Below are 72,089 nucleotides of genomic sequence, written 5' to 3' on the forward strand. Positions count from 1 at the left end.
TGTTCAAAAGCATAATAATAAGTAAAAAATAACCTGTAAAGGGTGAGCTAAATAAAACTAAATAATAATTGTCATTACTTATTTATTATTGGATCAAAAAAAGTTTTCAAAATGCCGACCTACGTGGTCAATACAAACCATATATCTTCCTATAATGTTTTGTTTCAGTTGCATGAACGCCACTCTGTCGGTTTTTATTGTTTCTTCTGTCTGTCTTTTGTTCGTAATTCTGCCAAGTACCTATCATAGTTCTTTGGGGTAAACTAACTATCAGATTTGTCAAGAATTCACTGGTCTGCACTAGGAATATAACAATATTCTGAAAAAAGAAAATTCAATATTATATTTTAGAATGTGTACAATTATTGTCCCTGCATCGCTAAAATAATAAGCAGGCATAAACAAGACAAGACATCACTGCCAAAAGTCAATATATGCATCCATATACACAATCGAGAAAATCCAAAATTATATTTTAGAATGTGTATAATTATTGTCCCTTCATCGCTAAAACAATAAGAGGGCATACACAAGACAAGACATCACTGTCGAAAGTCAATGGATAATATGCATCAATATACACAATCGAGAAAATCCAAAATATGCATCAATATACACAATCAAGAAAATCCAATATTATATTTTAGAATGTGTACAATTATTGTCCCTGCATCGCTAAAACAATAAGCAGGCATACACAAGACAAGACATTACTGTCGAAAGTCAATAGATAATATGCATCAATATACACAATCAAGAAAAACCAATATTATATTTTAGAATGTGTACAATTATTGTCCCTTCATCGGTAAAACAATATGCAGGCATACAAAAGACAAGACATCACTGTCGAAGTCAATACTGTCAATACATAATATAATATACACAATCCTTAGTTTGTGTTGTTTGTGTGAACTCTAATTTCGTGATCTACCCCCATTACTAGACTGATAAAAAGGTTATTATCAATTGATGAAAACCATCTATCTATCTAAGATAAAAATACATTTAAATGATTAGCTTTATAGAACGCGGCTTGCTCTAGAATTCTAGAAAACTAAGATAATTAATTTTAATAATATCGTTATTAATTTTCTCTTTTAACGAGGGCAAACTTTTTCATTGAAAGCATTGAGCTATTATTGGCCTGTGACATTTTCTTCTGTTTGTTGAACCTCATTGCGCTGACATTAAATTTGTCATGCAAACTATTATTCTAGAGAATTTTAACACAACTACCATTTAATTATCACTCACGACGAGTTGCGACTTACTTATGTGGTAGTTAATAGGCCAAAGTTATCTATATTGTAAGTTGATTAAACCTACCTACGAGTATGTATGTATTCAAATAATGTAACATTCTCTCACATAAAAATTAAATAAAATTAATACGATTCGGCCTGAATCATTATAAAAAAAAATACAATATCTTAATTTTTTAACGTAACCTGTATTACACATGTATTATTATTAATTAAAAAATGATTACATTAGAGTTTAGGAAAGTATTAAAAAAACACAAGAGATCGTTAGATTATTTAAAATAACTTTGCGGTAAATCAAATACATTGTTGAATATGAACAAATTATACTATTGAAGCGGTCAGGGTACAGATTTTATATGCATAATTAAATCTCTCACGTTTAATGGCGTAAATTCACGACGCAATAAAAATTGATTTGGTTCCATAAACGAGTTTCAAAACACAATTAGAGATTCCTTCATCAACGGGTGTTAAAGACGTTATTAAATTCTGGAACTATCTAAAGATTACAATCAAATGACGTGGCGTTCTTGAATAACACATTTTTAATTTGGGGGGCGGGTTTGAGTACCGCTGCCCTAGAAACCATTCATCGGATAACACACACATCTACCATAGGTCACCCCAAGTGGTTCGCTACGTTTGGTGATTAGTAGGGGTGCCGGAGTTCATCGGGTGGGGTGTGTTCAGGATGCACCTGCCCATCAGCTGCGTGGTGTCCCCTCTAAGTGGTCTGGACCCATCGCCTTGCGCCGCAGTGAGAGGGATATATTCATATGTCCGTCACTCTTGGACACGATGATCCTTGTATTCCTTACCAACCGTCGTCGTACCTTTTACCTTCCTTGAACTTCATCTCCTTCCTTTCCTTAAAAAAGACCCTCAAAACACGAAAAAAGAGCCTATGTCGTCTTTTTCCTTTAAAAATTGTGTTTTTGTAAATAAATACATCAAGTTGACATCTTTCTAGAATAAGGTCGTGTACGTGAGTTGAATTTTAAATCACAATTTAATTTGAATAAGTTATTAACACTAGGCTAGAAATTTCGTAACAACCGCGGTAGACTACATAATTACCTACCAATCTAACTAATAAAGCAATCTAAGTTTTGGGAAATCACCGATTAGCTTGAAAATCTTGGCCAAAAACCCCAAAAAAATCTAAAACTTATGAAACACAAATAAAATTTTCAATCGATTCTTTTCATTAAAAATAAAATTATTCGCTAAATTCCATATAATGAACATTTTAGCCGACTGAATTAGGAAAATTCCCAAGAGTTCCAACTGCCCGAAACCGGAGATACTGTTTGTGGTATGTTTGTTAGTACGTTGTCCTGTTGAAGGAACAGGTAGGGGAAAGAGAAGAGTAAGAAGAAACTTAATCAGTAGTTACCTAGCTATTCAGACTTCATGTTACTAAATCCTGTTCAAGCACCGATCAGATCCATAATGGTGGCCTTTCACCAGGGCAATACTGAGATAAACTACTTCTCTGGATCGTGGTGTGATAACATATTTGTGTTGTCTGAAACAGCTTTAGTTTTTTTATGTGAATACAGCACAAGAGTCCCAACCGCTCCTAACTTCTCCTTACCGTCTGAATTGGTTGAAGCTATTACATCCCGATCGGGGTATGTGGTGAGGTTGAGGGTAGTAAGTAGGGAAGAAGATAAGGAATAGGATTGTAGGAGAGTCCCTGGTTATTCAGATCTAGTAAAAAAAAATAAGGTTAAAGCCATCTTAAGCAATGTTTCAAACCTAAAAATAGTCTTTCATCATTGTATGAGCATTTGCGGCACGTTAACTTAGTAGATACTTTCAGTATTGTCCTGATGAAACACCACAATTCAAAATAGAAACGTTGCTTGAAATGACTTTACCCAAGTTTGATGACCAGATCTGAATAGCCAGTGAATTCTCCATTTTCTTCTTTACCATCTTTTTCCCCTTCGCACTACATTCAGCCTTACAACATATCCCGATTGGGGATGTTAAAGTCCCACTAGCTGCACCGTCTATACCAAACCTCAACAGGTTAAAAAAAATCTTTCTTTACACAGGTGTAAAAAAATTGGTGATCTGACTTTTGATCCCCCGACAGTGTTGAATTCCTGACAGTTTATCGACAGTTAATCCCTCGAACACTTGACTCCTTAAACGCATCGTACGCTAAGAGGAAATACAGCTGGTAACAAAAACTCGATAAATGTATGTACTTATAATGTCTGCAAGTGTCTTGAGTGGAGATACGGTGTTCACTTGAAGTGAGATAACACTAAACTGCTCTATATAAATACTACGTTTTTATTGTTATTATTATTAAAAATATTTTTCAAAGTATGCAGAGAGGACATACCGCCGAACAACAAAAGACGACTTACTAAAGTACAACAGAAATAATAATTTTGGGGATCAAGTGTCCGAGGGATCAACTGGCAGAGCAATATCTGTTCGGGGGATCAACTAACTGTAGGGGATCAACTAATGTCGGGGGATCAAGAGTTATTGAAACGATTTTTTTATACAAAAGAAAAGCTGACTATCTTTATAATTTTGTCCGTCGTCCTAATATAATTATACCCAATTTCTTCAGTTGCCAAGTTCCCTGATTTGGTTCAGAGAATGATCGAAATCCTAATATCCAATTTAAATGTTCCACCCAATTTGTACTTCATTTGTCCAATTGAAAATTAATGTCATTTTTTCTGTATAAGATTCTGTTCGTAAAATAATGTATTTTTTTATGAGAAACCACCCTTTAATGACAAACATTTCTCATTATAGGGTTATTGTTATTACAAACAGTTCTCCAACTCGTCGTGGAAGGAGATTTTAGAGAATAAGTTCTTTATATTAAATCAGAGATTTATTCAATACTTCGTATTACAAGATTGGCTTCGATGGTCGACCTAACTAGGAGCTGGCTAAATGAGATCTGCAAACACCATGTTTGTCTGGAAGCAGCTTACTGGCCCTAGAGACTACTGACTACTAGCTGCCATCTTACGGACTTCCAAGCAAGCTCTTTGCACTGCCCTCTATGAGTGCATCTGTGAAGCTCTTAGCTAACTCACTTCCCAATAGTTTTTTTTTTTTTTTTATAGTCGGAGGCGGTTTACTTACGTTCCCCGCGAGCACTTAGGCCATAGGCCCATTGTACTATCTCCCATTTTACCTCATTCCCTTGCCAGTAACCCGGTCCCTTTTATGAAGTTCACCAGGGCTGTCATTGGATATGTGGCGATGTCTTCTGGTTCCACACTGTGTCTTCCCAGGTATCTGAGCCTTATTCCCAGCAGAGCGGGGCATTGGCACCATAGGTGAATTGGAGTCTCTTCCTCCTCTTCACATTGTCCCGTTAATAGTCCTACCAGTTCCCTCAGTGAGTTTCTGTCCATATCGAGTAGTTGCCTGGTTCGGTTAGGGTCCGGTCCGTTTATGAGTACTTTAGATTGCCTCATTCCGGGTGCCTTCTTCCATTCCTTCCAGTGTTGGGATTTGACCCACCTCTTGATATGTAGTTTGGTGTGGCAAGCTGCTACTCCTACGGCCGGCTCAGATCCCACAAGTGGTGCTTTCGCCCCTTTCCTTGCTAGTTCGTCAGCCCGCTCGTTGCCCTCAATACCTTTATGTCCTGGTACCCAGAGCAGGGTTACTTTATTGATGGTCGCCAGTTCTATTAGGATAGTCCTGCATTCCATCACCAGTCTGGAGTCGCATCGGTTACTTTCCAGTGCCATTAAGGCCGCCTGGCTATCAGAACATATGTTTATGTTCTTATTTCTGTACCCGATACTCATATTCTCCTGTGCGCAGACTAAGATGGCTTTCATCTCAGCTTGAAACACAGTGCAGTGCATTCCTAGAGGTATACTGAGTTCCCTCTTAGATCCCTGTAGACAGACCCCGGCCCCTGTTCCTTCCTCCATCTTGGACCCGTCTGTGAACCAGATTAGTTCCTGTTTGGAGTTTGGACCTGGGACCGTGTCCCATTCCTCCCTTGTGGGGTACGTCACTTTAAACAGCTGTCCGAAGAAGTATTCGGCTTGTTTGCCCAATAGTTACGAATATACAGAATTTTTTTGCAAAACATCTTGGTACTATCATCATTACAAGCGTATGATGTTACCGCAATAATGAATGACTTATACTCTCAGTCCTGGTACAAGACCACCATTACAGAATCAAAACGTTGCTTGAAGTGACTTTAGCCGTGTTTGGTGAACAAACCTGAATATTCCCCCTCCCCACTATATTCAGCCCACAACATACCCCAATTGAGGATGCCATAGTATCTCTGGCTTCAGATGTTTGAGAAGCAGTCGGGCAGTATTCACATTACAAAATAAACACTTGTTTATTTTACCAGAAGTACATTAATATGATACAGCAAATCCAGATGAAATTCCCTAGCTATAAGCGGACGCATGGAACCTATCCTAGGTTCATGCACCATATCGACTTACTTGAGGAAACTAATTCTGTGAGTCTGGAAACTAGGCGGAAAGCAAATTTAGCTATTATGTCTTTCAAAATTTGGAACAATTTTATCGATAGCCCATTCCTCTTGGGATGCTATGATTTATATGTACCAGACCACTACAGCCGAAGTCGATACCATGACTTATTCAGAGTACCAAAAGGCAAAACCAACGTCCTGGCAAAGCATAGCATGACGAGGGGAGTGGTGCTGTTGAACGAACTAGAATTTGGATGTAAGTGACCTAAAACAATGATTGAAGAGTCATTTAGCTAAATGCTGATATGATGTAAAATTGTACTGTAACTAGAATGAATGTTCTGTTGAACAATAAAAAAAATAAAAAAGTGCAGTCATTTTAATGGACGTTAAGTTGGATTTAATTCACAAATAGAAGACAAAATAATAATGTGTATTAAGTTGACATACTGTTATTACATTGAAAGGTTATGCTAGCACTAATGTAATACATGAAAGTAAACAGTATATTATCAAATGTATTACAAACACCACACAGTCAACAAGTTTTTGTTTGTCAGTGGAGTGCGGTCTATTGTAACGATTAAATGTTTCTACAATTTTCTCATTTACACTTTAATGCCCATTGTCAATGATGAAAACACATTGACAATTGACATTGATCGTCTCCCGACCCCATTATTAGTAAAAAAGCCGAAATATTGCTTCGTGCATCACTTTTCAGAGGTTTCCCATTTTTACTGCTTTGAAGAAACTAACTAAAATTTTAGCAGACTATAAACTAAACCCATGGCGTTTTCTGGCTTCGTTCAGAGGTAAATACAGGTGCGGCAAAACAGACAGTGCAGTTTTGAAGGGCTATCAAAAAGAAATGGCTCATCTTAAAAAAATGAGGTTTATTTTATTTTATTCCGTACATCATGCCGTTTTATGCATCAAGTCTTGAAGATGACACCAGATGCCCCCGATAGCGATACATTGACGATTTGACGGGTATATCGGCGATTTCCTCCCGAATTCGATCCAAGGTGTGAGGGCGATGTTTAAAAACATTTTTCTTTAGGTAGCCCTACAGGAAGAAGTCGCAAATGCTAAAATCAGGTGACCGCGATACTTAAGTGCGGCTGGAAGGCCCACTGGATAGCGATGAAAGAACGGTCATTTTTAAGAAATGTGCAGTCGGCGAAGCCTTGGTGTTGTTTGGACCAAAGCATGGTAACAACTGACCCTCCAGACACAATCACACCACTCCCATGTTTCTACCCCCACCACACGGGATGTAACGGCCCTTCAAAACTGCACTGTCTGTTTTGCTGCACTAAAACTAAATTTCTTTCAGGCAGATAAATAACTAAGTCCAATACATTCCCCAGCTTCTGGGTCAAGCAAATAAATTCTCCATTTTGATACTTATTATGGTATGCGTATGTTTTAATATACCTATATTATATACGTTACACCTGTGGCAGGTAAAAACAAGCTCTTAAAAAAAACAGCGCCATCGACAGACTGAGCAGCAGTAACGCGTGGCAGGGTACAGACAGCTAGTAATTAATAAAAATAGTCGAATGGATAAAGTATTTATCGTATTGTTGTGAGTAAAGTGGGTGACACATTACGCTATACGTATCATGGCTTAATCTATTTAGCATATCGCTCGAATACTTTACCAATGGGAATTATGTCTTATGGGTCTGTCACAGCCTTAATTAAGCCTTAGGCTTAATTTTTTTTAATATACAGGGTTTTCCAATAAAAGGTGTTATTTTGATATTCAATCGTAAAAGATCAATGATTTCGTTGCTTGTGTGGCACGTAGCGCCGTCTTGTTGATAGTAAACGTTGTCCAGATCAATACCATCTAATTTCGACCATAAAAAATCATCATCTCTCGATAGCACAATACATTCACCGTAACTGTTGCTCCAGCCTCATTTTCGAAAAAGTAAGGTCCAATGACTCCGCCGGACCATAAACCGCACCAAACAGTCACACGTTGAGGATAAAGAGGTTTTTCAACAATAACTCTTGGGTTTTCCGAGCCCCAGATGCGACAATTCTGATTGTTGACGAAGCCACCGAGGTGGAAATGGGCCTGATTACTCAAGATGATTTGCATTTGATTCACTCAAGTGAATTTTAATAATTTCAATGCGTTGTTGAAGCGTGTATCGTTCCATTTTTATCAATGGCGTAGTTTTTACTTGTCAAATGTTAAAAATGACAGCTTCAAAAGTAACATCTACCGAAATAGCGGGCTATTCAAAATAACTCCTGTTATTGGAAAACCCTGTAGTTTAAAAGATTATAAATCATTTTGCAAACTTCTCATGACTAACAATTCATAATACGGATGCACGTCCCTGGTCGTAATAATTACGTCCATAAAAGCAAGGAAATTTAATGTTCTAAAATTAATATTATTACATCTAAACATCTTCCTTCATTTCAATTAAAATTCTGTCCCATCCACATTATGATATTTTACAAAATACAATGTACGCCATGTTTTAGGATTAATTCTTTGCTTGGAAATGTCATTTTCAAAATTGGAAATACTTGTTGTGAAGAATATTTCAGATAGGTGATAAATAAGGTAGCTACCTATAATAATAATAATTAATTAATAATGCTGTATTTCAAATATTTAGTTCTTTTGTTCACATTATTGACAGATTTCGTATTTTTTCAAGTTCCAAACATCCCAAACCAAACATAACCAAAATATAATAAGTAAAATGAAATATTATACACGTTCTTCAAGAATCATCCAAAAATACATACATTCACATATAAAAGTGTGTTTTCATGTTTCAATATATGTCTGTGAAAAAATAATAATAATAACTTTCTACCACAATACATAAATACCTGTCACCCTTAATCACAAACACGTTAACACCTCAGAACAGGTTCTCCTAGTGAGGTGTTCACGTAACATACAATATCACCCACAAACAGTTTTACCTATATCAACCTACGTTCTTTATTTTTTATACATTTTTTCTGTACTTTTTTATCTGTACTACAATATAAACCACTGTAATCATTTGTAAAACGTGTATTCAAGAATAGACATAAATAAATAAATTGTTCATTCGAAGGTAAATTTCTGATAGTCTTTAAAATGGACAAAATTTGTTTTTAAAAGGGAAATATTTAAAAAAGTGGGTGTGTCAAGCCTACGCAAGACAGAAGTGAAACTTCTAGTATTCTTCTCTCTTATTATTAGGGCTTTTTTATACTAATTTTCATATATTTATTGGCAGGTAGAGTAGAAATTAATATTGTTTAGCGTTTGCCAACGACCATACCATGTTGAACACACCGGTTCTCGTCCGATCACCGAAGTTAAGCAACATTGGGCGCGGTCAGTACTTGGATGGGTGACCGCTTGGGAACACCGCGTGCCGTTGGCCCATTTTTTATGGTAATTTCATGTTTTTTTTTATTTTTTTATCGTTACTATCATTAATAATATCATAAAATTCTTTAACTTTTCAAGTATGCTACAGGCCTAAAATATTACTTAGTGGATTGATATTATGGTCAACCATTGAAAAAAAAAATTCCTGCAAAGTTATGGATGTAATTACGATCTTTTTCAAGCGCGTATGTAATGATTATTTTTATCAACGTCGCACACACCTTGCTAATGTTTTCAGTATTATTAGGGCTTTTTTATACTAATTTTCATATATTTATTGGCAGGTAGAGTAGAAATTAATATTGTTTAGCGTTTGCCAACGACCATACCATGTTGAACACACCGGTTCTCGTCCGATCACCGAAGTTAAGCAACATTGGGCGCGGTCAGTACTTGGATGGGTGACCGCTTGGGAACACCGCGTGCCGTTGGCCCATTTTTTATGGTAATTTCATGTTTTTTTTTATTTTTTTATCGTTACTATCATTAATAATATCATAAAATTCTTTAACTTTTCAAGTATGCTACAGGCCTAAAATATTACTTAGTGGATTGATATTATGGTCAACCATTGAAAAAAAAAATTCCTGCAAAGTTATGGATGTAATTACGATCTTTTTCAAGCGCGTATGTAATGATTATTTTTATCAACGTCGCACACACCTTGCTAATGTTTTCAGTATTATTAGGGCTTTTTTATACTAATTTTCATATATTTATTGGCAGGTAGAATAGAAATTAATATTGTTTAGCGTTTGCCAACGACCATACCATGTTGAACACACCGGTTCTCGTCCGATCACCGAAGTTAAGCAACATTGGGCGCGGTCAGTACTTGGATGGGTGACCGCTTGGGAACACCGCGTGCCGTTGGCCCATTTTTTATGGTAATTTTATGTTTTTTTTTATTTTTTTATCGTTAACATCATAAAAAATTTTATATCATTCTTTAACTTTTCAAGTATGCTACAGGCCTAAAATATTACTTAGTGGATTGATATTATGGTCAACCATTGAAAAAAAAAAAGGCGTTAAAAACAAAAAAATTATGTGCGATGGCCGAGAATCGAACTCGGATCAACTGCTTGGAAAGCAACTACGCTGACCATTACACCACCAACGCCAGTTGTCGAGATGAGCTAAGAAGCATTTATATTTTACTTCAAAACTTTGACTAGATCAAATGAACTTTAATCGGTCCCGCATTTTCGTTTCGGTCATGAGTTGGTTTTACTCCGGTACTCGAAATTGCATGACGCGGGTAAAGAAGTTTCACTTCAAAAAATACTTTAAGTTTCGCAAATCCTGCAATTATAATAATATCCACTTATTATATTTCACGGGTTTGCGATAGTAATGAAAATAATTTCGGAGAGTATTTATAGATAATTGATTAACTGCATATATGTAACGTAATTTGAGTCAACAAAGTGATTGTTGATTCCTAAAAATGAATAGCATGACAATTCAAAATAAGTAGCGATTTTTAAAAATAGTTCTCTAGTTCTGACGTCCATGCCAGACTTGACGCAAGGGGATATAGCTAAATGACCGTCCTTAAGCGCTATAATTGCCTTTGCCGAATATGGTGGACAATGGCTCGTATCCGGCTTGAAGGACCAATTAACAGCGTGGTAATGGTACCTTACCCATCCGACATATCACCTGAACCTATTTATAGAAGAAGTGAAATATCATCATGGTCCATGGCGATACTGACTGTGTTAATGTGTCGTATTGTCTTTGAATGAGGTTGAGAACCTTTTCGAAGCCACGGAACACTTTTGATTTTGTTACGTAAATCCAAATTTACGCTAAATTCGAAATTGCGGTTGTGACCGGTTGTTTAAACCTCCGACACACTTCACATTTTCATAAAATCGGCTTTGCCACTACAAAAAGTAACGGTTTCCGTTGGACGATAAGGTTTAAATTACAGCCACCTGTCGCCTGTTTTGATTTGATTATGCACGAATAGAGCATTGCCAAAAAGCTTGTTTAATTTTATTTTGTTAAGTTCAGGCACAAATGTTAAAATGTTTTCAGATCATTTTCTAAAGAATTTATTTTTAAACATCATACAATAGAATTATATTCGAAAAGGTATTCGAAAGAAGAACATTTTGTACTATTAAGCATTTATTATAGGCTTTACGTTTTATTCTTTTCTGGGCTTATTTATTTATTTTTATTTAAGTACATAAAACAGGCATGGTGCCCAAAAATTTATATACATGGATGTTTAAATACATAATAATAACAAAATGATAATAACAAAAATAGTAACAAAAGGAAAATGTAAGTAATATTAATATTAATCTATTATAATAGTATGTAAGCTAAATATGCAAGTAAATAACAAATAAGAAGGGGTAAAAGTTAAATACAAATATGTTCATAAACGATTTGTTATTGTCACACCTGTACTGGTGAGACACTGATTAGGTAGGTACAATGTTGCTTCTCTTTAAATAAAGGGCTTCATCACAATATCAGCTTAATATGATTAAAGGTAATAATTTTTTTTGAAGTGTTTAAATTGGTCATTAAAAATGTCTATTTCATTATTAGAGCCATGTATAATGTTATAATTTCTTAATGTTCGCGGTACAGGGGAAAAATATCTGTATTTGTGTGGTAGGCTTTAATATAGAAAATGTCTTTCATCCTCCATGTTGATTTTCTTAATGGTATATTGATGTTAATTTGGGATAAAATGTTTGGTGTATCAACTGATGCATGTATAATTTTGTGTAGGAGCAGTACGTCAGAAAGTTTACGTCTGACCGTCAGTGAGTGTAGTTTATAGTGCAAAATTCGGTCATTATATGTTCCAAAAAGACCAGATAAACCTTCACGATAAGCAATTACACGGGTTAGTTTCCTTTGTATGGATTCAATCGTATAATAATGAATCTCATAATTGGGAGACCAAATTGTTGATGCGTATTCGAGAATACTTCACACAATTGATTTATATAATGTTAAAGTAATATTAAAAGGCTTTGGTGAAAATGCTCGATTATTTCAAAGGCCAAGTTTTCTATTCTAGTATAGTGTAGTATAGGGTTTGTGACTAGGGTTTTTACAGTAACATTTTTACTAAACGTTTTTTCACGATGTGACGAAGTAACATTTTTCTATAACGCCCTTTTCACGGTGTCAAATTTTTGTTAGAAATAATCTGTGTTACATAAGTTGGACTTTAGTCAATATTTTGGTTTTGAATGTGACCCAACTACGGAATAACTGGGTGAAAAATGGAACTAGAAAGAAATCTGACTTATTCAATAGCTATAGTGATAATCGATATTATGGATACTGAGGGTTCACTCGGTAGGTAATCACTGCACAAGTTTCCGAAACAGACTGACCCGAACACTCGTTGCAAGGTCAGATAGGTATGCACTCCAGCATTTTCAGAAAGGGACAGGTACACGGAAAAAATAGTATAAGTAATTTATTAAAATCCTGTTAAAAATGGGACAGCACTTTTTTACTAAAAACTAAACATGAAACCTATCAATTCATTCATCAAGGTCCTGCAGTCCCGTTGTTAACAGGATTACGAATGATTTTTAATAAATAAGTAATATTTTATCAGTAAGTTTTCACCGCGTAATTGGTTGGATGGGGGAATGATGGAACATATCTTGTTAAAAAGACAATATACAATGCGTAAACAACAAACTAGTGTTTCGTAAACCACGCGTTAAGTACCCCTGATTCTTGGGAACGAGTTGAATAAGTGTCAAGACATTTGTGGTTGTGTTCCAAGATGCCATCATGTCGCGACGTTCGACAGTAAATGCAGACACTTCGTAGCAATAAATCATAACACGTGATATGTGGAAATCTTAAGAATGATCATCGTTGCCACGTGTTTCCTCCGAACGTGTTATTTTTTTATTAATCAGCGAATAACACGATATTTCGAAAAATAAAAATGCGGGGAATGGATTTATTCATTTTCATAGCCCCCGCAAGTACTCAATCAATGTTTCCCTTCATTCTGTCGATAGCAAGTCGTGTTCATCAATTTTTAATTATGAGAAAAATAATGATTCCTAGCAAACTTTTACTGTACATTTAATATGAAAAAAGATACCTACCAGTTCTGAAAACCGTAGACCTCGCGTCCAAAAAAATAATGTTTCCAATTTTCTCTCATTCAATAAATCAAAACCAAAATTTCCTTAGAAATCATAAAATTTGCAGTACCTACTTAAATGAAAACCATGTATAATTTTTTTTAAATTTCACATAAGTAATTACAGAATTTGTGCGAATGTGAATAAGAAAATCCAAATAAACATGATGATTTTACATTTAAAAATAATTAATATCATTACTGAAATGGAAAAGGACGGTACTAACAAATTTACAATCAGAAAAAAAAATGGTTGAGTTAAAACAGGACTTATATGACTATATCTCAGAAAATATTTGTGGTTGTATTCCTAAAGGTAAATAACTACAGTCAGAATTAATTACATTCAAATCCCAAAATTTAACATCATACTCAAAATACCAATTTTCTATCTGTGAATAATATCTTCCATCCAATCTAAAAATTGTAAAAAATATACCTCAATTTCAGCTTAAATTAAAGTATTACCTCAAAATACCTTAACAATTCTATATATATATTTTTAAAATTATTATTATTATTTTTTAATTCTTACATTTAATTTAGATTTATTAAAAAAAAAAAAATTTTCTAACGATACATAATATAATTTTCTTATTTGAGTGACCAACCAAACTCAAGAACCTTGTTTCCTCATGTCGAAGAATAATAATAATGATGATGATTGGATTATTTGTATAGCGTCGTTTTCGTGAGAAAATCACCTCAAGGGCGCTTACCAAATTAATTTATGTTTAAAATCTACTCCTATCACTTAGACTTATAAATTATTACTTGTGGCTTATAACTAAGATTCATATCTGGTGACTTATAACTAAGATTAATGTCCAGTGATTTACAACTTAGAAATTTAACTAATGACTTAAAACTATACTGTTTTTATGGCCACATGTTTTCTTTAAAAATATGACATTTACTTGATGTTTATTTGTAAAAAAATTACTAATATATCCATGTTTTCCTGAATTCAGGGTGTGTTGTAAGGCTGAAGGAAGTGGGAGGGGAAAGGGGAAATGTGAGAATCACCTGGCTATTCAGATATGACTACCAAACATGGTTAAAGTCATTTCAAGCATCGTCCGATTTTGTTGAAGTTAGTAGTATTTCACCCATGCGATACTGAAATTATCTATAACTGTAGAACAATTTTAATTTCACTCTTTTACAATTTTAGTTTAATTTTTAATTTTTAAATATGAAAAAATACACATTTAACTCTTCGTGTGCTGGCACTAAATTATTACCGTGCACTAGCTGATTGTGTTTTCGTAATAACTTACTTGTTTTTGAATCATCTTACCAGATAATATGTTTATATAATAAATATATAAAAATAGTACATAATCTACCAGAAGTAGTTCCCCCAGATTTTCCCACTATATATTTATAATTTTTTTTTCTAAACATTTTCTTAAGTACACGTTGGCACACAAGGAGTTAATTTAAAATTTAAGCTAACCAATTAATTTAGACATCATTACTTTAGGGTTATTAAGTTCTCGTAAGAGATGATTTATTAATTAAAGGAACACTATTTTTTTCTTTATTAAGTGCATTGTTTAGTACAGTCCCAGACAGAGTTGTGTGGAGGTACATCTCATCTGCATACTCCTGAGGATAAATATCTGGATGGTTAGTTAGTTTGATCAAAATTTGGTCAGTGTAGAGGGCGAATAAGAGAACTAAAAGGGTGGGGTAGCTATATTTAGAAGCCTGGAAGGCAAAAAATATATATTTCGAGAGGACGCCAATCAATATAATTCGCATTCATATCAAGGGGTGAGGGAATGACGAATCGAGAAGAGTAGTGTACCTTTGTACCTTCATATATAAAAATCCTCTGTTATCCGCCGTGGAAATATATCCCTAGTAAGCCTTCACTGAGCCTTAAGAACCTTTACAAGCTGGAATACTTGTTGGATATTATTTATGGACGCTATAGAGGTGACGTGTTCAAGCAAAAAGTTCATATTGCGAACAAAGTGTCAATTCTAAACCCTTACACAGATGGTAATAATTTGGGTTTGTAAGGATTTTGGTTTGTGTATTGTGATTGTCAGATCGTAAAATCTAGGGAAGCTTCGTGTGATACGCCAAAAAATCTGTCATAATAAGGTTCGTTTTTTAAAAAAGTCTACGAACAGACGCATACTACTAGAGTATGATCCAATATTCAAATCGTCAGAAGAATGATACTTACTAGCCAGTACACCAGCGCAGACTTATGAAAAATCACGGAATAGTCATGGAGGCATTATTTGGCACTAATATCTCGTTCGAACCGTGTTTCAGCATTATCACATGATTAGCACAGCACGGGGACCGGATTCGCTAGTTTCGGTCATTCGGCTTTTGGGAACGTTGTAGGTCAAATTGGACAATTGGAAGGAGAAATTTTAATCAATTGTCTCATACATAAAAAAGTATAATGTATATAGAAATATATTTATGTACATATATTTATATTTTTTTATGTTATGGTTAAGGTTTTCATGGGTGTAAGATGTAGAATAATTTTCTAGGTTTATCCGCGTAACGTAGTCCTTAAAAGGACTTTTTAATTCCTGACGTTTCGGACAGATCTCACTGTCCATCTTCAGAGGCCTTCTTATGTCTTGAATTGCCAACTCCGCCCAACCCCCTATACTGTCAAATCACTTTCAACACGCATACTTCGTCCTAGACAAAGGAATTGACTAGCACCCACTTGTATCTTGACTTCTTGACCTAACAGGCACGCGAAAGCGTTGAGTTTGAGACAAAACTCAAGACATAAGGCGTCTGAAGATGGACAGTGAGATCTGTTTGAAACGTCAGGAATTAAAAAGTCCCTTTAGAGACTACGTTACGCGGGTAAACGGAGAAAATTATTCTACATATATATATGTATATATTGCATCTCTTGTGGCCAATACGCACAAAAGGGAAACTTTCTAAGAGAAATCGATAAATTCTGAAGAAATCGGAAAAAATCTTTCTCCCTTGCGGCCAACTTATAAGAAGAAAAGTATTTGGAAGGAGATACTACCAACTTTTATCTTTCCCTAAGGTGTTCGATATTATTGAGTTAATGTTTAATTTCGTGAAGTGTTCTTTTCTACTTAAATCAAAGAAATGTTATTAATTCTTATTAATTTAATGATTTCTTACCTGCCTACACACAAATGCAGAGGCTCACGAAAAGGGTAAACCATATCGTAACTTGGAAATTTGGAAAGAGCAATTATTCAAATACCAAAATTTGAATTAAATTATTTAAGCAAATATTCACATAAATATTATTATTCTAGTCTACAGGATTTCAATAGTGGTAAAAAAGTTACGTGTACGCATAATCCCAAGAAGTAATTTCTAAACCAAGTGTTGCTTGTTGCGCTCAAGGGGTGATTATATTTTAATGTTATTACCAAATGTTAATTCATAAACAACCACAACAATAAAACTACAAAAACAACAGCCTTAACAACCACAACAACAACAACTACAACAATCAAAACAACAGCAACCACAACAACTACAACAACAACAACAACAAAAATAACAGATTTAATATCAGACTCCCCTACGAAAGACGATCCATAAAATGATAATAGAGTTGGTAAGGAGCTTGTACGCTCATTTTTAGTTGACTACAACATTCAGCGAAAAATCTTAATAAAATGGCGATTTTCATATAAAACGAAAACTACGCAAAGCCTACACGGAGAGAAATGAGTATTACTAGTTTAAGAATCTCTTCAAATTCAAATTGCTTGCATTTAACGCATTAATTAACAGGTTTCGTGATGAAATTTTCAGTAAATTTGTAATATATTATAACGGAATCATAATATATATAAATGTAATGCTTAAAAAATTAAAAAAAAATGTTTATCACGAAACCAGTTAATTAATTCGTTAAAGGCCTGCAATCCAATCTATTCTTAGTAAAATAGCAATACTTTAATCTTAGATGCACGCTACTGTCAGATATACCCATACATACATACGGGCAAATGGTATGTTTAATATTTTATATCCTGTATTTTTCACATCTTTATTGCTTAATCTATTTTTGTGATGTTGCACAACCTATAAATAAGTTTAGATTATATAGCAGGCCAAAAAGGTACGGACCTAAAATGAAGCGAATTATTTTCAAATAATGCTTGTAACTGAATATGGACTTATTCGCGTAAAGGCTAGCGACCCTGTAGTTGAAATTCCTCACAAATTATGGAAAGATACGAAGAGTTATTAATATTGTTCTCGAAAGAGTTATTGCTTTCGTACAATTCATTTATTATCTGATATTCTATTTTAATTTATTGAAAAACATGGTCTTTTACTTAATAATATATTCTGTATAATTTATCTCACATAATTTATGACTCAGTTAGATCAGATAACATATGAATACATAATTTATAATGTTAATTAGAATCTCGAAAATATACAAGAGTTCATTATCTTTCTCTTGTAATTTGAAGTTAAATGTATAATTATGTAAGAACATTATTTAACCCTCCAATGGATAATGTACTTTTACCCCTTTGGATGGGCAATGTGGTCTGGCCAGGCCAGGCCAGGGGTGAGCTATCAAATTGGTTTTAGATAAAGGCAGGTGTGCAAATAGTGTAGGTATATGAACGTGTATACAGGCAGACAAATACCCTGTTTGCGCGTACTTTACTAATGATAGAAATTCCTTTTTCTTCATTAGTAAATCATCATCAATCAGAATTCTGGCCTAGTCGAGTGTCTTAGTAATAAATAATAGCACAAGATTCACTCAAAATGATGAATTAGTGGTTCCGAAATGTACCAATAAGTATGGAGAAAGAACTCTCAACTACATTGTGCCCAAGATATCTAATAATCTACCAATGTCAATCAAAAATAATACCTTATGTACCACTAAAGTCCAATATAATCTAAGAAAATGGCTATTGGACACAGATGATATGTACTGATACCCTACTGAGGCCCTTGTATAGCTAATTGGAATTCACAATGGAACTTAAAAGTATATAGTAAATTATACCTACCTATGTATGCTAAATATGGATATTCTTTCCATGTGACTGTTTCAATTGTACTTGTCTGATATATAACGCTTATACTGAAACTATATTTTTATTTTTTCCATTCTGTCATCTTAACTTAGCCGTGTTATATTAACTTCACCGTGTCATTGTATGTAGTGTTGTCTGCATGTACCTGCTGACAAACTGCAAAAGCAGTTTAGCAGGTTTAAATTGTAAAATATAAAAAATAAATATACTGTTCAGCCTGTATAGCGATACTTGTCAACTAAATCTAACACCACTCGTGCATCTTGATTCACTTCACGATCAGCATCTGGAAGTGTTTCTGTATAAATTTGACATCTGAGCGCGTAGTTGGTATCCGAATCGCAGACCCACCAGACATTGATGCCATACGCAATAGCCTGTCCAGGCCATGTGGTACAGTCTTTGAAGTTTTTGTCTTATTCTTTCATTATTATTCTACCAACTAAACGCAAATTCATAGGAAATAGCACCATTCGACGCAGATTTCCGAGTTGTATAGTATATTGATACCGCTTTCCAAAAAGGCAACGGAAAAAAATAAAATCACTTTTGATAATCTAAATGGCCTGGCAAGGCCACATTGCCCGTTGGAGGGTTAACCACCTCGGTAGGACCAATAATAAATTATCAAGGTTTATAACAATATGCTCGTGTGAGTTCAACATTCAATGAGTTCTAACAATCGATCTGATGTGATTTTTTGAGACAGCATAATATGGAATAAGTTATTTAAATTTGTGAGAAATGAATATGAATTAAAAAAATTATACAATATAAAAGATTATATAAAACGAATAATTTACAAAACAATACATTTATAGCCATGGAAAGAGGTTGTAGATATAAATCAAATAATCTAACTGCTAAAAACCGCCTTAAGCAAGTGATACTATTGCTTCCCCAATTAGGGTATGTGAAGAAAAGGAGATAGAGAGGAGGAAGGTGGAGACGTAACTGGCTATTCAGATCTAGTCACCAAACATGACTAAAGTCATTTCAAGCAACGTTGATCTCCCTGGTGAACGGTGAAGGTTCATCACATGCAGATGGTGACATATTGTAGCCCTGATAAAACAACGGTCAAATAAAAACAGAATTATTATTAATATTATTCAGAGCAGTTTATACCCAAACCAAAAGCACCTAAATTGATGGAAACTTTCCTTGTCAACATAATACTTGTATCTCGCTTTCACCACTATTTTCCGGACACCATGTACAGTATATTCCAGAGTGGAAGATACTCTCAGATCGCCCTGGTGAAAGATTACCATTCAGAATTTAAATGTTGCTTGAAATTGCCTTCAGACATATTTGCTGATCCGATCTGAATAGCCAGGCAGGTACTCCCCCACCTCCTTCTCCCCACATCCCCCCCCCCGCTACCTTCAGCCTCACAATATTTTTAAGCTGTCGTACCCTTAAACTAAATATACCATTCCCAAGAGAAAGTCCAGTTATATTCAATTTTCCAATTAAGTCCTAAATCCTGTATCTAAATTTCGATAATAAACAATAAGATGCTGTTAATTAAGTGTTAATCTCAAGTGATCTACCAGGTAAGTACGGTACTGTATATTATCTCCATAAATAGTTAAGTAATAACATATATCACTGTAGAAATGTATTATAAGTTTGTACAGCGCCCTTGAGGTGATTTCACACAAAAACGGCGCTATACAAGTCATCCAATTATTATTGAAGTGAAACTTCTTTACCCGCGTCATGCAATTTCGAGTACCGGAGTAAAACCAACTCATGACCGAAACGAAAATGCGGGACCGATTAAAGTTCATTTGATCTAGTCAAAGTTTTGAAGTAAAATATAAATGCTTCTTAGCTCATCTCGACAACTGGCGTTGGTGGTGTAATGGTCAGCGTAGTTGCTTTCCAAGCAGTTGATCCGAGTTCGATTCTCGGCCATCGCACATAATTTTTTTGTTTTTAACGCCTTTTTTTTTTTCAATGGTTGACCATAATATCAATCCACTAAGTAATATTTTAGGCCTGTAGCATACTTGAAAAGTTAAAGAATGATATAAAATTTTTTATGATGTTAACGATAAAAAAATAAAAAAAAAACATAAAATTACCATAAAAAATGGGCCAACGGCACGCGGTGTTCCCAAGCGGTCACCCATCCAAGTACTGACCGCGCCCAATGTTGCTTAACTTCGGTGATCGGACGAGAACCGGTGTGTTCAACATGGTATGGTCGTTGGCAAACGCTAAACAATATTAATTTCTATTCTACCTGCCAATAAATATATGAAAATTAGTATAAAAAAGCCCTAATAATACTGAAAACATTAGCAAGGTGTGTGCGACGTTGATAAAAATAATCATTACATACGCGCTTGAAAAAGATCGTAATTACATCCATAACTTTGCAGGAATTTTTTTTTTCAATGGTTGACCATAATATCAATCCACTAAGTAATATTTTAGGCCTGTAGCATACTTGAAAAGTTAAAGAATTTTATGATATTATTAATGATAGTAACGATAAAAAAATAAAAAAAAACATGAAATTACCATAAAAAATGGGCCAACGGCACGCGGTGTTCCCAAGCGGTCACCCATCCAAGTACTGACCGCGCCCAATGTTGCTTAACTTCGGTGATCGGACGAGAACCGGTGTGTTCAACATGGTATGGTCGTTGGCAAACGCTAAACAATATTAATTTCTACTCTACCTGCCAATAAATATATGAAAATTAGTATAAAAAAGCCCTAATAATACTGAAAACATTAGCAAGGTGTGTGCGACGTTGATAAAAATAATCATTACATACGCGCTTGAAAAAGATCGTAATTACATCCATAACTTTGCAGGAATTTTTTTTTTCAATGGTTGACCATAATATCAATCCACTAAGTAATATTTTAGGCCTGTAGCATACTTGAAAAGTTAAAGAATTTTATGATATTATTAATGATAGTAACGATAAAAAAATAAAAAAAAACATGAAATTACCATAAAAAATGGGCCAACGGCACGCGGTGTTCCCAAGCGGTCACCCATCCAAGTACTGACCGCGCCCAATGTTGCTTAACTTCGGTGATCGGACGAGAACCGGTGTGTTCAACATGGTATGGTCGTTGGCAAACGCTAAACAATATTAATTTCTACTCTACCTGCCAATAAATATATGAAAATTAGTATAAAAAAGCCCTAATAATAAGAGAGAAGAATACTAGAAGTTTCACTTCTGTCTTGCGTAGGCTTGACACACCCACTTTTTTTTATTATTAATTGGGGATACCATGATCTCTGTGTTAGTACCTACGGTTAAAATAGCCCAAAATACACAAAATAAATTATAAATTTCGTGCATTTAGGAAACTATTTTTATTTTTCTGTTTCTTGTTCTGTTTCATGTTTTGTTTAGATTTATTGGTACTATCTTCTGATATATTACATTGATGGGTATAACTTTCAAACATTTATTGAAGAAAAGTTGTCGAAATAAAAAAATTAATATTCATTGAAACAGAAGGTAATATTAATAAATCGAAACGAAACATGAAACAGAACAAGAAAAAGAAAATAAAAAAAGACAACGGTTACAACTAGGAATTGAACCAATGATCTCTTGTCTTACCGGGACAAGCGTCTTAAACCACTCGACCATTGGGACCTATTTAATAAGCGTCACATTTTTTGATATCATATTTCATAATTAAATTGATGGGTATAACTTTCAAAATAAGTTAAAAAGAAGAAATTGTTCCTGAATTTAATATTCATTTAGAAATTGTTCCTTAATTGAATATTCATTTAGAAATTGTTCCTAAATGGAATATTCATTTAGAAATTGTTCCTGAATTGAACATTAGTTTAGAAATTTTTCCTGAATTGAATATTCATTTAGACTTTTAAAAAAAGTAAGGGTATCCCATATAAATAAAAATGGAATATGTTTATCTGGGACACTATGTAGGTTACAAACCAATTATTTAGAACTTTGTAACCATTTATAAAGAAAGCGGCCAAATATGTGGGAAAAAGGTTGATTCTGAATTTGAAATATGAGATGGACAAAAATGACGGATAATAATTATGTTCCAATGGTCTAGTAGTTACGTAGAGAGATACGTTGTTCCGGTAAGACAGAGATTTTGGGTTCTATTCCCAGTTGAGACCGTCATTTTTTTTTCTTTGTCTTTTTCTGTTTCATAATTTCATTAGATTTATTAGTATTACGTTCTTCTTCAATGATATATTACATTGATGTGTATGTCTTTCTGAAGTTGTACCAATAAAAAAAATAATTGAATTAATTTCAAATCACGTTTCAATTTTGATATGCCATTATTTATTTTACAGCCGCCGTTTGTACCTCCATTCTACTTGGGCAAGTCGGTAAAATAAGTTATAGTGGATGCAAACTGTAAATTACGAACTTCGCCAAGTTTATACATAAACATCAATAGTTCAGTCAACCCAACGTAACCCCGGTGTACATTTTGGGATGAAAAATATACGGAACACTGAAGTTATAATTTAATAATTGGATTTATTACGAACAACTTTTCTTTAATTTTTTAAAAGTAATACCTATGTAATGTATTATTGAAAAAAGAAATGAAACAGAACAAGACAAAGAAAAAAAAAAAAAAAAACATAACGGTCACGACTAGGAATCGGACCCAGGATCTCATTTCTTACCGGGACAACGTCTTAACCACTCGACCATTGGAACCTAGTTATTAAACGTCATATTTGTCGAACTCATATTTTAAATTCAGAATTAACAATATATTTTTTCTTCTCCAATAATAACAACTATTATAGAAATTAAGTTAGGTTAGGTTAGGTTAAATTGGTAAAGTGGGTTAGGATGAATTGATTGGATGATTAATAATTAATAATGAGAAATCTTTTTTTTTGGAAGCAGTAAAAATTCTTACAAGGTGAATTTATTTCAGCTGTTACCATCTGGAAATGAGATATCAAAGCAATTTTTTCAACTTCTAAATTTATTTCCATCATGAGCTTTAGGGCTTTCAAATAACCATTTATCTGTATGTGTCATGCAAATTTTAATTTGCCAATAATGAAATGTTATGGTTATTCATTAGGCAAAAGATTGTTATAATTTAATTCACCTTGGGTCTAGATTCCGAATTTTGCGATATCGAAACCCTTTCAAGATTTTGGGTCTAGATTCCAAATATTGCGGTATCAAAACCCTTTCAAGATTTTGGGTAAAGATTCGAAATATTGCGATATCGAAACCCTTTCAAGATTTTGGGTCTAGATTCCAAATATCGCGATATCGAAACCCTTTCAAGATTTTGGGTCAAGGTTCCAAATATTGCGATATCAAAACCCTTTCAAGATTTTGTGCCTAGATTCCAAATATTGTGATATCGAAACCCTTTCAAAATTTTGGGTCTAGATTCTAAATATTGCGGTATCAAAACCCTTTCAAGATTTTGGGTAAAGATTCGAAATATTGCGATATCGAAACCCTTTCAAGATTTTGGGTCTAGATTCCAAATATCGCGATATCGAAACCCTTTCAAGATTTTGGGTCTAGATTCCAAATATTGCGGTATCAAAACCCTTTCAAGATTTTGGGTAAAGATTCGAAATATTGCGATATCGAAACCCTTTCAAGATTTTGGGTCTAGATTCCAAATATCGCGATATCGAAACCCTTTCAAGATTTTGGGTCAAGGTTCCAAATATTGCGATATCGAAACCCTTTCAAGATTTTGTGCCTAGATTCCAAATATTGTGATATCGAAACCCTTTCAAAATTTTGGGTCTAGATTCTAAATATTGCGGTATCAAAACCCTTTCAAGATTTTGGGTAAAGATTCGAAATATTGCGATATCGAAACCCTTTCAAGATTTTGGGTCTAGATTCCAAATATCGCGATATCGAAACCCTTTCAAGATTTTGGGTCTAGATTCCAAAAATTGCGGTATCAAAACCCTTTCAAGATTTTGGGTAAAGATTCGAAATATTGCGATATCGAAACCCTTTCAAGATTTTGGGTCTAGATTCCTAATATCGCGATATCGAAACCCTTTCAAGATTTTGGGTCAAGGTTCCAAATATTGCGATATCGAAACCCTTTCAAGATTTTGTGCCTAGATTCCAAATATTGTGATATCGAAACCCTTTCAAAATTTTGGGTCTAGATTCTAAATATTGCGATATCGAAACCCCTTTCAAGATTTTGGGTCTAGTTTCCAAATATAGCGATATCGAAATTCTTTCAAAATTTAGCAAAATAATTTTAGTTGTATAAAATGTTGAAAAAAATTTTGGGTAAAATAAGCGATAAACATCCGCATATTTCATATTATGTGAGCCGATAAAGGAGGTTATTTTGGTTATTGCCTTCGTCCAAAACCTGGGTCCGCCAATAAACTGTTACTGAGTTACGAAGGTTCAAAAGTTATGCAAATATTGATACAATTTAATATTTTATGTACGGAACCAACCATGTAAATCACCGTAAAGGTTATATTGTTACTAAAGCAGGGCCGGACTAATTTATTGGGAAAATTTTATCAAACGAAATTGTTCATTTGCATCTACAAGCTCGCTCAGTTAAGAGGAACAGCTTTTTCATACAAAACTTAGTATTGGATTTGCGGCCAAAATATTCAACCAAACTAAATATTTGTTTTTTAATCAGTAGTCTAGTACCGGTGTAAGCAATTGAATATACATTATATATATTTTTAAATTATTAAATAGAGGCAATTAAATAATTCGAATTTTTATGATTTTTTGATGTTTGGTTGACAATTATTAAAAACACGTTTTTGCCCCACCTACTGTCGTTAGATGAAAAAAAAAATAAAAAAAAAGTGGGTGTGTCAAGCCTACGCAAGACAGAAGTGAAACTTCTAGTATTCTTCTCTCTTATTATTAGGGCTTTTTTATACTAATTTTCATATATTTATTGGCAGGTAGAGTAGAAATTAATATTGTTTAGCGTTTGCCAACGACCATACCATGTTGAACACACCGGTTCTCGTCCGATCACCGAAGTTAAGCAACATTGGGCGCGGTCAGTACTTGGATGGGTGACCGCTTGGGAACACCGCGTGCCGTTGGCCCATTTTTTATGGTAATTTCATGTTTTTTTTTATTTTTTTATCGTTACTATCATTAATAATATCATAAAATTCTTTAACTTTTCAAGTATGCTACAGGCCTAAAATATTACTTAGTGGATTGATATTATGGTCAACCATTGAAAAAAAAAATTCCTGCAAAGTTATGGATGTAATTACGATCTTTTTCAAGCGCGTATGTAATGATTATTTTTATCAACGTCGCACACACCTTGCTAATGTTTTCAGTATTATTAGGGCTTTTTTATACTAATTTTCATATATTTATTGGCAGGTAGAGTAGAAATTAATATTGTTTAGCGTTTGCCAACGACCATACCATGTTGAACACACCGGTTCTCGTCCGATCACCGAAGTTAAGCAACATTGGGCGCGGTCAGTACTTGGATGGGTGACCGCTTGGGAACACCGCGTGCCGTTGGCCCATTTTTTATGGTAATTTCATGTTTTTTTTTATTTTTTTATCGTTACTATCATTAATAATATCATAAAATTCTTTAACTTTTCAAGTATGCTACAGGCCTAAAATATTACTTAGTGGATTGATATTATGGTCAACCATTGAAAAAAAAAATTCCTGCAAAGTTATGGATGTAATTACGATCTTTTTCAAGCGCGTATGTAATGATTATTTTTATCAACGTCGCACACACCTTGCTAATGTTTTCAGTATTATTAGGGCTTTTTTATACTAATTTTCATATATTTATTGGCAGGTAGAATAGAAATTAATATTGTTTAGCGTTTGCCAACGACCATACCATGTTGAACACACCGGTTCTCGTCCGATCACCGAAGTTAAGCAACATTGGGCGCGGTCAGTACTTGGATGGGTGACCGCTTGGGAACACCGCGTGCCGTTGGCCCATTTTTTATGGTAATTTTATGTTTTTTTTTATTTTTTTATCGTTAACATCATAAAAAATTTTATATCATTCTTTAACTTTTCAAGTATGCTACAGGCCTAAAATATTACTTAGTGGATTGATATTATGGTCAACCATTGAAAAAAAAAAAGGCGTTAAAAACAAAAAAATTATGTGCGATGGCCGAGAATCGAACTCGGATCAACTGCTTGGAAAGCAACTACGCTGACCATTACACCACCAACGCCAGTTGTCGAGATGAGCTAAGAAGCATTTATATTTTACTTCAAAACTTTGACTAGATCAAATGAACTTTAATCGGTCCCGCATTTTCGTTTCGGTCATGAGTTGGTTTTACTCCGGTACTCGAAATTGCATGACGCGGGTAAAGAAGTTTCACTTCAAAAAATATTAAAACCATTTCTACGGACTTAAATATAAATTACAAACGACAGATTTACGTTACACAAATTTGTCAATTAAAATCTTGAGCTAAAAACATCTTTTCGGTATATTATTATTTATTTATTTCGTGTTTCATTGTATTATCAAGAGTTGGGAAAGATTTTTTTTTAATAATTAAAATTGAATAGGCTATCCATCCTTATATATAAATAATAGCCTATAATCCCCGGGTTTAACCAAAACCTCCTAGATGAAAAGGCTGGGACACTCATTCAAAACAGCCTCCTAAATTATATGGGATTTAAAAAAAAAACGTTTTAATTTTTTTGTAATCAGATTACACATCTGCCCTGATGATGGACATTACAATGCTGTCAGAAACGTTGGCTAAAGAAGGAGGTAGCGCAACACTGCATAATACCCTAAAAACAAATCATTATAACTTATTACATTAGAATAATATTATTTCCTCATTAAAAATGTACCCAGTTGTCAGGTACTCTATAATTTACAACCTCAAAACAATTATAAGCCACAATATTTGCTCTAGAGTAGAGCCTCAGGAAGGCTAAAGTTCTGGGATCAATTCCTAAATGCGAACTTTTTTCTGTTTTAAATTTACGTTTGGAAGTCACTAATATTGCCTTGAATAATTAAATATTACAATTTTAGGTTTTACTCATTAAGTTATTCAAAAAAATAAAAATATTTTGAATATTGAAGACAATATTAGTGATTTTTAAACGAAAATCTGAAACAGAAAAATCAGAAAAGGAAACGGTCACATCTGGGACTCGAACCCAGGACCCTTGTCTTTCCGGGACAATGCTCTACCAACTGCGCTAATGGGACCCTATCCTCCTCGGTCACTTTTAACTGTATCATACTTCGAATAAGAACTACCAACATTGTCTTCATTTTTTCACCGCACATTTTTATTGGCAACTATCTTTATAGTACGAGAGCCCACGACCAAAACCATGTCTCATAGCAATACGGCAAAAACCCTATAAAATCGTTAGATTGTATGATTCTGAACCCGACTAGGTATGTAGTAACGGTCGAAAGTGTAGCAACTGCGTGGGAGGCCATTTCTGCTGTGTCAAAAAAAAAAGACAGTCGGTATTATAGCAATACGTCTGATAGTGAAAATGTACATAGATTTTATAATTGTACTACGAAAAAGTTTGTTTTCAGACATTTTGCGCGTAGCATATAGCCTGAGCGCATTTTTGAAAATGTCAACAAATTTAGCCGACCTGTATCATAGCAATACTGATAATTTTTTTTTTCAACTTTTCGTATTGCTGCCATGATTACCAAAAACCTGTTTTCAGACACTTTAAGTGTAGCATATACTCCCAAAAACGAAAATAACGTTTCGGAGTCGCCTGGCCGACGCATCTGTTAAATGTTTTTTTTAAATTTACAGCCTTCATAGATATTCAAGAATCTCCCTTGTCTATTATATGTACTTTGACAGATGACAGATGTCATTACTTATTTCTTTTGTAAAAGTTACTCAAGTGTGCTTTAAATAAAACCAAAACTATCAAATCAATCAGTATTTAATTTCAACAGCCTCAGCGCTTGTTACGCTCCTGCCCCTTTCTTACTATTATACAGCTCACTCGCCAGCTGCTCCAAACTGTCTGATAGAGAAGGTGCTACACTTAATTTGTCTGATATAAATTTTTTGCACATGTGGACAACTTATTTTATCATGTCCAACAATTTTCAGACATATTGCTATGATACCGATCGGTAAAATTTGTTAACATTTTCAAAACGGTCACAAAATTTAATGCGTTCACATTTTCGTCTGAATATTGTTTTTTTCGCATCAAATAACCAAAATTTACTAATAAAAAAGATTTTCAGACGTATTGCTATGAGACATTTTTTTTGTCTCATTTTTAATTTTTTTAAGTGATTTTACGGGTTTGCGCTACACCACTAACGTCTGAAAAATATGTTTCCGGTATCTCAGAACTATCATTCAACTACAGTCTGCAAATCAGACATATTGCTATGATGCAGTTCGGTAAAATTCTTTGACAATTTTGAAAATTCGGTCAGATCAAACGCTACGCGGAAAATGTCTGATATTGGTATTTTCGAGTTCAAGATAATCGTATCTATCGATTTGATGCGGTTTTGGCCGTATTGCTATGAGACAAAAATTTTGGTCGTGGGCTCTCGTACTATTATGTATGATCGCAAGATTCAACTCGAACTAAATGCAATCCTAGACAGCGTCAGTAGTTGCCAATAAAAATGTGCGGTGAAAAAATGAAGACAATGTTGGTAGTTCTTATTCGAAGTATGATACAGTTAAAAGTGACCGAGGAGGATAGGGTCCCATTAGCGCAGTTGGTAGAGCATTGTCCCGGAAAGACAAGGGTCCTGGGTTCGAGTCCCAGATGTGACCGTTTCCTTTTCTGATTTTTCTGTTTCAGATTTTCGTTTTAAAATCACTAATATTGTCTTCAATATTTAAATATTACAATTTGAGGTTTTACTCATTAACCGGTCAGCAACGTAAGCAGATATACACGATAAAATAACGATAGCAGTCAAGTACAATAAGCGTGTTTACACGTCAACGCGTGTCTCTCCATAGAAATCGTTCTTACTCCGTTATTATTTTAGTTACATCCCTCAAACAAAAACTAAAAGGTCGATTATAGATCAAGCTACACATCACTACCAAGTTGTCTATGGAAATACAAAACAGGAATCTGCTGACAGTCGCATAATTGACACAACATTTTTACCCGCGCAAAATGTCTGCCGGTAGCGCCGCGCGCTTCACATATTAAATTTTTATAAAATATTTTTATATGAAATGATAAAAAATGAGGTGATAAAAGTGTTTATTACACATATATACAATAGAATAAATATTTTTGTTTACATAATCTGTGATTTTAGTACCATTTTCACCTAAAAACATGACGTGAGTCATTTTTAACCTATTTTTAATGTTTGCGTTCTAAATTTTAATATTTAAAAATGCTAATATTTATTTGTAATATAATAATTTGAAAGCTTATTTTGTAACTTTTCTAAAACAGTTTTTACTATTCGGCTACGTTCAGAAATGTTTCATTTATAGAGCTTTAATTGTGAAGCGGTAATAACAAAAAGTTTTCGTAAAATGTCATTTCGTTAAAGTGCTTACATGGCGATTTTCGGAGGGGTTAAAAGTTATTCCGAAAAATAATAAAAATATTTTGATATAATTAAGTCAAAACGTGAAGAAAATAAGAAATAACTACATAAATGCATTATTTTCCATTTCCCGGAAACTGAAATGCGTACTTCTCATATCTAACTGATGAAAAAAATATATTTAACATGTAAGAAAGACAAAAAATCCCGGGTCACGAATAACTTGACAACATTTCAATACCATTATTATAAACAGAAACTGTTGCTTGTGTAATTAAGGATAGCTAGCAGAGAATTGAACCAGCTCCGCCCGGTAAACTAGCTGACGTGTACCTGGCGTAGCTGGGGGTTATCGTTAGGAGATAGACATATAGCATTGCGGATTTTTCTTTAAGCCTTTTTAAGATATGCAATTCCATTTTACATTGTTTTGATGTATCTCAAGGTTTAGCCAGCGTTAGTAATGTAAGCGCCCGAAAAAATATTTTTTTAAGACTTGAGTACAAAGTTAAGTTAATTATACAGTGTGTATCGGCACGTACCCGACAAACTTTAACCAGCTATTCCTTAGCACATTTGGAGTAAAAAATGTTATGGGCACTTTGCTGTTCGGTAGCATCTTTTTTTTCAATAAAAAACAAAAAAATTAAAAATTTCCACACTACATCACTGTCATTGGCATTGCTTTTCGTGTTCAACAGCTGTTATAAGCAAGTATGTCGAAAAGCGTCTTCTCTCTTTTGCACACACTAAATAATAATAGTTAAAAATGAGACGAATGGTGCCGTGCCATTTCGTTGTGATTGTAAAAGCGCGCCAATATAGGTACACACGTACATTATTCGACGGAATTCGAATAAAATATTGCCAGATGGGTTTTCAAACTTTGACAAAGGATAAAACAGTGGTGACATGTGGTGAAAATATGAACATAATTTTTTTATTAAAAAAAAAAGTTACCGGACAGCAAAGTGCACATAAGATTTTTTACTCCAAATATGCTAAGGAATAGCTGGTTAAAGTTTGTCGGGTACATGCCGATACACACTGTATAACATTACAAATGATAACATTATTCTACTACTCCATGAGTTGAGCTCCAGGAGCTCGTGTTTATGGGAGGAGTATTTACCTTTAGAGTGAAATAATGTTCTAATGATTTTTTAATTAATATTCAAAGACTTATGAAATAAATACAAACATAATATTAACATAGGTACACAAATTAGAAAAATGGTACAATTAAAATAATATATCTTTTTACAGATTAAGTAAGCGTGAGAAAATTAAGGGTACAATATATCATTATACAATTTTATGGACTTAATTATCTTTTTGAGTTGTTCATAATTGAAAGTTTCGGTTACACTAATTTTATTTTTTGACGACAATATATTGTACCATCTCATACCTAAATACGAATAGTGGTGCTGAGCCGTGGTCGTTCTAAGCATAGGAATGGCTATTAAGCCATTAGTTTTGAATCTATTGCTTGTGCTATCTGAGGTGTGAATTTAATATATAAAATTGTTATAAGGCGATTCTCTTATACAATTCTGTGATAGATGGTACAATAAATTCCCGAAATATCTCTAAAGTAGGGAAATCGTATGGTTTTCTGATGATGAATTTTATAATTATTCTTTGAGTTGTAATTATGGGCTGTAAGGAAGCCTTAAAAGCCCCTCCCCATCCAATATTCCCATACTGCAATATGGACTGAATTAATGCATAATAGACAATTTTGATAGTTTTCTTATTTAAAATGTTTCGTATATTATAGAAAACATAGAGTAATACATTCTATAAATATAATATGCATGTGTTATAAATATATACAAACCTTCCGGAAGAAATTTTCAAAATAATAATTAAATACCCTATTAAAATCTGTTGATTAGTTTAGAAGAACTAAGCGCACAAACAGACAGATGTGGATAGCGACTTTATTTTATACTATTTAGAGATGTTTGTCCCTCATCCACCCGTAGAGCCTTTGTCTGCCATTTCTCAAACAGTTTTCTTGAAGGGTGTGTTATGCTCATACGCTTGACAAGGGATGCTACATGTTAGGGGAGGCTTTAAACTAAAGCCTTGTCTTCTACCCCTCAACAAAGGAAGGATTATATCGTTGTTTAATTGACAAAATTATTCAGTTTATAATTTTTCTTAAATCATCTTTAAAACTTTATTTCTTTTGCTTTACTTATAGCTAGGAACTACCCGACTTTAAATGCTCGTTTCGAAAGATACACGCGTAATTAGAAGTTCTGTAGATCGTGGTGGAAATGTTACCAGTTGAAAAAGGTTGTGTGGACGTAGAAATTACAAATAGAAAATGCTTTGATAATTTTTACTGATTCAGATAATCACAATTCTGCTTAGGACTAAGAATATTACGTGCATTTTTTTATTATGTTCGATCAAACTGCATAATGAAGTAGTGAATTAAAAGAGATCTTAATTACAATAAAATTAACATTGAAAAAGAAGATATTAGTAATAAATCTAAACGAAACATGAAACAGAAGAAGATATTTGTATTAAATCTAAGCGAAACATGAAACAGAAGAAGATATTAGTAATAAATCTAAACGAAACATGAAACAGAAGAAGATATTAGTAATAAATCTAAACGAAACATGAAACAGTATAAGATATTAGTAATAACTCTAAACGAAACATGAAACAGAAGAAATTATTAGTAATAAATCTAAACGAAACATGAAACAGTATAAGATATTATTAATAAATCTAAACGAAACATGAAACAGAAGAAGATATTAGTAATAAATCTAAACGAAACATGAAACAGTATAAGATATTATTAATAAATCTAAGCGAAACATGAAACAGAAGAAGATATTAGTAATAAATCTAAACGAAACATGAAACAGAAGAAGATATTAGTAATAAATCTAAACGAAACATGAAACAGCATAAGATATTAGTAATAAATCTAAACGAAATATGAAACAGTATAAGATATTAGTAATAACTCTAAACGAAACATGAAACAGAAGAAATTATTAGTAATAAATCTAAACGAAACATGAAACAGTATAAGATATTATTAATAAATCTAAACGAAACATGAAACAGTATAAGATATTATTAATAAATCTAAACGAAACATGAAACAGAAGAAGATATTAGTAATAAATCTAAACGAAACATGAAACAGCATAAGATATTAGTAATAAATCTAAACGAAATATGAAACAGTATAAGATATTAGTAATAACTCTAAACGAAACATGAAACAGAAGAAATTATTAGTAATAAATCTAAACGAAACATGAAACAGTATAAGATATTATTAATAAATCTAAACGAAACATGAAACAGTATAAGATATTATTAATAAATCTAAACGAAACATGAAACAGAAGAAGATATTAGTAATAAATCTAAACGAAACATGAAACAGCATAAGATATTAGTAATAAATCTAAACGAAATATGAAACAGTATAAGATATTAGTAATAACTCTAAACGAAACATGAAACAGAAGAAATTATTAGTAATAAATCTAAACGAAACATGAAACAGTATAAGATATTATTAATAAATCTAAACGAAACATGAAACAGAAGAAGATATTAGTAATAAATCTAAACGAAACATGAAACAGAAGAAGATATTAGTAATAAATCTAAACGAAACATGAAACGGAAGAAGACGCAGTAAAATAAAATAGTAACGGTTTCAATTTGGAATCGAACCCAGTATCTTTGTCTTACCATACATTATTATTATTACCTTATTATCTATTTTTTTGGTCATTTTCCTGGTAGAAGGGTTGTTTCTCTTATAACCACAAAAAGTGACCGTAGTTCGTATCCTTGAACGTGATTGTAAATAACCTAAATATTTGTTTTCCATAAAATATAATATCTAATCTCATACTTCACGTTATACTAGTATATTGTATCCCTGTGCAATCTGTCTTTCAAGTTCTGAATATTTGGTAAAATATAATTAATGATCTCATTCTGTAGAACTAGAATGTCACATTCAACGAAATCATATTTATTTTTGTGACTGACTGGAGAAAAACAAAAGAATTTTGATAGAACGATTCCATTGAAAATACCTTTTCGAAAAATACGAAAAAAATATTTAGAAACGAAAAATAATAATACAATGATAAAATAATGAGTGATCTTCTCTGATCCGTGACTTTGTCTTTGATGCTTGCCATAATTTCTACTTATCCATCGTAGCATCATTGTTTAAAAAATTTTTTTTTTAAAAGATGTTATAACAGCAAAGGATAGTTTTCAATGATGAAATTTAGTGCATTTAAATACCAATGTTTTGTGTTTTTGTTACGGTTATTTCAACCTACCAATAAACCTACTCCACACCAGCAGCGATTTTCAATTAGTTTTTCCTGAGTACCCCTTCGAGAATGAGCCCAAACTCGCATGTATTTTTCAAAAACAAATTAGTATAAAAAAATAGTTTTTTTTAACATTTATTAACTCTAAATTCTTAATCCCAATGAATGGCGTAACAATTCTAATAATAATGAGAATCACGTATTGTTATTTAAATTTAATGGGACAAATGTGAACGTCTCTCTTTGCGCAGCTCTGAAAAATCAGGTTGCTTTTTAGAGAGCTTCAGTCTTCGAGTTGAAGACAATGACGATGTTTAGTTTTTAATTTTTGTCATGGCTGGAAATTTACCAATATCGACTCAGTTGATCGATGGGCTAAGGTAACAAAAATGGTGGCCACCTTGAAAACTTTTGTAATCGTCGTACGTAACCATAGAGCTACAATTAGAGGCGCTATTGGGTACTACTATCTCGCCGAAACTTGTTCCAATACAAGCGACAAGCGGTGCGCTTAGACATGTTTCGGTAATTTTAGTTAGAGAGTTGGAGAGTTGGAGATCAGTTGGAGATAAAAAAGTGAAACCTATTTTTTTGCTCCATGTCTCATCTAAATAAAATACATCAATGTATGTAACACATCCCTTTAAAGATCGCCTGTCATCGATATTTCCGGATCTTGGTCACGAGCAAAAAGATATTACCGTACTTTTTTATTGTTTGAGAACAAAAATTTTAAAGATTTACGAATTTCTAAAGGGCAAATATCACCAAAATACACGGAGTTATTGTGCGACGGGGTGAGTCAGAAGAAAAATATGAAATTGTAACATTTCCCGAAAACCCTGTTGAAATAAGATAAGATTTGATCTCAGAATGTCCGCCTGTGAAAAGGGGATAAATTCCCTGGTATCACACTGTTCAGCGGGTACACACGGTCGAATTGATAACTTAACGATATTGGATTGATAAACTTCACTTTAGAAAATTTTATATCGATATCTATACCACAATTGCGCTGTCGATGGTCAAACCGACATTGACACCAAAAAAATCAGAAATCGTTTTACGATGGCGAATCTGTCCATGGTTCAATATTGACGTTAAATGGCTAGGTAAAGATACAAATAAACTGACAATGTTGAATTAAAATACTGACTTAAATATGCATTGAAGTCCGCATATACATTTTGACGATAAAGAGGGAGTTAATTGGTTAATGAGGTCTGTTGCCACAATTTGTTAAATTTAAACAACTTTTGTATCTCCAAACCGAACGGATCCATTTGATCGCATAATACCACTTCTTTTTAGCCTCATTGTTAAGCCAATAATAATCAGATAAAGAAATTGAAAATAGTTCAAAATAGAGGCATTCAAGCAGTATTGAATTGTAGTAGGTATTCTAAGATAATTATTATGCAGAAAAAACTAGGAATGTTAAGTGAGAGACATTGAATAATTTACAATGCCCTAATATATATATTTAAGCAAAAATTTGATGCTTCTGAAATACATATTTAAGAATGGAAATTTTAATTTTGAAATATATGGCTACCCCACGAGACCCTGTGAAGATTTTAGACTTCCAAAAACAAATTTGTTGAAACCAAAAATAATCTCTATTTTAAAGAATTTAAGATTTTTAATGGACTACCGACATATGTTAAAGAAGCTAAAAGTTATGCCTGAATACTATAAAGAATAAGTTTTAGATATATCGTAAAGTGTTCTTAATGTAATAGAAATAAGTTTTTAAGGTTTATACTAGATATAAAAATGAAACTAAATAAAAAGATACAAAAAATAATAATTCAAAGGGGGCGATTCTTTCAATACGGTTAAGAAACAATGTTCTAGACTGCTCTAGTCCGATCTAGAAAATATTGAAGTTGCTTAGACAGTTAGCGTCCGGCACCGCCACAGGTTATAAACTACAGGGTTTTCCAATAAGAGGTGTTATTTTGATATTCAATCGTAAAAGATCAATGGTTTCATTGCTTGTAGGGCACGTAGCGCCGTTTTGTTGAAAGCAAACGTTTTCCAAATCAATACCATCCAATTCCGGCCATAAAAAATCATTAATCATCTCTCGATAGTGCAATCCATTCACCGTAACTGTTGCTCCAGCGTCATTTTCGAAAAAGTAAGGTCCAATGAATTCGCCGGACCATAAACAGCACCAAACAGTCATTCGTTGAGGATAAAAAAGCTTTTGAACAATAACTCTTGGGTTTTTCGAGCCCCAGATGCGATAATTTTGCTTGTTGACGAAGCCACCGAGGTGGAAATCGGCCTCATCACTCAAGATGATTTGCATTTGATTCACTCAAGTGAATTTTAATAATTTTAATGCGTTGTTAAAGCGTGTATTCTTCCATTTTTATTAATGGCGTAGTTTCTACTTGTCAAATGTCTAAAAATGACATCTTTAATAGTAACATCTACCGAAATAACGGGCTATTCAAAATAACACCTCTTATTGGAAAACCCTGTATTTATTTTACAGTGTTATGAGCACTTTGTACAGAGATAGAAAATATTTGAAAGGGCAATTCATTTCGAAATTTGAATAGTTGTAATACCTTTACTGTGAAATGATCGCTTTTCATATAGCTGTTCTATGGCTGAACGTAGCAGACCTATCTGTCGTTTGCTACTGCGGCTGATGAATTTAAAATGACTTCATATTATATAGTTTGAGTCCCCGGCGTTTACCGGGCTGGACGCAGAGTTTCAAAATTAGATGTAGACAGTAATTATCCTCTTATTTTCAACGTTAAATGTTAAAATTCCATTTTAAGGGTTGTGAAAGTGGGATGGGGATGGTGTGTTGAAATCTTATTTAGAGTTGTTCTTGTTTCTAAGGTCAAGTGTGCAAAATTTCATCAATCACGGAATGAAACTGCACATTTGTGTAAAAATCAATTTTACGCCTCCCGCCCGCCTCAAGAGATACATTAATAGATTTTATCACACACCTGTGCATATTTTTATTCTTGTTTGGAGTCTGCTATTCTGCCTAAGGCCATGAAATAGTAATGAGATTTTTGAGGCGTATGTGTGGTAAAACCAAATAAGACTATGTTAGGAATGCAAATGGTTAGAGTTTCCGTCCATATACTTTGGACGGAGAAATAGGTGTTGAGAATTTGTCACTTAAATGAATGGTGGAATAAGTCAAAATCACCCCAGAAATACAGGGTTTTCCAATAAGAGGTGTTATTTTGAATAGCCCGCTATTTCGGTAGATGTTACTTTTGAAGCTGTCGTTTTTTGACATTTGACAAGTAGAAACTATTCCATTAATAAAAATGGAACGACACACGCTTCAACAACGCATTGAAATTATTAAAATTCACTTGAGTAAATCAAAAGCAAATCATCTTGAGTGATGAGGCCCATTTCCACCTCGGTGGCTTCGTCAACAAGCAAAATTGTCGCATCTGGGGCTCGGAAAACCCAAGAGTTATTGTTGAAAAGCCTCTTCATTCTCAACGTGTGACTGTTTGGTGCGGTTTATGATCCGGCGGAGTCATTGGACCTTACTTTTTCGAAAATGAGGCTAGAGCAACAGTTACGGTGAATGCATTGCGCTATCGAGAGATGATTAATGATTTTTTATGGCCGGAATTGGATGGTATTGATGTGGACAACGTTTACTTTCAACAAGACGGTGCTACGTGCCACCATTGATCTTTTACGGGAAAAGTTTCTTTGAATATAAAAATAACACCTCATATTGGAAAATCCTGTATATGACACGATCAAGATAATCAATACTTGAGTCAGGTCAGACAACGTTATGTTTACTAATGTGAAATAAACAAGGAGTATCTCCCAAGACAAATCTCTAAAACACGTCATATTGGTACATTGTTCGACATAAAATAAAAAAGGCTCGCCATCTCTGCCTAAATTCGTCCGTCCAATTGCAAGCAAGGGGAGGAAATATCTTCCACAATCAATTTGATTAATACTTGTGTGTTGCCAACAAAATTCAAAGTTAATTAATGGCCCAAGATATCCATTCAAATTACATCCCTACCTGCTAATTATCTCAAAAGAAAAATTAAATACCTTCGGCAAAAGATTTTTTTTAATACGTTTTGTTTAACTGGATTTTTTTTAAATGGATGTTATTTGGATAATACTGGTTTAAAAAATCGCGAAAAGAACTTGAAAGAACTTCTAAGAAATACCCAGAGCGTGACCTGTAGTAATGTTCGCTGTGACAATGTCCCCGGTCAAAATATTTTCTGCCAAAATTTTTCTAGTTAATAGTCTCTCAGACGGTGAGGTTAGGTTAGGTTAGAACGTGCAGAGTCTACTGACTGACTGAGCCAATATTATGACAATTTACCTGGAAAGTTTTGACCGAGAACATTTTAACTGGGAACATTTTAACTGGGAACATTTTAACTGGGAACATTTTTAATGGGAAGATTTTGACAAAGAAAAATGTTGCTAGGATCGTTATTACCTAGAATCAGTCCAGAGATATAGAGGGTTTCCGGGGGTAAAGTGCGCTAATTTCGGTGTGCGATAATACACGATAATATAAGTTAGAAAGATATATGACTTTTTTCGAAACTCCAAGGATTTAAGGTAGTTTTTACGTAAAAAAAGTTAAATGGTTTGTATGGGAAAATAAACATTGGAAATTCGATTTTTTTTCTTTTTTACTTCTACCATCATGTAGAATCACCTTCTGAAGTTAGCGCACTTTACCCTCGAACACTCAGTATTAGTGCTGAAAGCGATATACTTTTTTTACAAAAGCTCCATTTGGGTTGCTGTCCCCATAGATTATTCATTATTTTCCTGGAAGGTCTTTTCAAGGACATAAAGAGTGGAAAGGAAACAGGCCTGAGGGGTGGGAAAGAATCTAGGGATGAGTGTCCCCAGGAGTGACAGACTGTGACTGTGAATGGTTAACGAGACGGCGGTACCTATTTTAATAATATTCCGATTTTATGTCCGGGTTAAATCTTCCCCATAGGAAAAACTAAACCCTTCCACACACTTTTCCAAAAATGATCATCTAGTCAATCAACATTATGCAAGTGCATTATATAAGCAAAATAAATACAAAACAATACAAGAACAACACGTCAACTCACCAGAGATCATATGGGAAAATATTTCACCGACTCCAGATATTTCCATATCAGAGGGTTCGGCTCGGTAGAACTCCTAACAGGGCCTATAAATCCTACTGATCCCTCAACATAAATTTAAAAAAAATCTTTCGTTATCCTACATGTATTCAAAATGACCGACTTTTGCATCTTTATATATAATTTTTTTGATAGATCTAATACGCCTAAATTTTTAATGAGAGAGCTAGGTATAATGCCAGTAGCCGAAATAATGAATGGTAATATTTTTATCGTCTGAGAATGCCAAATTCTTTTTATCTTATTTTTATATAATTATAATTTTGGAGGATGTTTTATTAAAGATTTTATAAAGAAGATTATGCTTTTTCATATGAAGCAAGGTACCATTTTTACCAATTGAAAAAGTAAAAAATAATGCTGAAGTTCCTAATTTTTTTTTTCAAATGATTATTTGAACATCTGCTCAGCGTTAACCCTAAGAAATGATACTGAAAAGATTATATTTTTGTGATTATATTTCAGATTATATTTTTTATCATTTTCAATCCTTATTGGTTTACAAGCTTTCATCCGGCTTCAGTAAAGATTTACAGTACCTAATGTACAACATTTGACAGACAAACAGATATCAAACCGCTTTTTATCAATTTCCTTTTATTTCCAACAAATAACCTTTTTTTATTCATATAACTAGACTAAGGTTTTAGAAAAACCTATTTAAGGCGATGCCATACGTAGTAATGCAAAATCATGTGATTTGGGTTTGAAAATTTGGTCGCCTAGAAATGTTTCATATGCTTTAATTAAACACTGCAAGTTAGAATACATCTTGGCCTTTAAAATAATTGAGAATTTTTTAGATAAGTCTTTTTATAAGTCCAGAAAAAAATGTATAAGGCCTATGAAAACTGCTTTAAAGTTCAAAATCTGCTACTTACGAACCCATTTTCGGTTATGATTTTATTGTATAATGTGGAAAATTAAGTTATTTATAAAATGATCGAAAAAAAATCAATATTTATGCCTGAACATCCACAAAATAAAATAAAAGGCAGTCTTTGGTCATGTTTTTTTTCTTGAATAAATCAAAACAGGCGGATGGTGTTAAGCGGGAATTTAAACCTTATCGCCATCTACGTAATGGTTGTTATTGATAGCGGCTCAATTCAAAATATTACACGACGTAGTGCATCGCCTTAAGGTATTATCTACATCTTCCTCTAATGATTGAATTCCTACTAAAAGACATTTACGTATATTTTTTAATATTCATACTAATCGTATTATCAGAATATTACATATAAAATATTAGTTGGATTTGCAACGATTTTGACCTTGTTCGATACCCATTAAAAATTTTGACATTTATTTTTTGTTTAATGTGAAACCGCATAAGATTCCCAATTGCTCCCAACCATCAGCTATTACCCTAATAAATGAGACTGAAATCTAGTAAATATTACACAAAGCAATTTATATTTCAAAGGATATTGTCAGATTATGGAACATAGGAAACACTAGTTTATGTATGGGATATAGGAACCAGTGAGATTATGGAATCCCCAATTGGGGTATGTTGTGATGCTGAAGGTAGTGGGGAGGGGAAGGAGATCGGAAGAGGAAGGTGGGGAAGTACCTGGCAATTCAGATCAGGTCACCAAAGACGGTCAAAATTAATTCAAGCACCGTTTCAATTCTAAATCTTGGTCTTACACCATGGCGATACTGAGATTATCTTCCACTCTAGAATGTGCTGCAAATACACTTTATTTATTTATTTATAGCTAGACTAGAGCCTTACCCCTCGAATACGAAGGCCGTCAATTATTCAAACACGTCCACAAGATACCAGAAGTATCCGTTAGTGATTCAAAATTATATTTAAAAATTAAAACTATTACATATTTATAGTGATATATTTTTGTGGTATTATGCCGTGTTGCACTACATCCTTATTTATTTGGATACCATTACATTATGGCAGGGCACATCTGCCCTGATGATGGACACGGCAATTCTGTCCGAAACGTTGGCTAAAGAAGGATATAACACAACCCGGCATAATACGCCAAAAATAAATCACCACAACATTTTTGGCCCTAAAAATCTGAAATAAAATTCCTCCTTTTTCAAAACATTAACGTATGTTTGCATTCGCAGGGTTTGGTTCCCCAAGGGATGAGGTTATACACGTAGGGGTGTAAAACATCCCGCATCGATATTCCATAATCGATACTTTAATATCATATTAGTAATAGAATCGTACTACCTACCACAAAACGTCAATCACGTAATGAACCTAATCAAAATAAAAGGTTATTATTTTTTTTCTAAAAATAAATAACGTCATTAACCAGCAACGATTTTTTCTCAGAAACAACACATTAGCTGAAGGAATAAACTGAAAAATAAAACCATAAAAAATAAAGTTTTACACTTCGATAAATCCATTTTAAAATGTCATTCAAACTATTTTTTTGTTTAACCAAGGACTGAACCTTCCTATCCAGAAAGTGATGTTGACAACTCAACCACCTCGCCAAATGCAGATCGGTCTGGACAGACATTTATTTCGTATGTTAACTGGTGTAATGACATCCGATTTCAAATAAACGCGTGTGAGAGCGTGTCTATACGTGATTGCCACCAAAAATTGATAAAATGTATTGTCATTTACAACGAGTCTATCTGCGAAGTTTTAGCTCGATCGAATATCGGGAAGTAAGTTAATTTCCGCTTCCAAAATTTGCACTCATTGATTACTGAAAACAAAGATGAAATTTAAATTGACTTTGAATTTGAAAGTATTGAAAAAAGAGATTTTAGTTCAATTTTCAATTTTTACGGAAATAAATAAAATGGAAATTTACTTCATAACAAATTATCGTAATTTATTTTTGAGGTATTATACCGTGTTGCGCTACATCCTTATTTAGTTCCGGACATCGTTACAGCGTGCATCATCTGAACGTTTAATAAATAGTTCCAAATGGTCAAGTTGGTTAAGACGCTTGTCCCGGTAAGACAAAAGATCCTGGGTTCGATATCTAGTTGTGACCGTTATGTTGTCATTTTTCTGTTTCATGTTTCGTTTAGACTTATTAGTTTTTTCTTTTATTTTTCAATAAAATAAATATTAAATCAGTGCCTCTGAGGTCTTTTTTCACAAGAACGGCGCTATACAATTTATTCATAAAAACAATAATATCTACTGAGAAATGTAATGTCTCAATTTGTATTCTATTGGAGGCTCTTTAGGTATATTATTATATGTCATAGAGTGGCGTGTTAACAAATTGCCAACAAATAACAAATAGTTCAATGTTTGCGGGAAACAAAAATATGACATCATGTTATTGTATACAATTGAGGACACCATTGTGTCGTCTTTTCCACTGTAATGATGTTATTGCATGTAATCGTGTCAAGTAATTGACACTCGTGTTATTGTAGTAGAGACTGTGTGTGTTTCAGTTGGCTTTTATGCTACACGAGAGTTACACTTCTCCGAGCCAGTGGGGGATACGCTTTTTTTCAGATAGTTTTGTAAAAAAAACGGAAATAATGGAGAGTCAGTTTAACTGTGCCCAACGTCTGGAGTCAGTGAGACTAAGGCATGACCAATTGGGGTATGTTGTGAGGCTGAAGGTAGTGGGGAGGTAAAAGAGATGGGGAGGAGAAAGGTGAAAAAGTACCTGACTATTGTTACAAGCTTGAATTGTGATCTTTCCCAGGGCGATACTGAGAGTATCTTTAACTACATGTTTTAAATTATTCAATTTATTTTGAAAAAACACAAATGAATAAAAAAAAAAAAATATTTTTTCGAAATAACTTTATTGAGTAAAACCTCAAATTGTAATATTTAATTATTGAAGACAATATTAGAGATTTCTAAACGAAAATCTGAAACAGAAAAATCTGAAAAAGATACGGTCACATCTAGGACTCGAACCCAGGACTCTTGCCTTGCCGGGACACCGCTCTACCACTGAGCTAATGGGATGGCGGTGAAAAAATGAAGACAATGTTGGTAGTTCTTATTCGAAGTATGATATGTTAAAAGTGACCGAGGGGGATAGGGTCACATTAGCTCAGTGGTAGAGCGGTGTCCCGGCAAGACAAGGGTCCTGGGTTCGAGTCCTAGATGTGACCGTATCCTTTTCTGATTTTTCTGTTTCAGATTTTCGTTTAGAAATCGCTAATATTGTCTTCAATAATTAAAAAATTAATTACTCGCGTACGCCGGGATTTGAACCCGCGAACCTCCGGATGTGTAACCATGGATCGTTACCACTGATGCCGCTCCAAGATCTGAACTAAATTTTTTAAGGTTTTTTTTAACGTTGTTTCAAATGGATTTAGCCGTGATTAGGTACCCCATCAAAATACATAGTCAGGTAAATAATCATATTTGAATGATTCGTTTTTTGAAAAATCACCTCAACGGCGTTTTTCTTACTTACAGACAGGCAGGTACTTACTTATCTTATTTTTCTCCATTTCCTTTCCTCTCTACTACCTTCAACCTTACAATATACCCCAATATTGGTGATCATAGTCTCACTGTTTCCAGTTTGCTGCTCCCAATCGCCTAGAGCCAGTGAGCTATGACATCCCCAATTGGGGTATGTTGCAAGGCTGAAGGTAGTGAGGACGGGGGAGATGGGGAAGCGGAAGGTGGGGAAGTACCTGGCTATTCAGATCTGGTCTGCAAACACGACTAAAGCCATTACAGTTTATTTATTTCTTTACATACATTACAGTGTCTACCAAATTATTTACATTTTTATATAATATATATATATATTTAAAACTGTTGTTAATATGATGTTTGTTTTATGCTGGGTGTAAGGAAGGTTTGAGTATGTGACACTGTGGTGGGTAATGTTATACAAGATTTTCCAATAAGAGGTGTTATTTTGATATTTGTTCGTAAAAGATCAATGGTTTCGTTGCTTGTGTGGCACGTAGCGCCGTCTTGTTGAAAGTAAACGTTGTACAGATCAATACCATCCAATTCCGGCCATAAAAAATCATTAATCATCTCTTGATAGCGCAATCCATTCACCGTAACTGTTGCTCCAGCCTAATTTTCGAAAAAGTAAGGTCAAATGACTCCGCCGGACCATAAACCGCACCTACCAGTCACAAGTTGAGGATAAAAAGACTTTTTAATTCTTGGGTTTTCCGAGCCCCAAATGCAACAATTTTGCTTGTTGACGAAGCCACCGAGGTGGAAATGGGCCTCATCACTCAAGATGATTTGCATTTGATTCACTCAAGTGAACTTAAATAATTTCAATGCATTGTTGAAGCGTGTATCGTTCTATTTTTATAAATAACATAGTTTCTACTTGTCAAATGTCAAAAAATAACAGCTTTAAAAGTAACATCTACCGAAATAGCGGGCTATTCAAAATAACACCTCTTATTGGAAAACCCTGTATGTTTCGTGAACACCTCACTAGGAGAACTTGTATATTGATGTTTAAAAATAAGGATAAATATATATACATATTTTTAAATTTATATGTATGTATATATATAAATAAACACTTGTATAAATATATACACATATACACATTCATCCAAAAACACATACACCTACTCTCGTATACACCTATACACACACACATATATATATATATATATATACATTGTACGCGTGTGGACAGTAGGCAGGTAAGCAACGTTTCAATTATGATTGGTGGTCTTACACCAGGGCGTTACTGAGAGTATCTTTGACTATGGAGTGTGTCGCAAATATGCCTTATAATATTTTACATGATTAAAATGTAAAACAACACAAATAAATCAGCGCGCGTCTGGATTTGAACCCGCAGCCTCCAAATTGCTTGTAGAGAGCCTTTCCCCTCGACCACGGAGGCCAGTTAAGAGTAGTTGAAACTCTAGTGTGTCACTCACACAAAAAGACCTTATAGTTTCAAAAATAACATGGTATACCGGACTTCTTTATACGTAGGTACATACAAAACAAATTAATAAAACTATTTAAAGATAGTAATGCTCTCCCACACGTGATAAGGGTAGCAGCTCACAGATGCTTTAAAAGATAAGACGCAAGACATTAGGGTAGGTGGCTCGAACAGCTAAGGGAGGGTAACGGAAAACACCCCTTCGTCGTTAAACTTATAACACGATATTCCTCCGACGTTGTGGACATTTAGTGCTCAAATTGCACACGCGACCAGCGGTGGTAGACGGTAGACGGTAGATGGCAGACTAGCACACTTCCCAGAGAGGAATTGGACAAGGATATTAAATTTCCTTTTAATTGGTGTCTTTCAAAACAAGCTTTTACAGTAAAGATAATTTACTAACGTATTTTAGTTTTACTTTTGATGTTGTTTTCTATATTCTTCTGTGCGGCTTAAATTCCTTTCTTGACGTTTCTAAATCAATACATAAAATATGGAAAAGTCCTAAAAATGTAGATATGCATTTTTTATAAATATTTAAAATGACACTATTATACTAGATACGAAAAAAAACTTTTACAACAATCACAGTGACGAACAATTTTCGTTATATTGATAGATAAAGAGCAATAATTGATATTAGCTCAGTTGTTTCTGAGAAATTCACGAGTAACATCAGGTGACAAAAATGAGTATTGTTAATTTATTAAGAACGGGATAAGAAGGAGGTGGAACGTAAGGATAGGAAGGAGGTGGTATGGAGAAGAATGCTGGCTTTTTAGATAATGGTAACTTAACCAAGTACCTATTAACTTGACTTAGAGGCTCTGGGTAATCATTTCCATCAGGGACTTTCTAATATTTAGGGATGCGGGGATGGATCTATGGTATTTTAAGGATAGGAAGGGGTGAACCCGTGTCTTACAGAGTCCTATATTGTTTTATAAAGAAAACATGTAGAAGGGAGAAACAAATACGTGCAATTATAATTATAATACAACTTACAGAAGTGACACACTAAGATCTACTATTTTTTTATATAAGAGGTTCAATAAGAATGTAAAACTATAATATTGTAATTATTGACCTCAAAATAGTTATAAAACAATATGTATTGAGCTCTATATAACTAAACGACATAATTTGCAAAATTTTTACAAAATAATAAAATTAAAATACAAGATAACGTTTTTTAATGTGTATTTAACTTGGTGAATATACAACGAGTTTAGGAAGGTTAAGAAATCATATAATTCAGATCTTATCGCTAATTATAAGCCATTTAAAAAAAAACACTGAGGGGACCTACCCCTGTGAAATAAATCTGCCTTTCCGTGAAAGCCAAATACGCCATTAGGTACAATGTGTCAAAGTCATAGATATCTTACGTCGCGTCTAATCTACAACATAAGGTTCCATACATTATGAAGAAGTATTATAATCAACGAGAAAAAATACCAGGTAAAATAATATTAGAGTTTAGGTACGTCGAAAAATCGCGGTATATTAATATTTTAGTATTTGTGAATCAAAAAGAACTTCATTACCTCAAATTTCTTTATAATATAATTAAATTTTTGTTGTTGAAAACTATTAATTTGCCTTTGTTGTGGGAAACTATTCATTTGACTTTTGTTGTGGAAAACTATTAATTTACCTTTTGTTGTTGAAAACTATTACTTTTCCTTTTGTTGTTGAGAACTATCCATTTACCTTTTGTTGTTGACAAATATTCATTTTCCTTTTGTTGTTGACATCTATTCATTTACCTTTTGAATGGTCACCGTTACTAAACTTCTGTAAAATACTTAAAACAAAAGAAACACATATTCCAAATGTGAATCATTAACTAAATAAAGTAATGAAATTGTCTGATTTTAGGTAGGTACCTATTTTGTAGCTTGCATGAATTAACACAATCTGTTCATATTTAAAAATGAAAAAAATATATCAACATATATGACAACGGAAATTAGTATTTTGGATTCTCAATTATTGATTCTAAATTAAGATGTTGGGGTTACTCTAACCAAGAATAAAGTGCCCTTTTTTGAATTTATTTCAAATTTAATAATCTTATCAACAAAGCAGGAAATTTGTCTGCTGAACACACGGAAATTCTCTTACTTTGAGAACTGGCGTTATGAAATTTGTACAGTTTTTCTGTCACGAATTTCATGTTCAACGCAACTGTTTTCAGCACACAACGTCACTATAAGATATGGTGCTTTTAACATACTAAATTGTAGTAAGAAAAAATCGATACGAAAAAAAAACTTTTTTCATCATTTCATCCTAGGCTTACCGAGCCTACAACACATCTCGAACGCCCGAAAGCAGATTAGCATACAACAAATCGGCAAAGGAATGCAAGAGAATCATTAATAGGTCAAAATTCGAACACGACCTGCAGACCAGCAAAAAGCTGGCTGCCTGCCCGCATGGCAGCAGAGCATTCTGGTCGCTTGCGGGCTCAATAGGTCGAAATTTTTGCAAACCCAGTTTGCCACCTCTTACCAGACCTGACGGCTCACTAGCAAACACCGCCACCGAAAAGGCTAACTTATTAGGGAAAATGTTTGCGGAAAACTCGACCCTCGACGACGGGGGTGCTGTTCCGCCGTCGGTTCCTCACTGCGGCTTCTATATGAAAAAGCTGAGGATCCGGCATCGGGATGTACTCCACGTCATACGGGGGCTCGATGTTAACAAAGCTAGTGGACCTGATGGAATACCTGCCCTGGTATTGCAGAGGTGTGCTGCGGAAATAGTTCCGGTTTTGACAAAGCTCTTCAAAATGTCCCTGAAGTGTGGCACTGTGCCCTCTGGTTGGAAAAAAGCGGTAATTCACCCTATTCCCAAGAAAGGTGACCGCTCCAACCCGGCCAACTACCGCCCCATAGCGATCACATCAGTTCTGTCCAAAGTGATGGAACGTGTGATCAACGACAAACTGCTCACATACCTCGAGAAGAACAAAATTATCAACGACCGTCAATACGGATTCCGGCGGAACCGCTCGTGCGGTGATCTTCTCGCGTATGTGACGCATGTTTGGGGGCGGTGCCTGGAACGTCACGGTGAGACCCAAACGGTCGCACTAGACATATCCAAGGCCTTTGACCGGGTCTGGCACCGAGGACTTGTCAACAAATTGCATTCTTACGGACTTCCCGCATCCCTGTGTACGTGGATTGCTAACTTTTTAAGGGATAGGTCGATTCAGGCGGTTGCTGACGGTTTCACCTCTTCCTCGCACTCCATAAATGCTGGCGTCCCACAGGGATCGGTTCTGTCTCCGACTTTGTTTTTGTTGCACATCAATGACCTTTTGACATGTGCACCGATTCATTGTTACGCGGATGACAGTACAGTTCATGATAGCTTTTTGTTTGATAAGCCCCCAAAGGGCACACAAACTCCAACGGCTCGGAGGGCTTTGAAGCAGAGAATGGACGGTTATCTCGAGAGTATTTCCTCCTGGGGTAAAAATAATCTCGTCGAATTTAATGTTTCAAAGACCCAATCCTGTCTGATTACGTCTAAAAGGGATCCAAATGATAATCTAGTCTCCTTCAACGGAAGCAATCTTCCGAACAGGCCTTCCATTGATATGCTTGGTGTAACTATAAGTGACCAGCTCAGGTACGGGGGCTCCATCGAAGCCAGAGTAAAGTTGGCCTCTCAGAAGCTGGGCGTACTGTACAGGGCCCGCAGATACTTTAATAGTACACAACTGCTCACCCTGTACAAATCGCAAGTGCGCCCTACGGTCGAATTTGGCAGCCATCTCTGGTCTGGAGCCCCTAAATACCTGAAAAAAACCCTTGACTCTGTGCAGAAACGGGCGGTCCGTTTGATAGATTCCCCAATCTTAACAAACGGACTGCAATCTTTAGAGCACAGGCGTCAGGTAGGTATGCTGTCCTTGTTCTATCGGTATTACAATGGAAGATGCTCTGAGGAACTAGCGTCATTGATCCCTTCGGCACCGGTGCGTAGTCGGGATACACGCCAAACGCGCGCCCAACATTTGTACACAGTTGACACTTGTCACATGAGAACGGGTCGCTTCTACGATTCGTTCTTAAGTTCAACAGCTCGGCTGTGGAACGAACTGCCGGCCTCTGTGTTTACTCCCTCCTACAACATGGGACTCTTCAAGACCCATGTTCACTCCTTCCTCTCCACAAAAAGACCCTCCACACAGCATCCCCAAAGATGACATAGGCCCTGAGGGAAATTATTTTCTTCAGGGCCTCCTGTGTGGAGTAAATATAAAAAAAAAAAAAAAAAAAAAAATCCCACGGAAAAGTTTTGAAAACTTTCTCTTGTCAATAAGTTTTCAAAATTGATATAGAAATGTCTGTTTTGGAATTTACATATTAAAATTACTTAGGTACTACCCCGATCTTCTCTATTCAACAATTTTTTTTTCATACCAATCCCCATGCTGAAACTATATCGGGACCCATTTAAAATGCCATTGTTACGCAAGAATTATTTTCATACTCATGATTTCGAACAGATAGTTGCCATTAGAGAAGAAATATTATTTTAATACGAAGTTTAATCGTAAAAAATAGCAACACCTTTAACACGACCATAGATCATTATATGAAATCATCTGTCATTTGAAATTGTCGTTGCCGTCAACAAATCTTCAGAAACACATGCGAAATTCACAATACCAAACAGTAATACAGTTTCACAATCAGTAATAATCATATACTGTATACTTTTTCATCAATATATGTATTTTCGTTAAACAATGATATATGACAGATGTCAAATAATGTCCGCCATCTTTAGCTGTATGAAAATCAGTACCAAAATATAAGACGTCATTTTTTATATCAAATCCATTTGAAAAGACGACTTTTCTATGAATTGGGATGGATAAAACATTGTGTTAAAGCGTATTTTAGTCTAAAAATAATATGATGTATTATTCATTGTTTATAATTAAAAGTACAAGCGCCATTTTCGTAATTTTTTTATATTATAAAAACAAACAGTACATGATTTACAGTGATGAAATAATATAAAGGAATTAGATATTTCATGTTGGGCACCTATAATATGTTTCCTTGTAATATCTGGTAAGTGGTATGTTTATTCCATAATTATCAAGTGATGTGTGTATTATACCAGATGTGTGTGTGTGTGTGTGTGTGTTTGTAATGTGTGTGTGAGTTTGAGTGTATGTATGTATGTATGCGCATTGAAGTTTATATTATTGACATGATGCCACGTTTGAATTTGGGTAGTGAATCTGAAAAAACGTTAATGTTTGAGTTTAGGCAAATATCATTTAGAGTATACATGATAGATATTGACCGTCGTAGTGCAGAAAAGAAAGAAGAAAGAAAAGAAACATTATAAGATTTTATAAATAAAAGACAAAAATAATATACAAAGTTAACGAAAGGAATGAATAAGAAACAAAAACTCGAACGTGTTATGCACTAACCTCGTTAAAATATGCACCGCTAAAATGTTTAATTTGTATGGTTTTATAATTCAATAGAGCAAAACATCAGGTAACATAGAATAAGAGTCAATGGTGTGTAATCTATTTATAAAAAAATTGTTGCCCTAAACAATTTATTATTATTATCTAGTAGTTTAGTAAACATTTTAACGCTCCATAGAATTAAAACATAAAATTCAAGCAATACAAATTATAGATATCAGCAGAGCTCAGCGTTCAATTTTCATTCAGTTTAGTTTATTTTTAAATTTTTTTTATATCAGAAAGCATTACACAACACATATAGGTATTAAAAAAATATTAGCGAACATTTATTCTGTTTTCCAAAAGAAATCTATCAACGAATTAATAACTGAAAATATTGGCGAATAATTCCGCCTCTGTTCTTTATAGCTATTAATTACCCCAACTGTTACTATGAGAGACAATTTCGCCCCTTCCCCCATTTAAGTAGAAAGTAGGTACTTATTCAAACACCCGCCAATGACAAGCGTCCTTCTTCCTTTTTCAATTATCTATGGAATTCGAGGCCTAGCCATATTGAAGTGGTATTTTCCCAAATAAAACAAACGGGGCTATCGAGTTTACTGGGTAAATAATAATCATATTACGGGGTCAGCTGTTATGTTTCATTCTTTCGTTTACAGAGAAACGAAGGAATTTAAATGGGGCCTGCATACATAATTGATCAGACACAATTAATTAGTGAAATTAAGTTTGGTTTAAAAGGTAATCGAGTTTTGTGTCGTTGCAATTTGATAAATGCTTAAAGTATGCGGTCTGGACAACAAAAAGTAATGTTTTTCTGGTTGTCGTATATTTTCAAAACTTTTATTTTACAAATTCCGATTGCATTAATGAAACGTATCGTAGATATTTTAATAAAGATAAATGTACAGTGTTGTATAACTGACCGTTGGGAGCAGATTACTCTTGTACGGTATTCACTTTAAGAGGAAGAAACGCCACAAAACTACGTGTTGAGACACTCTTTGCTTCAATCACATTCATACATTGTCAGTGGCTGAGGGACATCGAATCTGGTTCAATTCTTCGGCTGGGTAAGTCCTCCATCCTGACTTTTTCCGCTTAAGATAATGATAGTACGAGATTTTCAAATATTGGTTATTCGTAACAAGAAAATATGTATCTCTATTTAAAAAAGAGAAATAAAAATAAATAAAATAAAAATATTATAAATATAATATAATATTTAGGGTCCGGGGGTAAAGTGCGTTAACTTTGGGAGGTGATTCTACATGATTTTAGAAGTAAAAAAAGTAAATAACCTTTTTTATTATCCCACACAAAAATATTTTTCCATATTAGAATATTTATTTTCCCGTACAAACAATTCCACTGTTTAACCTAAAAACAACCTTAAAACATTGGAATTAAGAAAAAGTTATTTTTCTTTTTTACTTGTAAAATCAACTAGAATCACCCTCTGAAGTTAGAGCACTTTACCACCGGACACCCTGTATATTATTATTTTTTAGCCTGAAACTCCCATACGAATTGAAAAATCTTCAGAAAAAAAAAATGCCGCCATCTAGATGGATGATGAAAAGGGACGTTTAGATGGTAGAGGAAATGATAGAAGAAAGGAGTGAAAAGTAGAAAGAAGAATATTTGCCTATGCCTCTGCCTACCCCTACGGGGAAACGACACGATAGGTAAATGCATGATTAATATTTTAGTAGTGGAGATTATTGAGTAGTGGAGTACGTACACTTTTTATGAGATTTTAAAATTTTTCTGTGTAAAACTATTTTAATTTTTTTATTTAATAATTTAACCATATAATTAAATTCAATTATTGTCTGTTTCTCCTAAAAACGAATAAATAAAAAAAACAACATAGTTTATCTTGTAGAATCTTCCAAAGTTAGTGCACTTTACCCTCGGACGCGTATTTCCTTTTCGATGTTCAATTGGAGGCAGTACTTGCTTTAAACACGCACGGGATTGTTACGCTACCCTTTTAAAATTCTAGTACTGCCTCGTATTGAACACGGAAAGGGAAATACGCCCCCGGACTCCCTGTATAATAAAGCAGATTCTAAAGTTGAAGAAGTAATCGTTACTTGCAAAATGCTTAAAGGCTATCAAAGAACACGTTTTCAAATTAGGAAATATTACAGTATTTGAATATTTGAAGAAAAAGCCAAAGACGAGGAAAAATATAATCGAATTTGTTGCAATATGAAAGAAACAAATCAATTCCACATCCCTGAAACGTATGTTTGGATGTTGACAATGAAATTAACCAATTTTTCAACCCTTTCTGTAATAGTAGTATAATAGTTATATATTAGTTGTAATATGGTAGCTTCCTTAGTAAAAGGTCTACCAGGCTAAAACAATGGGCTTTAATTTGATAAAAGAAGTTGCGTTTACAATTTATTTCTTCAGTGCAAAAGAAATTAAAACTTTTTTTTTCGATATAATTGTATGCAAGACGCGTTTTTTTTTCATGTGAATACTTCCCAAGAGTCCCAACCTCCCGGAACCGGGGCTATGGCATCCACAATTGAAGTGGGTCGTGAAGCTGAATGTAGTGAAGGGGTAGGAGATATAGACGAATAAGGTGGAAAGTATCTGACAGAAAACATGGCAACAACAAAAACTGTTTTTGCCCTGCAAAAGCAATTTTTACAATTATTACTTACTCGGCGTGTTTCGTGATACAAAAAATTGCCTGATCGAGGCTTAAATTTCCAATACAAAACTACCGGTCGGTGGCCGAGTTAACATCGCGTTTGGGTCCCACCCAGGCGTAGTGTGTTCAATTCCTCGGCTGTCTAAGTCCTCCATCACAACACAAGTAACGTTTTCCGCTTACTGTGGTGATAGTAGAAGATTTTCAAATATTGTCAGGTTATTCGTAACCCGGGAATGTTTGTCTTTCTTTTAGAAATTAAATTTAAATTAAAAATAAATGTTTAAATGTTAGTATCCCGTCACTAATGTCAATGTTAATGGTAATCATATTGAACCAAAGTGCAAAAATGCATCCATGACCGCACCTGATTACCGGTGCGGTGTTTGAAAATCTGTATCGCAAACTTTTTTATCGGTTCGAAGTTGGATGTGGAGCAGAGTTGAGAATTTATATGTTCTGTTTCACAAAGCACTCTTTTCAGGGTGAAATGCCTAAAACCAAAAAAAAAATATCCAAAAGAGATTCAAATTCCTACAAGTTCCCTTTCCTCCAAAATGAAAGAAAATTCTATTGAAATTAGCGTTTGTTCCTTATTATCTGGTCATTTTCTGATTTTCTCTTACGTTCAGGCTTTAAAAATAGAATTCAAATTTGCTGTCTATGAAAACGAAATATAGTGTGTTCTCACAACGCTTTGTAAACCACACATACATAAGAAATTTATCTCATCTTTTTTTATGTGGGCACTAATGAAACAAAATGTCTACATTTTGTCAACACTATCACATAAATAGCAAGTTTATCTACTGTAAATAAACCAATATAATTTTTAATTTCTTCTTACCAAGAAGGTATTACTCTTTGTCGTAACTACGTGTAAAATAAACAGGGAAACTTGAAACCCTAACAAGGAACAAGAGAAACTTGAATTTCTCTAAAGGGATAGTATTATCACCCGAAGGTAAACACAAAAGAGGACTACAAGTAGCTAAAACTTGAGTCGTTAATTGTTTCATAGATAAACTTGGCAAACTAATCAATGGTATCTCTTCGAACAAGATTGCAATTAGGAACCAAATGGAGGTTCAGACGTTTCGATTTCAGCTGATCAACTCTCAGTTGAATGAAACTTGAAAACAAACACCCGTAAACACCCCATTAACAAAGTTGATCGACTTTTTAGTAAAGCAATTAAAGTTAAAATTTCGTCTGCTTCTGTTGTTCAAGTATGAGTCATTGTTCGAGTTTGACACCAAATCGACACGTGTGAACACGCGTTTACACTCGTTAGCGATTTTTAGTTCCTTGCGTCCTTTGGCGAAAGAAAACGTGGCATCTGTGTGAAATTTTTTTTGTAGTTGTCTATTGATATAATTCTCAGATTTATTGTCCTCTACAAAGGCGATGCCTGTCTTTGGGATCAATTTTTTTTTTTACATGCGAATAATATAATATTATTTTCGCGCTGCAGGATTGACTCTTGTAGACATAAAAAGTAAAATAAAAACCATCAGAACCTTGTACAAGAAGGATTTAGTATTAGTATTAGTATTTCAAGAGTGGAAGATACTCTCAGTATCGCCCTGGTGAGAGACCACCATTCAGAGTGGAAACGTTGCTTGAAATGGCTTTAGCCCTGTTTGGTGACCATATCTGAATAGTACTCTCCAACCTTTCTCTTGCCCATCTCCTTCCCCTCCCCACTACATCCGCTCACAACATACCAATTTAGGAATTAATAGTCTCACTGGTTCCAAACGGTTGGGAGCAGTTAGGACTCTTGTGCGGTAATCACTTATATAAATTTAAAAAAAACATAATAAGGTACTGTAAGAAACACAATAAGTTTTCAGATCTCTTCAATAAAAAAATAATTTTGAAATTGAGTTTTGTTTTACAATGGAACAATCACTCGACATTTAAAAGTCTACACTAAAAAAGGTCAGATTCTTCCTGTTCGTTCTGAAGGAACCGGCGCGGCGGTCGGTAATGGAAGAAGAAAGATTTTCTATTTTGTTGATATATTTTCAAATAAAGACAATGTGATTTTATCTTATGAGCCTTGAGTAGAAATCTACCTTATCATCAACTAAAAATTGACCTGATTTAGTCAAGTTCAAAACCTTAAAAGCTTAAGTCTTACACTAACAGAGGGCAGCAGTAGCTTGAAGTAAGAAAAACATTAAGAAATAAAATAAAATAAAAGTGAGCATATTATATATATATATATATATATATATATATATATACCTACAAAGCAAATAACTAGCACAAAGTATAGTATAGGCCTATAATTGAACCTCCTCAAACAACTGGAGTTATTACAACTCTTGGCTTCTCTCACCAATCCAAAACTAACAGAATTTTAGTCCATCTCATCTGTAGGCGATCCCTGTTTCTCGTTTAACTGTCTCGTATTACATTGAAAAACATAAATACTAACTTACTCATCTCATTTTGTTTGTCCGCTTAGTTAATGTTTCGAAGATCCATAGCTCTATATTAGAATGACATTATTAACTAAAAATAGTTTTGCTGACCTAAAGCTTCCACATAGAGAAAGATTTGTGCAAATTTCATGACGCCAGCATTCAACGATCAAAGCTTGTTGCTGTTTCCAACAAACAAACATGTTTGTATATTTGGAAATCTAGCACGGACAATCGATAAAGACCCATGTAAATACGAAATTGACAAAATCCATCATCTACGGTCAGATAGATTTGCGAGCACGGTCAGACTTATCAATGAATTGGGGTGAATTAACTAAGCTCTTAGAACTGAACGAAAACTTATACAAGATCGATAGAATCATTTAATTCATCTAACACGCAATCAATTGATTCCGTTCCAACATCGAAAAACAAAAGTTTGTTAGTTATTACTCTCTTTTTAGTATAAATAGTACATGTGGACTGCCAATGTATATTAATTTTTTTTTCAACTTTATGTCCGGGTTATATCTTCCCCACAGGAAAAACTAAACCCTTCCACACACTTTTCCACAAATGATCATCTAGTTAATCCACATTATGCAAATGCATTATATAAGCATAATAAATACAAAACAATACAAGAACAACACGTCAAATCACCAGAGATCAAATGGGAAAATAATTCACCGACTCCAGATATTTTCATATCAGAGGGTTCGGCTCGATAGAACTTCTAACAGGACCTATAAATCCTACTGATCCCTCAACATAAATATTTAAAAAAGTATTTCGTAATCCTACATGTCTTTAAAATGACTGACAAATCTTTGACAGATCTAATACGCCTAAATTTTGAATGAGAGAGCTAGGTATAATGCCAGCAGCCGAAATAACAAATGGTAATATTTTCACAGTCTGAGAATGCCAAATTCTTAATCTCATTTCCTAAATCTGTGTATTTTCTTATTTTATTTCAATATTACATTGTCAATGTTAAGGAATCTCATTTCATAAAGAGATGAGCTAATGCTGACAGCGTATACCGAATTCCGATTTATTGCGTTATCAACATCGGTTTGGGTATCAACAGCGCGACCGTGCTCGGGAAATCGATATAAAATCATTGGTAGTTATGCCTATCGATTCGGTATTTTAAAGTTATCGCTATAACCTCTGATTTGTAATGGTTATAAAGTATTACTAGTCTAATTTTCGAAGAAAATTCTTACTTTTTATTTCATATTTCTAATAATGCCACCCATTTTAGCTGGTTTTTATACCTTTTAACATCCCAGTATTTACATAATACAGTTTTTTATATGAACCTCTTGAATAGTTTTTGGCTAATATTTCACGTATTATCGAGAATTTATTATAAATGCTATGTAAAAATCGTAAATTGATTTAGAAGAAGGTTGCCCAGCATAAAAGGTCTTTCCGATAAAAAAGGTTGTATTAAATTAGTATTGATACTTTATTTATATGCATAAGTTATGCGAGAAAGAAATAATAATCCAGAACACTTATTTACTTACGAAAATTGGTTTACAAAAAATTCGGTTACTCATTCTTGAAATTTCAAAACTTTCATAAACTTTTTATTATGAGAGACATATTATATAAACAGATGTAGAAAGAGAGAACACAAAGCATTCTTTTTGCATTTAAACGTTTACAACAGACGCTCCGGTTTGATTTCAAATAATTATTTAAAACAGAAAACCGCAAAGCAATTCACCTAGTCATGCTTTGCCATTTATTAAAACAATTATTTTTAAATAAAACGATAAAAAGTGGAGTGATTAGTTACTGTATGATAAAGTGTTTTAATAAAGTGGTAAATACAGTTTACAAGAAAAAATCATCGTTAAGCCATTTAAGAAATATTAACTATTCATATTTCAAAATTGGAATATTTTTAATTGCTTTCAAAAACAATTTTTTTTTGAAATACGTTAAAAAAAGCGAATATATCTGAAATCGAATGTATTGCGGAAATATCAGCATTTTTACAGAACACTTAAGACGATGCACTACGTATTAATTTAAAATCATGTGTTTTTGGTTTGAAAATTTGGTCGCCTAGAAATGTTTCAGATGCTTTAATTAAATACTGCGAGTAGAATACATCCTGGCCCTTGAAATCATCGAGTATTTTTTAGAAAAGTCTTTTTAAAAGCCCAGAAAAAAATGTATAGGCCTATGAAAACTGCTTTAAAGTTCAAAATCTCCTACTTACGAACCCATTTTCGGTTATGGTTTTATTGTATAATATGGCAAATTAAGTTATTTATAAAATGATCGAAAAACTTTAAATATTTGTGCCTGAACATCCACAAAATAAAAGAAAAGGCAATTTTTGGCCACGCTTTTTTCTTGCATAAATCAAAACAGGTGGATGGTGTGAAACGGGAATTTAAGCCTTATCGCCATCTACGTTAGGTGTGTTATTGATAGCGGCTCGATTCAAAATATTACACGACGTAGTGCATCGCCTTAAGAAAAATACATTGCACAATATCAGAGGCTCTAGGGATGCTATTAGGTTTAGTAAATATTCAAAACTTGGCCACTTTTGGTAACATGGCTAAAGCAACTTCAGAGAGCTTTTTGATTCTGTATGGTGGTCTCTCTCTGACGATATTTTCAGATTTGTGGAACGAGAACCAATACATACATATATTTTAAATCGTTTAAGTTATATGCCTGTTTGAAAAACCGAAATAAACATGAAAAACAAGTGGTAATTTTGAACTTTATTTTAATGATAAAATAAAGTTTAAACATCAGTTTATCATTAAAAAAATAATAATATTTGACAAGTCAAAATATTTCACCAACAAATGTAGATATAATATATCTCGACGCCATCTAGTAGGAAATTTAGCACTAACAAAGCCTTTCCTACAAAAATAAAGTTGGTTGTTTACAGGTGAAAAAAATAGAATAAGCAGTAATTGTTGATTGAGGTACTAGTAGGTACATATTGAATTATTTGGCGGATTGGAAAGAATCCGAAATAGCTCAGTAGTTCAGAGCACCTGACCGGACATCAGAAGGTGCGGGTTCAATTCCCGTCAGCGGCATTTATTTTTACTCGGGATATATTTTCAATTTGTATTGATATTAGGGGAACTAATTATTGCTTATAAATATTTTAAATATAAGTTTTTACTTTCAGAATGACATTACGTAGGTGGTCAAATAAGGTGAATTTTCAAAAAAAAATGTTCGTGAAAACAGATTGCTAAAATATAAATAATTCACGATGTAGTCAGTGATGTATTTATTACATTTAGATGAGACATGAAGCGAAAAATTAGGTCCCAGTTTTTTATCTCCAAGTTTAGTGACCTCCAACGCTCTCAACGCTCTAACTGAAATTATTATTGAATCCGATCTACGCACACCGCTTATCGCGATCTAATGGTGGAACATGTATCGACAATATACAGGGTTTTCCAATAAGAGGTGTTATTTAGATATTCAATTGTAAAAGATCAACGGTTTCATTGCTTGTGTGGCACGTAGCGCCGTCTTGTTAAAAGTAAACGTTGTCCAAATCAATACCATCCAATTCCAGCCACAAAAAATCATTAATCATCTCTCAATAGCGCAATCCATTCACCGTAACTGTTGCTCCAGCCTCATTTTAGAAAAAGTAAGATCCAATGACTCCGCCGGACCATAAACCGCACCAAGCAGTCACACGTTGAAGATAGAAAGGCTTTTCAACAATAAATCTTGGGTTTTCCGAGCTCCAGATGCGACAATTTTGTTTGTTGTCGAAGCCACCGAGGTGGAAATGGGCCTCATCACTCAAGATGATTTGCATTTGATTCACTCAAGTGAATTTTAAAAATTTCAATGCGTTGTTGAAGCGTATGTCGTTACATTTTTATTAAAGGCGTAGTTTCTACTTGTCAAATGTCAAAAAATGACAGCTTCCAAAGTAACATCTACCGAAATAGCGGGCTATTCAAAATGACACCTCTTATTGGAAAACCCTGGATTAGTACGTAATAGCGTCTCTAATTGTATGGCTATATGTATGTAGTTAACTTAATAATAATAAATTATAAACTACATCGTTGTGTTTAATCCTAAATGTTCTATAACCTAATAAATCCTAACTTCCATGTAATCATATAACTAGATTAAGTAAGTTATAAACTTTGTGCAAATTATTCTCGCTCGTGTTGTAACTGATAATAATGCAAAGTTGAATGTACAATAATAATTGGCCTTTAAATCTACGTTATATTTGGAATCATAATCCAAATAAAAAACTGCCTAGAACGTTAAGGGAGATTATTATTATTATTTGTAGATGCGTATTACAATTTGGAGATGTTTATATTTACAAGATTTACAAAGAGTATAATAATTAACTGAACATGGGAGGTTGACAGATGACAGCCAACATCCCAAGTAAGTTCTTTTGACACCTTCAAAGATACTAAGGAAATACACCGATTGATTGTGGGCCTCTCTGTGCGTCTTAAGTGAGTTTAATTTTATTTTTGTTTTACTCACTCGAGCGATAGAGATTTCCGGGTAATCAGTTTTCGATTCGGCAACTCGGTTTAATTAACTCAGTCGACTTATTTGGCGGGTTGGGAATAAGACGAAGTAGCTCAGTGGTCGAGAACAACTAACCGGACATAAGAAGGTGCGGGTTCAATTCCCGTCAGCGGTATTTATTTTTACTCGGGAGATATTTTCAATTTGTATGGATATTTCAGGCGACTAATTATTGCTTATAATATTTTGTTATCCTTTGTGCTTTGCATAAAAAACCTTGTCTTATAAACATTAGTTTATCATTAAAAAATAATAATATGTATTTTTGGTTTCAAGCTGTGTGTTGTGCTGAGTTAAAAAAATAATTAATTGCAGTGTTGCATTGAGGGATGTTTAATATGTGATTTTGTCTTGTTTATCATAATTCGTTATCACTATAAACAATAACTAGGCTTGAAAAAGACAAAAAGCTGTTTATCGGTGATGTTTGGAAAGCATCAAAGTACACAATTTTAGTTGTTTGGGTCAACTCTAATAATTTTGCTACCTATCATTACATAGTATAACACATGTTGAGAAAACTAATAAAGAGAGACAAAAATAATACACGCAGACGACTAAAGTCATTTGAACCATCCTTTGTAGATCTTACGACGAAAACAAAGTTGAATTCTTGTTTAAAATCTTTAAGCTGTTTTAAACTTCAACGTCTTTGAAGTTCTTTTAATAATAATAACATTATTCTTATCTTGAAATGGGAAATAGAATGTTTAAACTTCAGTTTATTCACTAAAGTAATTAATCAGATTACCTGTAAGTCCTATTAATGAATTAGTTAGAAATAATTAGGTAAAAGATTCCTTTTGAAATGGTATTCCTTTGAGTAAAAGAGTATTTGGAATAAGGCATAGAAATAAGGGATCTTTGGGAATAATATCGGATTGTAGATTAGTTAACCGGACGAATAAGAATACTTTTGAAAAGTGATGTAAAGTCACAGAAAGTGAAGAAAAGTACACTGAATAAGTTAGGTGGGGTAAGTTTATACTAGTTAATTTTTTAAACATATTAATAAATATGAATAAAAAAAATAACTATGAATGTTAAAAAAATAGGAGCTCAACCTGTAAAATCATTCCTCCTCATGTACTCTTGAAAATTGAATATACAGGAGAAATATCAAGATATTAAAGATAAAATCACCTTACAGTGATTACAGCCTCGTACATTCACATTTAAACTACTTGGTTGAAATCTGGGAAACGCATATGAAACATATACCCAATAAGAGGTGTTATTTTGAATAGCCCGTTATTTCGGTAGATGTTACTTTGGAAGCTGTCATTTTTTGACATTTGACAAGTAGAAACTACGCCATTAATAAAAATGGAACGATAAACGCTTCAACAACGCATTGAAATTATTAAAATTAACTTGAGTGAATCAAATGCAAATCATCTTGAGTGATGAGGCCCATTTCCACCTTGGTGGCTTCGTCAAAAAACAAAATTTTCGCATCTGGTGTCGCAAGAGTTATTGTTGAAAAGCCTCTCTATACTCAACGTCTGACTGCTTGGTGCGGTTTATGGTCCGGCGGAGTCATTGGTCCTTACTTTTTCGAAAATGAGGCTGGCGCAACAGTTACGGTGAATGGTTTGCGCTATCGAGAGATGATTAATGATTTTTTTGCTACCGGAATCAGATGGTATTGATCTGGACAACGTTTACTTTCAACGAGAGCGCTACGTTCCACACAAGCAACATAACCACTAATCTTTACGATTGAATATCAAAGTAATACCTCTTATTGGAAAACCCTGTATTAATGAACTACAGGTAACACAAAACAAAGTAATCAAAAACTATTTCACTTCAATTCCACAAAAAATATATATATGGAAACAAAACTATTAACATTAAGAAAATGATATGAATATAATACATGTCTCCTTATAAACAAAATAAATAATAAACTCATTTATACAAATACAGAACTCATTAAAACGTACACACACACTTTACATGGCAACACGATAAAATACATTTAAACACCATACATAGTCATTATGGCAAGCAATCCATTGGTTTCCAGGGGAACAGCATATATAATTGCCTCCCAGACAAAATTAAAAGTGTAAAAAGTACATTTAAAAAAAAAAGTTCACTTTCATGCTCAATCAACAAATCAATGAAAATGAATAATATCGTTATGTAATGTATTTATGTGCAATGTATTAGTTATTTCTAGTTAAATAAGTGAAAATGTAATATTCTTTTATCTAGAATGAAAAAAATTGAAAAAATAGCCTTTCCATTGTTTATTTTTCAAATTTATTTACCAAAAATCGGTGATGTAAGGAAGAACTTACGCGATAAATATGCCAGGTCTTCAAAGTAGCAATGTCGAACATCTGCATAATAATCTGTTTCCAAACAAACAATGTAATTGAAGTTGAAACAATATATTTCTACACTTCAATAATTTTAACTTAAATCAAAAATTATTGTTGTATCCTTATCTCCGGTTATAAGTTAGTTATAATAGTTATTTCTGAAAGTAATTTAGTTAAAAGCAAGTTCTATTTATATATTTTTGCTTATTAAGCGTGGAGCGGAATTTGATAAGATTATCGAATCTTCTTTCAAAGTTATTCCACTTTACCACAGATAATACTCAGTATACGTATACGTAAAAATATTGTTACAATTCTTTATTTTAAAAGCTATTCAACAATTTTTTTCTACAGAAATATAGAAAAATTACCGAAGATGAACTGAAAACATCACACAACGCCACTAGAAAAAAAGGTTGGTTTATTTCTCCATTTTGCCGCTGCAAAAACTGCTTTGCGATCGCCATAATAAAGGGTAAGAAAAATTACCCGAGTATTCTTTTCTCTTTTAAGGGTGTTGAACAATGTGATGAATGCTGCCGCTGAATATATTTATGGGGAAATAACTCAGGCGTCGGGTTGTCAGCCATCGCTGAGATTATACTTGTATATAGGACAACTTCCAGCTAGTTTGTTGAACAACGATACGATCTGTGGAAGATACAAAGTGTTGATTTGATGATGGGTCAGAACTGGGTTTTTTTTACGAAATATTTAAAGGGATGGTACAAATCCGTATTAAAAGGAAGCTACAAGCCAAAAATGTGTATATTCTTGGTATGCCTTATATTGTAGGTAATAAGCATTAAATTTGCTTGACAAACGGAGTCTAAAAACGTTCGATTTCAAGCACAAAACTGGTTTCTATTTATTTTGTAAATAATTTTTTTAGAAAGAAAAATAGTTAATCAAGTGAAACTGTCACAGATAATCTAAGCTATAATACTGTAATTTTTTAAAGTTGTTTCCTTTACGCGTTCATAAATTTCTATTGAAAAAATATTTTTGTTAGTAGTTTCCTTTTTTATTTTTTACTAAGTATTTTATTTTTTATTATTCTGCTCAAGCGAAGCGATAGAAAAACCTTCAATTTATCTAAATAATATTTTTTGGTATTCATAATGTACACCAATTCGTTATAAAGATTAATCAAAATACAGATTTAGCATTAAGCTTCGCCTGAAGACGATACGTTTTACTAGGAACTGGGCTTGCTACGCGGCTAAGCTTGGATAAAAAAAAATGCTTACAAAAGAAATTCTAATTTAATAGTAATAATTTTAAATATTTCCAACATTAGAATTTATCAGCCCTCTTTGGGCTGGGGTTCCAAAATACTTCATAAACCTACTCTGTGCAAAGGAGAGCGATCCGTCCGATAGCCATCAATTGCACACACGCAATGTAAGCTTGCTGAGTCCATTCTACAGGCATTTTAATGGAGCTTGCTCTAACACGATGTATGAACACGAAACTAACGCGCACACGAGCGGAATTCCCGTTCATTGTCGATGTAGACTTCATAAGAATGAATGGTTTCGTTGACTCGTAAGTATACGTAATTGAGAAAATTCTGTTTCTTAATGCTGTTTGGCAAGGACATCACCGATGGACATATGTATGAAGGCGCCAATTGACAATAAATAATTCATGTATTTGTTGTGTCACTGTACACTGGATATATATATTGTGTGGAATCCCATACGAGCCATAATGGAGAAAAAAAATGTTTGTAAAATGAACGTTCATTTATGTCTTCAGTCACACAAAGGTTAAATGGAATACCTCGGTTTCAATCTTTGAAACTTGGGGACATACAAACTGAAACTTTTAGTTTCCTCACAGCTTCACGAGAGAACTTATCTTGTTATGTATCTGTTTTACTTTAGAACAGTGATGATCAACCTTTTTACCAAGAGGTCCAATTTATTCTTTTACAATTCGCTCGCAGGCCTCAGGGTGAAGGTTACATACAACTGGACATGGTTATCTTTCAAGTCGGTGGTGTCGCTGGAGTCCCAAATATTGTCTGCGAATAAACTTGTGGATTTATTCATAAATTATTGGGGGAGCTGTTGTTAACAGTTGGAATTGGAAAGGGATTCTGATTCACTCGTGCATTTGGTATACGTTGTTTCGAATCGATAGTATGGCCTTCAGAGAGACTGCGGGTGGTAATCAATGCACAAGCTGTCGTAAGACTCGATTTGCACTGAGGAACACTTCGGATATTCACTGCATAGGCTTCTTAAAAGATTGGTTTGTACCATAAATTGTTGTAATGTCACTGAAGTAGGTATGTACTCCATACTCTCAGACAGGGACAGGTAATAGGGTGGAAGAATGCAGGAACATATGTTAAAGGGAGATGCAAAGAGTTGCGTCAACAGTCGCAAACCTATTTATATTTTTTAAAACCGTAATTTTTAAATAAAACATGTGTATATTTTTTTGGTTTATGGACTTTACTGGAAACACTTGTAGCGTATTTTAACTTTTTTATTTTGAATAACAAAACATGCTTTTTATAATATCAACGTTGACAATAACAATTTATTGATAACAGGCCCGACCCTTGTACAAATAAACACTGTTTACTGTAATAAATTTCTGAAGGAAAGAACACTTTTTGACTGGTAACAGTCCCTTTGTAGGTTAAAATACTAAACCATTGACAGATTCGGAAATACACAATGAAAAAGAAGCAACTGTTTATCGACAGGGTTAGAGCTCTAGAACGTTAGTGCAGATTCACACCATTTCTAATAATCAATTATTCAAACAATCCATAGATGGCGACTGTATCCAGAATTATTAAGAACTTATCATTTACAAAATTAAACAACATGGAATGCAAAAAAAAGCGCCGCAGGCAAAAATGTGACGTTTTTAAGGCCAAATGCTGTTGATTTTCATCATTCTGAAATACAAAGGACGTATTACAAAAACATACTTGCGAATTTGCGCGCCTGATTCAATACAGAGAGACACTTTGTCGCGAAACCCTTTCGTATTTTGTAATACAGATTTTGAATAATTTAAGTATTTTATCATAGCACCCCGAAATCCCAACGCTAGCTAATAATAAATATCAAACTCTCTTCTGTTTGTTACATGTGTTCAGAAACATAATTGTAATCTTGTGTACCCTTATATAACGGAACCAATTCAAAATATCGATCAAAGAGCTCTCAAATAAAGCACCACATTTAAACATTTTGCTAGGTTCAAGGTCAAATCAGTACCTAAATGCTGTTGATTTTTATTGTTATTGTTGATAAGTTAAACAAAATTTAGTGAAGAAAAATTATTAAACGGAGACCTTTGAAATGCAACTAAAAAGCGCTACGCTAGAGAGATAAACAAAATTCTACAGCTAATTTCTTTTCTTTTTAAGAATATTGTGTAAAAATACGATTATTATTTTGAGAATGAAGTTTTTCGCTAAACCCTTTTACAAAACAAAACACATTTTTTCCCAATTTTTTTTTGATATTTATTTAGCCAAGTGAACCAAAAAACTCCTAGTTCACGCGATCTAGGAGGTGTTGAGTTAACCGTACAAAAGGCTCGTGGGCCTCACAAAATCGGCTCACGGCCCGCGTGTTGTTCATCGCTGCTTTACAATGAGTTACGTTAAATTTATTTATTTATTTATTTATTTATTTACACATATACGGCACAACACGTGCCATTAACATAATTGACACACTTATAATAGTACAACAACATGAAGAATAACAGTATAAATGTAAGTAAAATTTAAGAAAATAGGTAAAAAGTAAGGTAATAAGTAGTGTATAAAAACTATAATGTATAAAAGTAAATTGTAAAGTGAATAGTTTAAAATATAAAGTATTAAAGTACAAACCATAATTTATTAGGAAAAAGTAAAAATAAAAATAAAAATTTAAAGATTGAAATAAAACAATAAAATGTACCAATAAGATACCTATCTCAAGGTACCGACAATGATTTAAAGATAAAAAGTAATAAATCCTGGATTATGTTAACCGATATGATAAATTTTACAAGTACTTATGATTTCAAGTGCATTAATAGTTTTAGAAGTACTGGTAGGCATATTATGTTTACATGATGTATTTACGTGGTACTAGCAAACAAATTTAGTTTAACGCATCTTTTGTATGAAGACAGATTACCGGCAGCGTGATCAATATTAGCATATTCATTGCCTAAAATATGCAAGCGATTTATGGTTGAGTTTTGTTCTGCGTTCGTCATAGTATTGTCACAGTGGAAAGGTGTTTTGAGTCGAGTCGGTCTACTAGGTACATGGTAATTTATTAATGAGACCAATTCAGGGGAGTCAAACCAGTTATTGTTTATTAAATTAAGTGTGGATAGAGTCTAATGTCATTTTCATAACTAAAATAATGTTCAATATCGTCCGTTAATGTAGAACTTGTGGCTAGAAATACAGCTGTGCCATTGTGGGTAAAGACAACTGTTGACCCTGCTCCTGAGGCCATCCTGAAGTTGATATCTTGTTCCTGCAAAGGAAACTGATCTACTTAAATAACTAACACTCCTGTGTGAAATGTTCTGCTTTGTGTAAAATTTGTGATGGGGGTCTACGGAAATTCCAGCTACTTGAGAATTTAAAGACGAAACTTTTATGCTATCTGAGGATGTTGATGGAGACTTGAATGATTAATTACGAGGATTCCGTAACAAGGTTATTGAAGTACGTTTGTGGTTTCTCTCTAACTTCTCCTCTTTTTGTATATTTTTCTAATATATTCAAAATTACACCATTTTTTTCTTCAGCGGTTTGTTTTATCGCCCTTGGTCTGTTTTATTCATTTTTTCAACAACAAAAAAATTACCACCGTTGACGTATTATATTTAGTTGGGACGTGAAGTGAAAAAATAGTTTCGCTTTTTTACCTCTACTACCTAAGCCAGTTTACACGCACAATTTATCACGTTCTTATATTTGAACAAGTTTCGATGAGATATTAGTACGCAGCACTGCCTCTAATTGTAGCTCTATGATATACATAAAAAAGACACGTTTAAGAAAGGTAGAAAATTTCTAACGCTTTACTTCCCCTACTACATTTCAACTTAAACCTTCAACTCCAATTTAAAACAATCTGCTCATCTACAAAACACAAATTCGCCCCATTATAATTATAACTATTATCTATTATTATTATTTAACTATTATCCCCCCACTACAAATTACATTCAGATTCAATCGAAAAAATTCAACATAAATTCCTAAGACACATTAACTTTAAACTCGGTATTCCCATTGAAAATATAAACTATAATTACTTGATGAAAAATCTAAATTTATTAAAACTCTCAGATCGAAGAACTATATCCGACTTAAAATTTATGTTCAAAATTGTAAATGGTAGTATAGACAGTCCTGATTTAATTAACCCCATTGAGTTTCATATACCCACGAGAGCTACTCGTTCTAAAATTTTGTTTAAATGCAACAATATCAGGACTGAGTATTCCAAACACTCGCTTGTACCTAGGTTGCATGAAGTTAGTAATAGATACGCAGATGTGGCAGATCTATTTAACTGCACGCAAGGTAGGTACAAGAGGGCTATGCTATCAAATCTTTTCAATCAATATTAATTTAATCTAATTCTACCTTATTTGCACTATAGAAACTTATGTACTTGTATCTCTTTTTTACTTACTTACTTACTCTCTAATGTCATTTCACAATCAAATGCCACATATGCCACGTAATTCTTTTTTTTTTTTAAATATTTCTACGATTTTAACTGTGACATGTTATCATTGTTTATGGTATATTTATACCGTTGATATTCAATAAATAAATAACATACCCCATTTTGGCAACAGGCAACACAAAGCGTCTTTAATAATTCCAAAATGTCACATTTAGAAACAGTGGCGGCTCGTGACTTTTGGGTGTACTAGAGTGCTAATCACACTCAATAGTCACGAATAGCCACTGCTTAGACGATTCAACCAAAGCACTTGGTTTACAGATACGAAATATGCAAGTATGAAAATCACGCCTCTAAAAACACATATATGAAATTAGCCAAATAGTTTTACTTCGAACATTTTATGTACCCTAATCCGAGCATTATCATGTAAGAGTGTTCAAGCCAGTTCAAGTCTATATTATGTTCTCCATAATAATCCCCCTTGATGCGTCGCGTCGGCTCTAATAAAAAAAACGACAAAGTGCAACCATTAATACGAAAATATTTTATTTAATTCAACTAAGAAAATTATACCCCCAGTAAATATAGAGATTGAGTGATTTGTAACTTGCATGTAAACAATGTGATAATGATTAATGGCTTTCGCACTACCAAGCACACTAATCTTCTTAAATGATTCTTCTTTGGCCTGAGTTCACTGGATAGGAGTAAAAAAGTGTAAAGTAAATTCGAAATATCACTTATTTTTCAATACAATCTCAAACGTACAAATTACAATGGTGGATTTTTTTTCAGTGATTATATGACAGAAAAATAATTTTAAAAAAGCCAAAATCGCTCAAAAATCCTCTCAAAAGTATTGTCAAACAAACATCGTCGCAAGGTAATACAAACAATAAATAACTCTGAGGTGTTTACCATCATAGATACAGTTGTTGGAATAGCATCTTGTAGCTAGTTTATTTGGGAGCGAAAATCCCGACATCTTTATTTTGAAGTGTTTTTCTGTCTGGACATTTATCTGGTCTAGTGATTTCGCAAGATTCGAAGCAAGATGAACGTCTTGGGGTCTTCTGATTTTAATAGAGATACGAAAGGGCTTCTTTTCAAAATACCGTTGAATCCTGTCAGTAAGTCTTAAGAACGATTGATTTATTTGTTTATTCATGCCCGTTAAACCAATTTAGAAGGTATTTGATCAAAACAAGGACTATTCTATGGGTTTTATTTCAATTAATATTTAATTGTTTTATAATCCATTGTCGTATTCGAAACTGGTTGACTTTATTATTCATGCATAAATTAGTAGATACCAATTAATATATCATCGATATTATTTGTTATCATTCCAATGTTCTATTACTTACGCAGTTTACTTTACCAGTTTTCGCTTTGTATTTTCCACAATATATTATACTGTTAACTTTTATTGTCTACCCTTTGTTGTTTTACATGCTCATAGGGGCTCTTTATTGTTTACACAATTCTCATATAACAGTTCGTCTTTATTATAATATTATCGGTTCAATGAATAAATTAATAATAAGGGCTGTAAATAGGTTGCCACAAAGTTACCAGTTAATAAAATGTAGGAATTTTAACTCTACAGCAGTGTTAATCAAAGTGTGGTGTTGGAGCAATGCGCAAATCAATAAATATCAACATCTCTTTTTTTGGCGTTTGTCAATAAAATAATTGACATTCTGAGAAAAACATTAATGCGCAATTGGGGTTATATAGTTTATAGTATTGAGGTTATATAGTTTATAGTATTGAGATTAAATAGTTTATAGTATTAACGTTATATAGTTTATAATATTGGGGTTATATAGTTTAAAGTATTGCGGTTATATAGTTTATGGTATAAGATTATATAGTTTAGAGTATTGGGGTTATATAGTTTATAGTACAGAGGTTATATAGTTTATAGTATTAAGGTTATATAGTTTATAGTATTGGGACTATAAAGTTTATAGTATTGAGATTAAATCGTTTATAGTATTAAGGTTATATAGTTTATAGTATTAAGGTTATATAGTTTATAGTATTGAGATTAAATAGTTTATAGTATTAAGGTTATATAGTTTATAAGATTGGGGTTATATAGTTTATAGTATAGAGGTTATATAGTATATAGTATTAAGGTTATATAGTTTATAGTATTGGATCTATATAGTTTATAGTATTTAGGTTATATAGTTTATTCGTGCGTGTGTGGGCTCGCATGCCGCGCTTCCCCTGTTATTGCGCGAATAATTAATTCTTCATCTGGGAGGAGGGCGTATGGAGATTTTTAAAGCCTTGAAGTGGGGCATGGCGCAAATAAGGTTGAGAAACACTGCTCAAGAGCCGATTATATAATAAAATTGGTTCCATGCTAACTCAACACAGTGACTATTCAACACACTTTTAAAACGTGTTTTTTTTTAACCTAACCTACTTAACCCAGTTAATAAAGTTTTTGTTTCATCACTTTCCATAACTTTTTAAAGATGTGATGAATTATCATTTTGATGATTTATCCGGTCACCTATAAAATTACATAATTGAAAATCCAATAATGTCTGTATTCGATAATATTATTAAATAACCAACACCTCTGCCGCGGGTCATCCCAAGTGATTCGCTATGTTCGTTAACTTAGCAGGAGTGTCAGGGTCTATGAAGTGAGGTTTTTCTAAGTATTGGCGGCGGATGCCTCTGCCCACTATTGCGCGGCGGGCCGGATCGACAGACACCGTTTGAGGGAGACTGTTTGACCTCTCCAGCAGGATTATCTCGACCCATCGCCTTGCACCGCTGTGTGAGAAATGGATTCATATGGACTCAATGTCCCCGGGGTTTTTAACCACCCCTCATACCTTTTTCTTTCACCGAACGTCTTCAAAAACACTACACACAGCATCCTCGAAGATGACATAGGACACGAGAGAAATTATTTACTTCGGGGCCTTTTGTTTGACCTAATGTAAAAAGATAAAAATATATTATATACAAAGATAAAATATAATAAATTATCTTTGTGCATTCTTGGGGTAAGAGGGGACTGCTTGCGGGTGTTCAAAAACTACTTTGAATTTTTTTTTGAAACTTTCGATACTATCTGTGTGGCCAAACACATTCAAACGTGTCCTCTTTAAAATGGTTTGCCTGCGCGTAGCACGTAATAAACATCATGGTAAGGATATCCTGTATATAATGTTAGTAAATACTGGTTTCCCGTTCTTCTGTTTGATTCTAATGAGACTGCATCCTTACTTTAGTAATAAGCGTCCATCCTTCCGGTACCATTTCCGCTCTATCCATTAAGCCTTATTAAATCAACCTCCTCTGTAAGAAGAAACAATCGCCTCCAGTTTCGCTGGGGTAGTTTGTAAAGTAACCTTATTTCCGTCTCCTCTCAGAACTTCAACCCTACAAATATGATTTTTTCGGAAAAAAATTCCAAATATTGCTCCGTTAATTATTTAATCAAATAATTTATAATATTTGCATTGTTTGTTGGCTTTTATTGTCATGTACAGTGAAACACTTTAAGACGATGCCATACGTAGTAATGCAAAATCATGTGT

The 72,089-nt window shown here is 33.7% G+C and overlaps 9 non-coding genes across 9 annotated transcripts; 6 read left to right on the forward strand and 3 right to left on the reverse strand.

Moving 5' to 3' along the window:
- The first annotated feature begins 9,030 nt into the window (after window positions 1–9,030).
- On the forward strand, window positions 9,031–9,149 carry LOC149411619 (5S ribosomal RNA). The gene has a single exon (XR_016304829.1). It is a non-coding gene; the product is annotated as a 5S ribosomal RNA (ribosomal RNA).
- Window positions 9,150–9,472: 323 nt separating this feature from the next.
- On the forward strand, window positions 9,473–9,591 carry LOC149411620 (5S ribosomal RNA). The gene has a single exon (XR_016304830.1). It is a non-coding gene; the product is annotated as a 5S ribosomal RNA (ribosomal RNA).
- Window positions 9,592–9,914: 323 nt separating this feature from the next.
- LOC149411621 (5S ribosomal RNA) lies at window positions 9,915–10,033 on the forward strand. Its single transcript, XR_016304831.1, has one exon. It is a non-coding gene; the product is annotated as a 5S ribosomal RNA (ribosomal RNA).
- Window positions 10,034–20,465: 10,432 nt separating this feature from the next.
- Window positions 20,466–20,584, reverse strand: LOC149411622 (5S ribosomal RNA). Its single transcript, XR_016304832.1, has one exon. It is a non-coding gene; the product is annotated as a 5S ribosomal RNA (ribosomal RNA).
- A 323-nt stretch (window positions 20,585–20,907) lies between these two features.
- On the reverse strand, window positions 20,908–21,026 carry LOC149411623 (5S ribosomal RNA). The gene has a single exon (XR_016304833.1). It is a non-coding gene; the product is annotated as a 5S ribosomal RNA (ribosomal RNA).
- A 323-nt stretch (window positions 21,027–21,349) lies between these two features.
- LOC149411624 (5S ribosomal RNA) lies at window positions 21,350–21,468 on the reverse strand. The gene has a single exon (XR_016304835.1). It is a non-coding gene; the product is annotated as a 5S ribosomal RNA (ribosomal RNA).
- Window positions 21,469–25,329: 3,861 nt separating this feature from the next.
- LOC149411625 (5S ribosomal RNA) lies at window positions 25,330–25,448 on the forward strand. Its single transcript, XR_016304836.1, has one exon. It is a non-coding gene; the product is annotated as a 5S ribosomal RNA (ribosomal RNA).
- Window positions 25,449–25,771: 323 nt separating this feature from the next.
- LOC149411626 (5S ribosomal RNA) lies at window positions 25,772–25,890 on the forward strand. The gene has a single exon (XR_016304837.1). It is a non-coding gene; the product is annotated as a 5S ribosomal RNA (ribosomal RNA).
- A 323-nt stretch (window positions 25,891–26,213) lies between these two features.
- Window positions 26,214–26,332, forward strand: LOC149411627 (5S ribosomal RNA). The gene has a single exon (XR_016304838.1). It is a non-coding gene; the product is annotated as a 5S ribosomal RNA (ribosomal RNA).
- The last annotated feature ends 45,757 nt before the right edge of the window (window positions 26,333–72,089 follow it).

Source organism: Hesperophylax consimilis, chromosome 25 (assembly GCF_061612785.1).
Source record: "Hesperophylax consimilis isolate HC1 chromosome 25, BYU_Hcon_1.0, whole genome shotgun sequence".
In the NCBI taxonomy this organism is placed as follows: Eukaryota; Metazoa; Arthropoda; class Insecta; order Trichoptera; family Limnephilidae; genus Hesperophylax; species Hesperophylax consimilis.